Consider the following 72089-nt stretch of genomic DNA (forward strand, 5'->3'; position numbering starts at 1 on the left):
GGAGGTTATCTTCTGCGTGGGAATGTTAAACTTTGACATAAATTAATTGCAATTGCTTTTCCCTTGAGGACATTTTAGTTCAAAAATGTTAGGTAGTGGAGGGAACTGTGGTCTGCTGAAGCTGCTTCAAAAAATCTAGAACTGATGTCAGTATGCAGTTATAAGCAGAGCTGAGAAATCTGTGAAGGGCTCGGAATGCAACTCTGCGTAAGAAACAGCATCTGCTCTAGACTGTGGCTAAGGGGCAATGGCTGTGGAGGGAAGGAGGGGCGAGGGTTGTGGGAGATCACCACACTCAGGAATCTAATAATTCGGAGTTTGGGTTCCACATAATTTGTTTTCTTACCAACTCTGACCTCCTCTATAACTCATACTGATTTCCCAATTATTCCTCCCAATCCCTTCCTTGGTCAAAAATATCAGGCCACATTGGACATGTCTTAGTCTTAGGTTGGGGTGGGAGGAATAAATAATAAAATATCATGAAGGCAGAGTGAAGCAGAAAGTTTTACTCTTCAAGGGAGAAGAAGTGAGGTATTAGAGAACATCTCAGCCTCCATTAAAGGGTGTAAATGTTTATATTTTTAAAACTATGAAAGTGGGCAAACAACACAAATAGATCATTATAGAATGTAATGGTCCATGACAAAGTGTTTCCTCCAAGGAACTAGATGCCGATATCCACTGGGAAAGATACTTTAGTGTAAGCAGATGTTTCAGTTCTTTGTCACTTGGGGGATTTGGGCAGTGTTAAGGGTCACTGCGCTCATTTCACTTGAGAAAATATCTGTTCTTGAAAGAGATTTCCTATACTAATAGTGGAATTTAACTCACAAGACTCCATCTTGGATTATCTGTTCTCATCCAGTGCCTTCACTCCACAGATACCCAAGATAGAAGGAAACAGAAAAGCTCCCTGCAAGTGATTTCAGAAAGTGTGATTGGGCGGTGGTGAGGAAAGGGTACTGACAAAATTGCCATAGAGACTGACTAAAGATTAGGTGTCGTCTAAAACACTTGTATGGCATGCAACAGAAGCTATTCCCGATGAGGGAGATCCAAAAAACAAAGAGCCAGGACTATCCCCACATAACAACTTTCCCAGACCCAATAATTAGATTTTGGCCATCATGTGTTTTTCTAAATCCCTATGGCCTGGCTTAGTTTCTCTAGTTAATCATTTGTTTAATTCTTTTGTTTGGAGTTTCTTCTCTTTCCATAATACTTTCTTTTTTTTTCAATTTATTTTTTTTATTAATGAAATCACTGTGCAGGTACAGATACAGGTTTACATATTCTCGTGCTTGTGTTTCAGTCATATACAGCTTGAGTATCTAGCCCTCCACCAGTGCCCGTCCTCCGCTGATGACCCCATCATCCCTCCTACTTTCTAAGAGCTCTCAGATTTATATTTTATTACAATAAAATTTAATTCCTTTGTTTCAATTTTATACCTCATGGACTTATGCAGAGACCACCATTCTTTTGATTAATGATATAGAAAAGTATTTTACTAAGAAAACAAACCAAAAAAAGTATTTTACTAAGAAAAAATTATACCTGATCTAAAAATAATGGTGCTTCCCCTCTTTATAGAGAGATGACTTAACATGCTTATTAATAAATTTTTTCTTATTCCTTCACATAGTATTATTATATCTTTATAAATATATGTGTACATATACATATACACATACATGAATATATTATAAATATGTACAGAGAGTCTCTTGCCCGCACACCTGGCTGTCTTCCCTGGGGCCCCTCGGAGGAGATGGGCTCCAGCTTCCCTCCCCACCCTGAGCAGAGCTCCCGGTGGCCAAAGACCACCAGAACCTAGCTACAGCCATTCTGGAGGCTCCTCTCTACACGTTCAGACAGGCCTCATGCATGAAGGTACCAAGAGAGGAACCCAGGTGTGTGTAATCCCATCAATGGTCAACATCCGGAGAGAGACTTAAGAGCAAGCTCCCAGAAGCAATATCTTGTAGCCTACTTCTCCTTCTGGGAGAAACTGGCAAGCTTCTGAGTTTCTTGCCCACATGGGACAGCCTTGCAAGCTTCCCATGGTGTATTCATATGCAAAATCCAGTAACAAGCTGGATCTCATTCCCCTGACCCTGGAGAGCCCCCAGTGCAACATCGTTAGGAGGGCCAAGTCGAGATAGACTTCTAAGATCCCAGGAAAAGGACAAAATGAGATGTTACTGAGCCCGCCCGAGAAATCGGTGATTAACGGGATTGATTGTGATGTACATAATTTATGTTATATAAATACACATATATGCACATATAGAGAGGGGAAGAGATCAGTAGAATGTAATTACCAAAACTCGACCTCATACCTCTTCATCCTCAGCAATGGAAAACAAATTATCTAATGCTTCCTTTTCAGCAGGTCTGACTTTAGGGGAGAGACTCTCCAAACAATAATAGTGAGTTTTGTTGAAATATTGTATGCAATCAAAGTGAAAGTAAAGTGTAATTTATTAGTTACACAGGCGGGGGGGGGCTATGGGTGGGGGGGCTAGGGGTGTGGGGGGGTTAGGGGTGTGAGGGGGCGGGGTGGAGCTATACTGGGATTCTTGGTGGTGGAATATGAGCACTGGTGAAGGGATGGGTATTCGAGCATTGTATAACTGAGATTTAAACCTGAAAACTTTGTAACTTTCCACATGGTGACTCAATAAAAAATTTTTAAAAAAAAGTCTAATAGTTCTTGTCTCTTAAAAGTACTATCAAAGTTAAACTTTGGTTTTATATCTTTAAAAATAAATTTATTTCTTAAACAATTAAAAAAAGAAGATCATCTTCAGATGAGATCGGGCGCGTTCAGGGTGGTATGGCCATAGACAAGATCATCTTCAGGTAAGAAGTAAATTGATTATGTGGCAGATAACTAATAAATATAAAAAGTCTAAATAGGACACAAAGAATTTTAAAGAAAAAATTCTAATAGAGGGGCTGGAGTGATAGCACAGCGGGTAGGGCGTTTGACTTGCATGCGGCCAACCTGGGTTCGATTCCCAGGGATCATATGGTCCCCTGAGCACCGCCAGGGAAAATTCCTGAGTACAGAGCCAGGAGTAACCCCTGTGCATCGCAGGGTGTGACCCAAAAAGCAAAAAAAAAAAAATTCTAATAGAGAATAAAGCTCTAAAAATACTCAGTAGCCAAGTATAACACTTCTTATATGACATTACTAAAATAAGAAAACAGAAGTCCTAGTTGTACTTCATAAGTATAAAAAAATAAAGATAAACATAATGAAAAATACAAATAATGAAAAACCGAGGTGAAACAAGTTACTTGCAATAATTCCATATTGCATACACCAGTACTAGAGTATGCAATGTGGAAAAGCATTCAGATTAAGAAAGAAGGTCATTCATATTTACCCTTCCAATGTGCCTTTTTATGGATCTATCTTGAGTTTTCCATAATATTAATCCAACTCAGATCACTCTTTTTCATATAAATACATTAAATAAATTAAGTTAGCAATTTGATCAATTTTATTTTTCAAAATGGAAGCTATGCATGGAATCTCACATTTAGTGCAGAAAAGAGAGAGTGAAGGCCCAAATTTAATGAGAAAACTTACCAATACTCAATTTCCTGATGCACTCTATAGTTAAGAATACTATTGAATATAATCACAAATGCCATAGCAAAATAAATCCAACAATACATTTAAAATATTATACAGTAAGATCAAGTGAGACTTATCCCAGAAAAACAAGGATGGTTTAATATATACAAATAAATGCCATATCAATACAGAAAATACTAAAGTTATATTATCATGCCAATAGATTAAGGAAAAGTATTCAAGAAGATCGAGCTCCAACTTATGAAAAACTCTGAACAGAATGGGGATAGAATTTTCCTCAATATAGTAAAAGCCATTTATCACAAACCTATAGTCAACATCCTCCTCAATAGTGAAGAGCTAAAAAGCCTTTCTTCTTAAGATGACAAAAGATGTCCACTCTCACCACTATTATTCAGTGACATACCTATTAGGCAATCAAAAGACATTTGACAGATTCAAATTGGAAAAGAATAAATTAAGTTGGGGCTGGAGCAATAGCACAGCGGGTATGGCATTTGCCTTGCATGCGGCCAACCTGGGTTCAATTCCCAGCATCCCATATGGTCCCCTGAGCACCGCCGGGGGTGATTCCTGAGTGCAGAGCCAGGAGTAATCCCTGTGCATTGCTGGGTGTGACCCAAAAAGCAAAAAAAAAAAAGAATAAATTAAGTTATCACTATTGAAATGACATGGTATTGTATATAGAAATCCCTAAAGACTCCACTAAAGATTTCCTAGAAACAATAAGCTTATAAAACAAGGTATTAGGGTATAAAATCAAAACGCAGGGCTCGGGGGTGAGGATTGGGGGATGGTGGTAAGGAAAGTGGGGACACTGGCGCTAGGTGGAGGGATGGGTGTTTTTGGAACACTGTATGACTAAAACCTAACCATCAACAGCTCTGTAAGTGTCTATCTCACAGTGGTTCAATAAAATAACTATTTTCTAAAAAATAAAATACTAAAAAAAATCAATACACAGAAATCTGTGGTGTGTCTCTGTACAAAAAATGGAGTAGAAGAGAGAAAAAAATATTTTTAATCCTGCTCATAATTGTGCTAAAAAAATGAGTACCAGGTTCAATTCCTCCATCCCTCTCAGATAGCCCAGCAAGCTACTGAGAGTATCCTGCCCCGCCCACACAACAGAGCCTGGCAAGCTACCCAGGGCATATTTAAAATGCCAAAAACAGCAATAGCCAGACTCACAATGGAGACGTTACTGGTGGCCACTTGAGCAAATCGATGAACTTCGTAAAGACAGTGCTACAGTGCTACCTGGAAATAATATGACAAAGGAAGAAATGTAAATAAACCATAAATCACTTAAAAGAAATGTAAGAAGAAACAAGGCGTGAATAAAGAAACTATGGTATAAATATACAAAAGAACACTACTCAGGGGCTGGAGCGATAGCACAGAGGGTAGGGTGTTTGCCTTGCACGCGGCCGACCCGGGTTCGATCCCCAGCATCCCATATCGTCCCCTGAACACTGCCAGGAGTAATTCCTGAGTGCAGAGCCAGGAGTAACCCCTGTGCATTGCCAGGTGTGACCCAAAAAGCAAAAAAAAAAAAAAAAGAAGAACACTACTCAGCTATAAGAAAAGATGAAGTGCTGAAGTTTTCTATTATGTGGATGAAACTAGAGGGTATCATGCTGAGAGAAGTGAGCCAGAGAGAGAGGACCAATACATAATGATTTCTCTCATGTGTGGAATATAAAGAAACATAGTATGAGGAAAGCAAAATAGCCAATGGGAACGGACTGAGAGTTTGTTGCACAGGACTTAGTTAGGTAAGGACTGGGAGGAGTGTGGAGGTTCTGTGAGAGGGGACCTGGAGAAAAAAAGTAGCAGAGGGATTCTGACAGTCAGGTGATGAGTCTGGTGTTGGAACAGTGCATTCTTGAAACACTGCTATTTAACAGTATTCTAAATCACAGTGTCTAAATAAAAAATACAGCAAGTTGTATCAGCAAACAGTACCACATGATCTCTCAATCATTAAAGGGTGTAGCTCTGGGGGCTCCAATTAACATCCAGGTGAGCAGAATTGTCCCGGGCACCACAGGACTCAAGCAGCCCCGCATTCTCAGGCCCTTGCACTGAATTGCCACTCAGTTGGCTAAGGAGCACCAGAATGGCCCCTAGGTCACTAGAAGTCAAACTATAAGAATTTGAAGGTGACATGACATACGAAAATAAAAACTCTAACAATGTCACATTATTTTCTTTGAAACAATAACACTAGGCTATAAAGTCAATACACAGATATTTATTTCATTTTATATGCAATCAACGATGAAAACGGTGAACAATAATGAATACTGGTTGAGTAATGGGTGGTGTAATACTGTATGACTGAAACTCAATCATGAACAAATTTGGAACTGTATTTCTCCTGGTGATTTAAAAAAATAATTAAATAAATAAACATAGAATACCACTTGTGATTATGCCAAAAATATCAATTTAGGAATCAACTTAGCAAAAGAAGTGAAAAACTCATTTAGTGAAAACTTCAAGTCAAACAAAAAATAGAAGGCACAGGAAATGCAAACTTATTCCTTGTACATGGGTTGGAAGAGTCAATATCATTAAAATACCCATCCTACCCCAAACAATTTACTGATTCAATACAATCTTCATCAAGATTCCCATGAAAATTTTCAAGCTAAAATTAAAAAGACATCACACTAAATGGAAGAAATATCTACACACGGTACAACTGACAAAAGGCTAATATCCTGGGTATATGCAATACTCAGAAATCTCAACAACAAAAATCCAAAAGTTCCATCAAAAATGGAGAAAATTGCTAAACAAATTTCCTCAAGGAATACATAAAACTGGCTAACAGGTGAGGTATCACTTCATACAGTGAAAACATCCTCCTTCAAATTATCAGGGCTGGGGAAGTAGCTTGGTATTTAAACACTTGTCTTGTAATATGAAGCCCTGCGTTTCACTTCCAGCAGCACATCCTTATGCACCTCCAGGAGTAATCCCAAACAGTAATCCCGAATTCCTGAGCATTGCCAAGAGTGACCCCAAAACAAAAAAATTTGTAGTACCTATACATAATGAAGTATCACCCAGCTACAAGAAAAGAAACCCCATTTTTCTACAACTTGGATGGGATTGGAGGATGTTGAAACAGATGACAACAAATCCTTAATATTGTCATTAGAATTGAGGCTTCCAAAGGTGGGAAGGGGGGGACAGGGTTGAGGATGGATGGGCAGGGACCTCTAGATGGGAAAGAGGGATGGGGGGGGGGGTTCTAGTATTGGTGTGATGCAGCAGTACAGTAAGCCAGAGCATTAATATAGACACTACTATAAATCAGGATACCTCATTAAGTACACTTTTAAAAACGTGGCACAATTCAAATAAAGGAAAGAAAAGTTCCAGAATTTCTTGCTTTTTAAAAATTCTGATTATAAAAGGAAGGACGCTATTAGAGTTTTTTAAAAAAACTGATGAGTGTCAAAGATAGACCAGTTTCTTTGGAATAGTTCTCCCATTAAAATTGCTGCCTTAAATGTGTTTTTTCCTTCCTAATAGCATCAAAGAGCTGGAAAAAATAGAAAGGAAATACCAAATAAGTACTACAATGAAAAAAGGTAAATAAAAACAGAGTTGACTAAACTCTATCTGCCAATATGAAAGAAATTAATTTGCATTTTTTTTGCTTTTTGGGTCACACCTGGCGATGCACAGGGGTTACTCCTGGCTCTGCATTCAGCAATTACCCCTGGCAGTGCTCAGGGGACCATATGGGATGCTGGGAATCGAACCAGGGTCGGCCGCATGCAAGGCAAATGCCCTACCGGCTGTGCTATTGCTCCAACCCCTTAATTTGCATTTTTGATGCCTTATCTGCCAATGTAAAATATATTAAGCTGTGTTTGTTATGTCTTTTGGAAATGGGTAAACAAAAATCAAAGTTTGGGGTGTAGTTAGTGTTGGTCTGAAAGAAAAACCACCTCCCAGAGGCATTATATTTAGATCCCAAGGTTCGAATCAAATATACCAAGCATAGAGCCAATGCTTCCCTCTCCCATTTCAGGAGCTTTTAGAAATAAGGTCATTGGCCCTGAGCAGATAAAGAGAAAAATTAAGGGGAAAGGAATGAGAAAATAAGGAAAATTGTCCCTTGGAGAATGCAAACCAGAGAGACGCTCTCTGAAATACTTATAATCCCAATTTTGTAGCATCGCAGGAGTCCACAATATAAACTATGGTCCGTTACTCCATGTACTCACCTCTTCATCTTTTCATCAGTTTGGTTTCATTATACTAATAATCTCAGCTGGCATGAGAGACGTTCAAGAAGCAAGGCAAAAACATATAGGCGGGGAAATTTGGGGATTCTTTTTCTAGAGATGTAATATCTACATGCAAATAAAATGCCTCAATGGGAAAAATATATATGTATGTATGTATACTATTATATTAAATTAAAATCATTTTTCAATAATCAGGAACACCTCCCAACACACACACACAGTTGTCTAAGGACAGTAAACTACATGAAGAAAGCAAGTAGATGAGAAAATAATATTATCTGAGTGAGAACCAACAGAATTAAAGATACCTAAATGTTTCAGATACTATGATTAACAAAGACACAGCATATTAAAAAAAAAAACCCTGTACTTCCTATATTTAAGAAAATTTAAAAAAAAATTTTTTAACTCCTAAACATGTATTTTAAGGACATAACCTAGATTTTTTGCAAATGTCCCACTAGAAGGATAGTCATAAGAGCTTTGTTTTTTTCAGTTCTATTTTTTAAATTTTTTTGCTTTTTGGGTCACACCTGGCGATGCACAGGGGTTACTCCTGGCTCTGCACTCAGGAATTACTCCTGGCAGTGCTCAGGGGACCATATGGGATGCTGGGGATCGAACCCGGGTCGGCCGCATGCAAGGCAAACGCCCTCCCCGTTGTGCTATCGCTCCAGCCCCAGAAAATTTAAAAAAAATTAAATGAAGGAACAGGAAATTATTCAAAGTGGCAGAGACAGACTGAGGATGTAACTCAGTCATAGGACACTTACTTTGCATATATGAAGCGCTGAGTTTGAATGCAGGCAACAACAAAAAATCAAATTGAGGCTGGAGCAATACGACTAACAGGTAGGGTGCTTGACTTGCACACAGCCAAATGAGGCTCAATCCCTGGCATTCCATATAATCCGCTGAGCCCTGCCAGGAAATATCCCTGAGCACAGAGCACGAGTAAACCCTAAGAACTGTAGCACTGTTGCACTGTTGTCCTGTTGTTCATGGATTTGCTTGAGTGGGCACCAGTAATGTCTCCATTGTGAGACTTGTTACTGTTTTTGGCATAGGGAATACACCATGGGTAGCTAGCCAGGCTCTGCCGTGCAGGCGGGATACTCTCGGTAGCTTGCCAGGCTCTCTGAGAGGGACAGAGGAATCAAACCCGGGTCGGCCACGTGCAAGGCAAATGCCATACCCGCTGTGCTATCACCCCAGCCCAAGCACAGCTGGATGTGGCCAAAAAATTAATGAGTGTGATAATAGATTTGAGAAAGAAACAAAATGAGTCCATACAAAATAGTCAAAATTAAGAACTTAAAGTTTACATTTACCAGCTGATCACAGAACAAGGAAAATAATGAGTGAATTGCAAGAGTAAGTAAAAGAATTTATTCAGAGTAAAGGGGCAGATAATGTGGCCCAACAACAAAATGGGTACCCCGCATGCATGCATGCATGAGACCTGGATTCAATCCCAACACCACCACCATAAGAACAAAGACTCAGGACTTAATACACAGAATACTGGAAAGTAAAAGAGAGAGGCTGGCGGATGGGAGAGAATGAGAAAATCTAATAAACATTTAACAAATTTCAAGGTGATAAATAGTGAGGAAAATTGGCTACTGTGGCTTGAAATGGTAACTGGCCCTTAAAGAACAGTTACGGTAAAAATCTTGGGAATAAATTGAGAAAATACTGCCAGCCCCTTTCCCAAGGAGTGCTTTCTAATTGCTCCCAGAGGAATTTTGAAATCTCTGGTGCTCAACCCAGAAAATGAGACACGAGCCACAGGCCACCCCATCGGCCCCAAGAGAGAACAGAGCCATGTATCTAATCAGCATTTAAAAAGCTTTTACGAAGTGAAATTCAACATTCTTTATTCTTTCCCTGATACTTTTTAGATTTTGTGTTTAATGAGCATGTAAAGCAAAAACTTATTTATATATATTTAAATGATTTCATGATCTCAAAGAAAAGGTCCTCATTTACATGTGACACTTGCTCAGTTATTCATCTATTTTTTGGGGATAAATTATTGAGTACATCACAAATGTCAGGTTCTGGGAACAGAAAGTAAGGGGCCTTGCAAAAGCTTAAGGTGCCAGTTCTATTTTTTTTTTTAAGTATTGATAATCTAATATTAACACTGGTATACCTGAACATCAGGGCCGGAGCGATAGCACAGCAGTTATGGAATTTGCCTTGCACGTGGCTGACCCGGGTTTGATTTTTTTGCCCCTCTTGGAGAGTCCGGCAAGCTACTGAGAGTATCTCACCCGCATGGCAGAGCCTGGCAAGCTACCCATGCCATATTCGGTATGCCAAAACCAGTAACAAGTCTCACAATGGAGACGTTACTGGTGCCCACTCGAGCAAATTGATGAACAATGGGACTACAGTGCTACAGTGACACCTGAGCATCCTCATGACACACACACACACACACAAATGATAAATCTAGGACATTTTTGGACAGTGAATTATTGATGTCATGGAAAAATTAGCTTAGAATTGAAATTAATGTTTGAAAATGAGAGTAATTAGAAATGTGATGAAATGTGCTTCTGTGTCAGCTTCCATTCCTTCCAGCTGAGCCACATTGGGCAACTTTTAAAGCCTCTGTGAGCTTTGTTCTAGTGAGGAAAAGAAACACAATGTGTAACACTTCAGACTGTTAGATGATTAAATAGCAGCTTACAAAACAGCACAGTGCCTCACACAGAGTAATGGAAAACACTATTAATAGCTGCTCCTGTAATTATGACAACACCTTGAACAACATTAATCTCACCCAAAAAGTGTGTGCCTACTACATGTTTGCATGTCGCAGGCTTACCCCTTTTCTGCCAAAGACCCATATCTCTAAAATGTTCCTCATAACCCAGCCCCATCACTGCAAAATGCTTTATTTAGGCAAATAGTAGGGGTGTCCAAAATATAGCGAGAGAGAAAATAAAGCGAACCTTTAAATGTTTATGCCATGATTGGAATTAGTTATGATTCTCATGTGCTATCAACTTTTCTTCTAAAACCTCTCAGTCTCCTCACGTTTTGTTTTTGTTTTGCGTTTGAGCAACACTGGGTGGTACTCAGAGCCTACTCCCAGATCAGTGCTTGGAATTGCACCCCACTGGGTGGTGCTCAGGGGACCATAGAGTGCCAGGGATGGAATCCAGGCCTCTTCATGCAAGTATGCAGTGTGGTCAGCTAAGATGCCCTGGCTCATCTTCACTTTCTTTTTAAAATTAGCAATTCTATTGCCAAATAATATTATTATTATTTTAGATTTTTTCAAATAAGGCACTCGTATTGCTTTTAAACACCACCCTACCATTATGCATTTGCTCGCTCATTCGTTAAAAATGTTTTGAAGGGTCAGGGATGGGGTTCCCTGGAAAAGTCTATGCCATAGCTTGGATTTCTGGTACCTTAGGCACCACCCCCTCCACTTTCCTGTGCCACCCACAAGTGTGGTTCTCAGAACTATAGCAACAGAATAAGCACACTTTGAGAGAAAGCACAGAACAATATGCCATAGATCTGCTGCCAGATCCTGCGCCAGGCTGTTTCATTCAGGGCAAACCAGAGAGGGACAGGTGAGACCCTTCCCTGCCCCAACAGAGCCAGCCCTGGCAGCCAAAAACCTCCAGAACTCAACTGCCGCCATGCTCACAGCCACTTCCACACACCCCAATGAGCCTCACCCATGAGGAAATCTATTCCCGAACTTTGTGGCCGCATTTGCAACCGTGTGACATCTCATGCTTTACACCACCAATACACCAAGAGTAGCAAACCACATTTGATGGGGTTTAAAGTAGAAGGCAACCAATCTTAGGGGAAATATATTTTGATAGATAGATAGATAGATAGATAGATAGATAGATAGATAGATAGATAGATAGATAGATAGATAGGCAGACAGACAGATAGATAAGCACACAGGCTCAACCTTTAACAGCATGCTACTAATCTCTTATAAAAGGGCTTAATGGCTCCTGGGTGAAATACAACAATCTTCACACACTTTCCTCTAAGAAACCTTTTTTGGATTATTTTTTGAAGATTGTTCATAACAAGCAATACAAAATAAATTATTTCAGTTCTGCTTTCGGGGCAGAGTTTGGGGTTTGGGACAGAAATATGGTGGCGGGAAGGTATAATGGTGATGGGATTGGTGTTAAATGTAATATTAAATGCAATCAAATATTGTGAATTACTATAAAAATAAAATAAAATAAATTTTAAAAATAAAAATAAATAAAATAAAAAATAAACTTAAATAAACAAATGCATTTTGAATACTTCCTAAGAGCAGGCACTGTTCTGAATTTTACATCTTCAATATCACTAAGATAGATGCAGTTCTTTAAATGGGTGACTTAGTCAAAAGACTTCCTGGTTCTCTTCTAGAATGCACTTCATGGACCAACCATTGTGAAACTTCATTCCTTAAATATGGTCTATAGCAGAAGTATATCCTTAGTGTTTCCCAATTTTTTTCTAACCTGGGCCCTACTGACCTTGTTTCCTTCCTGTGACTGTTCTGACATATTGTCTCATCTGCTAGTCTCATGCTGTAGCATGATTTTTTCCTGTTGCCCACCTGTAAAATCCTGTGGGCTCTACATGGGGGCCATATTTGCTCAAATTTTTATTTATATTTTTATTTATGGATTCTAATTCACCAAGATTATTTTGAGTTCTGTTTCAATTCTCACAGTCACAATTTCTCAAATTAGAAAGTTCTCTGATGGGCCAAAGAACTGAAGCTTAATTCTGATGGCTAGAAAACTGTTCCTGTCAAGATATGATTGAACTACATGTCATCTCTCTGACACAAATGAGACCCGAATGCAACATGATGATGATGCAAGAAAAGAACGCTTTCTGGCAAAATTTAGAGTTTTTATCAACTCAGCAGGTAGGAGAGACTGGATATCTGCTCAATACATATGTTTATGAGGCACATATACACTAACACATGAACTATCATTTTTTTCAAGCAAGATTTTTATAAATTTGAAGTACTTTCATATTACAAGAAAATGATATTAAAGTCATTAAACAGCCACTGCATGAATTATATCAGTTTACTGTGAAAGGTACCAGTGGATGATGGTTTTTTTTTAATTAATTAATTAATTAATTAATTTTTTTGAGGGTACACCACAAATAAACCCAGCATCCCTCCCACCCTCCCCAATCCCATCTCCCCCCACCCCACCCTGCCACTGTGGCAGGTATTTCCTTTTGTTCTCTCTCTCTAATTAGGTGTTGTGGTTTGCAATAAAGGTGTTGAGTGGCCATTGTGTTCAGTCTCTAGTCTACATTCAGCATGCATCACCCTTCCCCCGCATGGCCTCCAACCACATTTTACTTAGTCTTCCCTTCTCTATCTGAGTTGCCCTCTCCCCAGAGTGTGAGGTCAGCTTCCAAACCATGGAGTCAACCTCCTGGCACTCATTTCTACTATTCTTCTATTCTTGGGTGTTAGTCTCCTACTCTGTTATTCTACATTCCAAAGATGATTGCAATCTTTCTATGTCTGTTTCTCTCTTTCTGACTCATTTCACTCAATATGATACTTTCCATGCTGATCGACTTATATGCAAAATTCATGATCTCCTTTTTTCTAACAGCTGCATAGTATTCCATTGTATAGATGTACCAAAGTTTCTTCAACCAGTCATCTGTTCTAGGGCACTCAGGTTTTTTCCAGATTCTGGCTATTGTAAACAGTGCTGCAATGAACATATAAGTGCAGATGTCATTTCGACTATACTTTTTTGCTTCTCTGGGATATATTCCCAGCAGTGGTATTGCTGGGTCAAATGGGAGCTCAATATCTAATTTTTTTAGAATCGTCCATATTGTTTTCCAAAAGGGCTGAACCAATCGGCATTCCCACCAGCAGTGTAGAAGGGTCCCTTTCTCCCCACATCCTCTTCAACAGCGGTTGCTTTTGTTCTTTTGGATGTGTGCTAGTCTCTGTGGTGTGAGGTGGTATCTCATGGTTGTTTTGATCTGCATTTCCCTGATGATTAGTGATGTAGAGCACTTTTTCATGTGCCTTTTGGCCATTTGTATCTCTTCCTTGGAAAAGTTTCTGTTCATTTCCTCGCCCCATTTTCTATGGGGTTGGATGTTTTCTTCTTGTAGAGTGTATAACTGAGACTTAAACCTGAAAACTTTGTAACTTTCCACATGGTGACTCAATAAAATTTTTTAGTAAATAAAAAAATAAAAAATAAATAATTTTATTCTCAAAAAATAAATAAATAAATAAATAATAACAGCGGCCACCGCTGCTCCAGCAGGAGGCTACGCCCCCTTTGCGGCAACGCCCCCTGAATTGCAGGCCACGCCCCAGTGTCACTCAGGGAGGTGTGGCCGGGGAGTGGCCTGATTACCTGGAGAGAGGGCCAATATTAGGGAGCCCGCCAGGAAGGCGGGTGTCGCGGGCCATGGGGCAGGGTGGCTGCTGCAAGTCCAAAGCCCGGCGGCCACGTGGGAGCCGGGGGGACCCGGGGAGGCGTGGCCGGGGAGTCGGCGGATGATGTTTTTGTACCCAGAAATTTGCTGCCAATAGATAAGAAGAACACAAGAACTGGTCTTCAGTAGAAAGTTTGCACCAGGTCTGGGTGGATAAAGATAGGTCAGGAACTGGACCAATACAATGGCAGAAAGAAGTGGACACTGATGAAGGGACTGACGTTGGAGCATCATATACCCGAAACTCAATCATGAAAAAATTTGTAAGTCTGTAATTCATGGTGGTTCAATAAAAAATAAATAAGTTTTTAAAACCACAAACATTAACCTTATTGTAACCATGTTATTAAAATACAATATTTTAAAACTGCTTAAAAATGATGTTGCCACCAAATTCATTATCACTTCCTTTTTCATATTAACGCCAGCCCTAGATGATTGATCATAAGAGATTAGTATAATGTCTTTTTAAATGAACTCTTTCGCCTAATGTAGCACTTATAGAGCAGGTATGCAGCTAAGACCTTGGTAATTTCTGGGAAGAGTTGAAAGTATTCTTTGTTTTAGACATTCCACCCCTCCTTCATAGAGATGAGATAAATAGATTTCCACAAGTTCAGCAAAACTTTTTCCGAAGTCCAACACAGATTCCTGGAAAGCTGAGAGATATTGATTCCTTGCAGTCCAGCAGCCGTGTCCCAGACAACTGTTTGACAAATGGTGGCACGGGGTCTATATTGATGTCCTTTCCAAATTGCCTAATTTATACCCACCCAGTAACTCACCCAGCAGGCCCTTGTCTCTTTGTTTAATCACCCACCAGCTCCTTCACAAACCAATCGCGCATTCTAAGTACATCCCTGGCACCTGGATTCAGGTCCTCGGGTAGGATCGCCCCTGATGCACATGGACAAAGATTGTGCTTGTCTTTCACTTTCCACAATCTGACTGGCTGCCTCTCTGTCTCTGTGTCTGTCTCTATCTCTGATTCCTCCTTCCAAACTCTTTCTCTCTCACTCAGTCCTTCTCTGCCTTTTTAGATGATGCTCTCTCTCTCTCCCCCTCCACCCTCTCTCCCTCCTTTTCTCTCTTCCTCTCTCTCCCCTTCCTCCCCCACACTCCCCTGATTCCTTTTCTCTCTGTACTCTTATTGTCTCTGTCTCTCCTCGTAGATCTTTTACTGTTTCTCCATCTTGCTGTATTTGTGCTATTCTCTGCCTTACTCTTTCCACGTCTCTCTGTATCTCACTCTCTCTCTCACCTCTTCTCTCCCAAACTTGGGCCTTGAAGCAACAACAACTAAGGGTAGTTTTTTCCCCTTTATCATTAACCATAATACATGGTTACATGTCTCCTAAACTATTACAGTAAAAAACAAGTTTCCATACAGGGACATTTCAGGCATTATTAGAAAAATACTTCCAATAAAAGCACAACATAGTTCTTTAGTATCCTTTATCTCCATGATTTGACATGAGGACCTAAATATTCAAGGAAGTCTCCTTCTTGTCTCTTAGATCCAAAATATCCCTAGAGAGATGCTTAAATTCCTAGATATACCAGTTATGGGGTAGAGAATGAATAATTTAAATCTTTTACATTTCCCTTTAATATTTTTCAAATATCTATAAAACAAGGTTTGTTAATGTATATTTTAGAGATGTCTGCTATGGATGTTTATGAATCTCCTAATACCATATGCAATATGGCCGTATTTCCAGCTATAGCATTTTCCAGTAGAAAAGTCCATAGCTTGCAGACAGGTTGGGGACTTTCCTCAATAGATACCACATGCCTCACAAATGTGAGTCCCTTGAATTGTTACCAGCATACACACACACACACACACACACACACACACACACATCCCTCTCTATAGCTTTCAACAAGAATTGCAAGTTCTCACTATTTAAAAAACGTTTAGTTGCCAACATGGTCATCATTTTCAAAAACTTAGTAAAGTTGTGAAGATTTGAATTTCAGCCAATATACACTTTACAAAGCAGTGGATATATTAATAGCACTCACCCAGTAATAGCACGCACTTATGCAGAAGTTCACAAACCGTGTTTGCAATTAAGACATTAAAAATCCATCTTTTAGAGACTCAGAAATTCTGCCTATAGAGAACTTTTTCATTTGGCACTGCTATTATTTTTCATTATTTTCTATAATATCTAAAAACTGCTTATGACATAGTCCAAATGAATCCCTTCTCCATAAACATTTGCTTTCTTGAATGTTTCCACAAGAATGTTTTCTTTTCTAACATAGCTCCTTAAACAGTCATAGGAGAGGACTAAGACATTATGCATTTAGCAAGCAGTATGTTCTATTTTTTACAATAAGTCCCACAGAGGAGTTGTGCTAGAAAAAAGGTTGAAAAGGTTACCTATTGTCTTGCTTCTAAATGCAGCATGAGTTTGTGTGCTTGGCTTCAGCAACTCCCCAAATAACAAAACTGTAGAAAATCGCCAAGGTTAATTCAATGTAGATACTTCTTTTTAAATGCAATTGTCATTTCATTTATAAAAAGAAATGATTGCTTAGGAAATGAGTTGAGAATTGAAAACAAAAAATGAGTTTCTTAGCAAGGACACTCACTTCAGGAAGCAACATGAGGCCAAGGGTGAAAATATTCTTTGCCAAGTTCCACAGTGTCAAAAGGGCAATACATTCCAACTTGCCTTTAAGTCCCCTAAGATGTAGAACTTCACATACACAGGACCTCTGGGCCCATACTGGATGAGGAAATGTACTGCAGTAAAGGCAATGCCTAGATCACCCTTGACCCCAGTGCTCAGGAAGAAGGACAGAGAAGGAAATAAATTAAGGAGGGAACAGGAAGTATGAATGAACAGGCATCATGGCTTCAGTTCTACTGGTGCTACGAGTGAGTGGTACAGCCAGATATCCAAAACATAGACTCAACAAAACTGAAAACATGAGACCTAAGCTGCAACCACTGAAACTTTAGAATGTGCCTGTCAGATTGACAGGCAGGGATGGGTAAAAGGTTGAGGTGGGGAGGGAATACAGGAACACTAGTGTAGGGAAGATGACTCTGGTGGGAGGTCAGTGGTGGGATTGGTGCTGAAATATTATAAGCCTGAAGTGTAACTATCAATAACTTTGTAAATCACAGTTCTTTAATTAAAAAAATTAAAATTAGTCATCCCAAGGGGTGTGAGGTGAAATCTCATTGTGATTTTGGTCTGCATTTCTCTAATGACCAGCAATGATGAACATATTTCTTTGGTGAACCCACTTAAATCTATTCATTTTTCATTTATTTTTGTTGATGCACTGCATGATTTCAATATAGTATATAATTTAATGTTAACATATTTTGAGCTATAAATGTATTTGTATCATAGCAGCTTGTCTAATTTAAGAGTTACATGCCAGACCAGAAAGACCATACAAAGATTAAGGCGCATGCCTTGCATATAGCCAGTATCAGCTCAATTTCTGGCATCATATATGGTCTCCTGAATACCACCAGGAGTGGCCTCTGAGCAAAGAGCCAGGAGTAAGCTATGAACAACTCAGAGCATGTTCCAGACCCTCCAAATAGGTATAGATATAAATATAGGTATAAATATAAATATAGGTAATACCATTCACTAGGCTTTCTTTTTTTTTAATTAAATCACCATGAGATGTTACATAGCTGTTCATGATCAGGTTTCAGCCCTACAATGTTTCATCATCCATTCCTCCACCAGTATATATTTCCCTTCACCAATGTCCCCAGTATCTCTCCGCCACCACCCCCACCCCAGCCTACTACAAAAAGTGCCTACAGACACTTTTCCTTCCTCTCTTCCTCCCTCCCTCTCTCCCCTTTCTCCCTTCCTTTCTTTTTCTTTTTCTTCCTGTCCCTCCCTCCCTCTCTGCCTCCCCCTCCCTCTCCCTCTTCTCCTCCTTTTGAGCATTACAGTTTGCAATACATGTACTGAAAACTTACCATGTTTGGTCCTTTACCTACTTTTAGCTTGCAGTTCTTATCCAGAGTGATCATTTCCAACCTCTTTATAAAAATTATACACTTTGCTGTGGGGAAGGTTTTATTTTGCTGTAATCCCATGTGTTTATTTTGTTAATTTCATCCTTAGAAATTTAAAAAAAATCACTAAGATAGGATGTCCAAGAATTTACATCTAAGTTTTCTTTATGTATTTTATGATTTAAACCAAATATCTAACTAACCCTTCATGTGTTTGCTTTTTACACATGAAAACAGGTTATATGGTAGCTCAGTGCACCTGGCGTTTAAATCTTTGCTTTTCTGACCCATTGTATCTATGATTCTAACCAATGGGACTAAGTTAGAACTTCATCTAAGTTATAACTAAGTTCTAAGTTCTAACTAAGTTCTAAGTCGATGGAGATAAAGGGGATTAAGTTTTATTCTATGCTTGGGGGGATAGAGATATAATACAGGGGTTAAGACATTTGCCTTGGGTCCTGTGAAGCCTGATTTAGTACCAGGTACTGCATAAGGTTTCCAAGCACTAGCAAAGATCACTCATGACCATGTAGCCGGAAGTCTCTAAAATGAGAAAAAAAATGTATGACTGAAAACCAGTCATGAACAACTCTGTAACTATATTTCATCGTGATTCAATTAAAAATAAAAGAGAAAAAGAATTGTAAAAAGAAAAAAAGACTATTGCTAACAAATGCATTCTGAAATTTCTTTTCAAAGAAGCAAGCTAGCATAATTCCTACTGTCCCAAGGAAATGAATCCTGTAATAACATGACAAAATGTAAAAGTGACTGGAGAATCCTTCTTCAGTCAGGTCTCTGACCGAACCCAGTCCTGGTTAATGACTTGATTGCAGTTTGAGAGCCTGAGTAGACGATACAATAAAAACTACACTGTGGGGCTGGAGAGATAACACAGCGGGTAGGGCGTTTGCCTTGCACGCGGCCGACCCGGGTTCAAATCCCAGCATCCCATATGGTCCCCTGAGAACAGCCAGGGGTAATTCCTGAGTGCAGAGCCAGGAGTAACCCCTGTGCATCGCCAGGTGTGACCCAAAAAGCAAAAAAAAAAAAAAAAAAAAAAAAAAAAAAAAAAAAAAACTACACTGAAATTTCTGGCAAAGTATAATAAGGAGATAATAAATGTGTGAGCTTTTAAATTGCTCTGTTTGTTGCAAAGCAAAGGAAAGTAATAGTATTGTGTTGACTTTCTAGATTTCTTTCTCATTCTTTGAGGCCTGTCCCTTTATGAAGAAGCAGATTCAGTGGGGTGAGAGAGCTAGTGCAGCTAATAGGCTGCTTTCCTTGCATGCTGTCAATCCTGGGTTTGGTTTTCAGCAGTATTATATAATAGACTATATATAATATTATAAAATAGACTTCTCTCTACATATGCAATATAAACACACATATTTATTTAAAGTCTAAATTTTTTAGTTATAAAATTTCTGTATATGAATGATAAAAAGAAAGTAAGGGGCTAAAATGAGCACAAAAGTAATCACTATCACTGTCATCCCATTGTTCATCGATTTGCTCATGCAGGCACCAGTAACATCTCCATTATAAGACTTCTTGTGTTATGCATATACATATATATTTATAAAACACTGCTGAAAATATACATGTGTGTGTGTTTACACACACATATGGTCCCCTAAACCCTGGCAAGAAGGAGGAGGAGGAGAAGGAGGAAGAGGAGGAGGAGGAGAATGAAAGAACTAGAGAAAAAAAAGAAAAGAAGGAGGAGAAAGAAGAGGAGGAGGAGGAGGAGGAAGAAGAAGAGGAGGAGGAGGAGAGGGAGGGAGGAGGAGGAAGAAGGAGGGGATGTTTGAGGCCCTGAGATGGATCCATAGCACTGAAAACAATCCCAATTTTCTCTTGATTTTTTTCTGTTTTTGTTTTGTTTGTTTATTTGTTTGCTTTTTGGGTCACATCCGGTGATGCACAGGGGTTACTCCTGGCTCATGCACTCAGGAATTACCCTGGTGGTGCTTGGGAAACAATATGGGATTGCTGGGAATTGAACTTCTTTGGCCCAAGAACTTCCTCATGGACTTCGTGGTGTTGCTTCCTTGGGCACATCCCTTCTCCTCATGTACAACTGACGAACACTTCCTTTTTTTTTAATTTTTTAAATTTTACTGAATCACCGTGAGATAGTTACAAGCTTTCATGCTTGGGTTACAATCACACAATGATCAAACACCCATCTCTCCACCAGTGCACATTCCCCACCACCAATATTCCGGGTATACCCCCTCTTTCCCACCCTCCCTCTATGGCAGACAATATTCCCCATACTCTCTCTTTACTTTTGGGCATTATAGCTTGCAACACAGACACTGAGAGGTCACCATGTTTGGTCCATTACCTACTTTCAGCATGCATCTCCCATCCCAACTGGTTCCTCCAGCCGTCATTTTCTTAGTGATCCCTTTTCTATTCCATCTGCCTTCTCCCCTTTGCTCATGAAGCAGTCTTCCAGCTATGGGGCAATCCCACTGGCCTTTTTATCTACTATCCTTGGTGTCAACCTCATATGATGTTATTTTATACTCCACAAATGAGTTCAGTCCCTCTATGTCTGCCCCTCTCTTTCTGGCTCATTTCACTTAGCATGATACTCTCCATGTTTATCCATTTATAAGCAAATTTCATGACTTCATCTCTCCTAACAGCTGCATAGCATTTCATTGTGTAGATGTACCAAAGTTTCTTTAACCAGTCATCTGTTTTAGGGTACTCGGGTTGTTTCCAGATTTGGGCTATCGTGAACAGTGAATATATAGGTACAGATGTCATTTCTACTGTGCTTTTTAGGATCCTCAGGACATATTCCCAGAAGTGGTATTGCGAGGTTATATGGAAGCTCAATTTCTAGTTTTTGAAAGACTGTTCATATTGTTTTCCAGAAAGGCTGGACCAGTCGGCATTCCCACCAACAGTGAAGGAGTGTCCCTTTTCCCCCACATCCATGCCGGCACTGGTTGCTTTTGCACTTTTGAATGTGCCCCTCTCTGTGGTGTGAGCTGATATGTCATTGTTGTTTTGATTTGCATCTCTCTGGTGACTAGCGATGTGGAGCATTTTTTCATGTGCCTTTGGGCCATTTGTATTTCTTTTTTGAAGAAACTTCTGTTCATTTCTTCTCCCCACTTTTTGATGGGGTTGGAGTTTTTTTTTTTTATACAATTCTACTAGTGTCTTGTATATCCTGGATATTAACCCCTTATCAAATGGGTAAATATTATTTCCCATTATGTGCTCTCTTTCTGTATTTTAGTCACTGTTTCTTTTGAAGTGCAGAAGATTCTTAGTTTGATGTAATCCCATTTGTTTATGTTTGCTTCCACTTGCATGGTCAGTGCTGTTTCATCCTTAAAGATGCTTTTAGCTTCAATGTCATGGAGAATTCTGCCTACATTTTCTTCTATGAACCTTATAGTTTCATGTCTGATATTGAGGTCTTTAATTCACTTTGATCTGACTTTAGACAGAGGTCAGAGTTCATTTTTTTGCAGGTAGCTATCCAATTTTCCCAGCACCACTCCGTTGAAGAGGCTTTCCTTGTTCCACTTTGCATTTCTTGCTCCTTTGTCAAAGATTAAGTGGCCATATATTTGGGGGTCTATGACAGGATATTCAACTCTGTTCCATTGGTCTGCAGATCTGTTTTTATCCCAATATCATGCTGTTTTGATTACTACTGCTTTGTAGTAGAGTTTGAAGTTGGGGAAGGTGACGCCACCCATCTTCTTTTTTTCAAGGATTGCTTTAGCTATTCTTGGGGTTTATTGTTCCATATAAATTTAAGAAGTGTTTTGTCTATTTCTTTGAAAAACGTCATGGGTATCCTGATAGGGATTGCATTAAATTTGTATAGTGCTTTGGGCAGTATTGCCATTTTGATAATGTTAATTCTCCCTATCTATGAGCAGGGGATGTGTCTCCATTTCCTAGTGTCCTCCTTTATTTCTTGAAGTAGTGTTTTGTAGTTTTCCTTGTACAGGAATTAAACAGATCACTATTGGACATTGAGTGGCTTAGAAAGGAAATCAAAGAGAAAATCAAAAGATTCCTGAAAACGAACGACAATAAGGACACGAGTTACCAAAACCTATGGGACACACCAAAAGCTGTGTTAAGAGGAAAGTTCATAGCTCTACAAGCATTCCTCAGGAAGGAGGAGCGAGCCCACATAAGTAACCTAACCTCACAGCTTAAGAGCTTGGAGAATGACCAACAAAAAGAGCCCAATCTGAACAGGAGAAAGGAAAAAATAAAACTCATAGCAGAAATTAATGAGATGGAAACCAAAAAAGCAATCTGAAAGAGCAATGAAACCGAGAGCTGGTTCTTTGAGAAAATAAATAAGATTTATAAACCTTTAGCAAGACTCACAAAAAAAAGTGAGAGAGAAAACCCTAATAAACTGAATTAGAAATGAAAAGGGGACATTACAACAGAAATTACAGGAATCCAAAGGATCCTCAGAGATTACTCTGAGAATCTTTATGCCACGAAACATGAAAACCTCGAGGAAATGGATAAATTCCTAGACTCCTATAGCCTCCCAAGGCTGAACCAAGAAGACCCGAAATACCTTGAACAGACCTATCACCATCAGGGAAATTGAAACGGTAATAAAAGTCTCTCCAGGCACAAAAGTCCTGGTCCAGATGGATTTACTAGTGAATTCTTCCAAACCTTTAAAGAGGACTTACTCCTTTTTCTATAATAAAGGAAATCACTAGACTCTCTCTGAACTTTAGTAAGATCAGTTATACTTGTGATCTAGATTCTTCTTGGCTCTGAACTCCAGCTGATTTTTCCAGACCAAACCCTATCTCATAAGTAGGGGATGAGGAGATGGTTTTAATCTTGCCACCAGTGGGCACAGATCTTTAATGAACTCAAGGAGGCCCTCATCGAGTGTATGCTGGAGCAAAGAGCTGTGAGATCACCTTCTCATAAGATACACAGCCACCTTCTTAAACACAACACTGAAGTCAGGAAAATATGAACCCATGTCAGAGTGGAGATCCAGACACAACAGCTCAACCTCATTTTATTTCACCTGCACCTATTTCTCAGGTGATGGAAGAACTGGTCCTCAATCACCACAATAACTATTCTAGCATATATGAAGGTGAGTAGGAGTTTTATTGGGAGCATTTTTACACAAATTTGGGGAATCTATCAAAAGGTAAGTAACCCCCTTTCCATTTTTGCAGTTTCAAGAGTCAAAGCCAGCAACCCAAAGCTTCATACATACAAGCAAGTTCTTTACCACTGAACTGCATCTCTAGGATAAGTTTGTGTCTCTTAATCAAGCAATTCCACTCTAATTAATATCATAGAAAAACATTCTCACAGACACAAAAATACATACAGAAGGCTACTGAGCAGGACCTAGTATTCTAGAGATAGAATCTGCTCAATAACCTTGTGTGTGTGTGTATGTGTGTGTGTGTGTGTGTGTGTGTGTGTGTATGTTTGTGAAACTAGCACAGCGGGTAGGGCATTTGCCTTACATGCGGCCGACCGGGGTTTGATTCCTTTGTCACTCTCGGAGAGCCTGGAAAGCTACCACATGGCAGAGCCTGGAAAGGTACCTGTGGCGGATTCGATATACCAAAAACAGTAGCAACAAGTCTCACGATGGAGACATTACTGGTGCCCACTCAAGCAAATCGATGAACAATGGGACAACAGTGCTACAATGCATGATATTCTTCATACTCTGGGGAAGAAAAATATGGGGTGGGAGGAAGATGGCAATATTTTGCGTTTTGTATTAAATTTCCGTTTTGTATTAATTGTTTTCAATGGAAATATATGCATTATGCCCTTTAAAAATACAAAATTGGGACCAAATGGATAATGCAGCACATGCCTTGTATGTGGCCAACCCAGTTTTGATCCCCGGCACCACATCCGTTCCCTGAACCTGACAAGGAGTCACCCCTGAGTGCAGAGGCAGGAGGAAGCCCTGAGCACAGCCAGATGTGAGTCCCCCACCAAAAATAATAATGAAAATACAAAATTAAGTTAAGAGCATATATCATTGGCTTAGAAAGTTAAATCCTTTATACAATAGCCCTTTCCAACATATTCCAGCATTCAAAAGACTTCAGTGCAGCCATTCCCATAAGAAAACTCCCAGTCCTCTTCTCAGGATAAGTCCTCTCATGGGTTGGTCTGTGATTTGATCCCAGCCACAACTCCCACCTCTCCACCTGCACATTCCCATGCCTCTGTCTACTTAGCTTGTGGTGTACTTGTATGAACCTCTGTCATGGCACTTTCTATTCTTTGAATGCCTTTTCCACTCCACTCTACAATCTGGCTCCACAACTGGCATAACACCATGATACTGATCCTTGATGAAGAGGATCATTTCTTACTCATCTTTCTCTCCCTTAATCATCACAGCAACACCCCCATGAGAGAGTCCTTTATATTTCACAAGTAAGAAGCTCTGATTGAAGAGCCAGAAAGATAGCTCAACAGGTTGGAGCACTTGACTTTTTCTTCTGGAGGAGGGAGGAAATGGGTCACCATGAATATTGTTCATGGCTTACTCCTGAATTTGTGCTCAGGGATCACTTTCAGAAGTGTCTGGGGGACTGTGGATTGAAGCCAGTTCAGCTGTGTGCAAGGCAAGTGCTCTACCTGATGTAATATCATTCCAGGCCTGGAGCATATCCATTGTCTGCAAGGGGTCCAGCTCCAACCTCTGGCACTGCATGGGTCCCTGAATCCTGAACTGGGGTGACCTATGAGCACCATCAAGTGTGGCCCCAAAGCAACAGCAAAAGTGTAATAATGGAATTCAAATTATACTACTGCATAACCAATTGCCTTGAATGTTAGCAACTTAAAATAATATTTATTCCTTACAGTTTCTGTGGGTCTGAAACTCAAACACCAATGAATCTTTGGCCTACAGTCTGCAACAAGTCCACAACAGGGTTGGAAGGGCTGCTGTCTCATCTCAAAGTTTGATTGGGAGGCTGAGAAACTGCTTTCAAATTCACTCATGATTGTTGTTAGGCTGAAGTTCCTATTGGGTGACTGAATGGAGGGTTGCAATTTTCCCTCGCTGGTAGCTGTAAGCCATACTTCGCCCATTGCCTCATGGTCCTCTCCATAAGGCCGCTCTCAGCATGGAAGCTGGCTTCATGAGACTAAACAAGCATTAAGAGATAAAAATAAAATAATAATTATAAAAAAGAGTTAGAGAAAGCAAGCACAAGCAAGGAAGAAGCCACAGTATTAAAAGATCGTTCTGGAATTGCTCTCCCATCACTTTTATACGTTTGGTTTGTGAAAGTGTGTCACTAGGTCCAACCCAATAATCATGGGAACCCCTCTAGAAGACTCCTTTCTGTTACATTATTACAAAATGATCCAAAGATATGTGGCTATATCCAAAGTTATGTTGTTGCCAAGAAGCAGAGCATAGATATGCAAAACAACATTTCCGATATTTCTACACTGATAGTCTCCTCCATCTGCCTGTGTATGTGGTTAATGTTCTTTCTCTTGCCATAAGCATCCTTTTAGTAAATATGTTTGAACATCCTCCATGTGCCAGGCATAGTCCTAAACACCGAGAGGCAGCAGCGAATAAACTAATTAACAACTGTCACTGTCTTCCAATTGCTCATCGATTTGCTCAAGCGGGCACCAATAAGGTCCCTATTGTGAGACTTATTGCTACTGTTTTGGGCACATTGAATATACCACAGGTAGTTTGTCAGGCTCTGCCATGCGGGCACGATACTCTCGGTAACTTGCCGGACTCTCCGAGAGGGACGGAGGAATCGAACTGGGGTTGGCTGTGTGCAAGGTAAACACCCTACCTGCTCTGCTATTGCTCCAGTCCTGATTAACAACATAGGAGAATAAAGAAAAATGTTGAGGGAAGTAATGACAGAAGAATGAATGCCTCTTTGAATAGAGCCATAAAGGATTTGAGGGAATAAGGGATGTGGAGATGTCTGAGAAAGAGAACTCTCGGCAAACCAAATAGCAAAGGCAAGAGCCCTGAAGCTGGAGTATGCTTCACATGCTGAAGGAACAGAAAGGAGTCTAGTCACTTGCCAGGGAAGTACAGAGGAGAAAAGCAATTCAGACAGGTTGATAAGGCCTTTGATATTTTACTTGTCATGTGTCCAAAAGCAATTGGAGAGTTGAAAGAATTCCTTTCAAAGGTCCAATCATGTAGGGAGAAACCAAAGTATTTTTGATCCTCCTGACCCTTCCTATTGCCCTGACTTGAGCAGTATTTCTTTTATCTGTTTCAAAGAAAGAAGAATTTACAAACCATGACCACATGCAATGTACACAGCAGGACTCTAACCACGGTGAACTTTGTTTCTCTGCACCAAAATCTCGACCCCCTTTTCTCTTCTTGGCTTCATTTGCAAAGTTAACAGCAAGTTGTCAACAGAACAGCACAGTAACACTTTTTCCTTTCTTATTCTAAGAAGTCTTCTGATTTTTCTATAAACAAACCTCATACAGTTTGACTGAGAACACACAGACCCTAGCCAAAATGAAGTCTAAAGCCCTTTAAGATTCAAACAAAGCTGAGCCATCCACAACACTCCTACAAGTAAACAATCCCATGCTGTCCAGTACATGCACCGGGAGTCCACAGTTAAAAAGGGCACTGTGGGGGCACAGGGAGGCTAAGTGGTAAAACACCTGCCTCACTGTTGTGAGGCTTTGAGTTCAATCTCCAGCACAGACCCACATGTTGACTGGAATCCCACCAGCAAGATTGTTTATGATCCCTGGCCTCACAACAGAGTAGACAGTCTCTGGTACACCACAACTAAGAATATGCACATACGACAACAGAAGTGTACAAACAGTGGCAAATAACACAACCAAGAATGTGCATGCAGGGCTGGAGTGACAGCACAATGAGTACCTTGCACAAGGTTTACCTTGCACAAGGTCAACCTGGGTTCGATTCCCAGCATCCCATATGGTCCTCTGAGCACCGCCAGGGGTAATTCCTGAGTACAGAGCCAGGAGTAAGCCCTGTGCATTGCCTGTGACCTCCACCCCCCCAAAAAAAAGAATGTGCATGCATCCTAACCAAACTGTGTGAGGACAAAAATAAAGGATCTGACTTTACCCCACCAATCCTGGCAACAACTACAAAGGAAATGTGAAGGGGGAAAGAAATAAAGAGGCATGTGGCATAAACGTGTTTCTATAAGTATACTCCTTGCTCATGCACTTCTTTAGATTTGGAGTTAGTAGATACAATAATCCGATATACAGATGGAAAGCTGGGTTTACCAGCCTCAGCAGCGGAGACAATTTGATGCAATGATTTGCCATGCAAACTATACTTTCGATGCTTGAGAGTTTCCTAGACTGCTGAATACTGCATACCAGTAGCACTGTTCCAGTGTAACAGTCAAAAAATGTTTTCAGCATTTAAAAATGTCCTGTAGAACACAAAATTTCCCCATCTGAGAGAAGTTTCCATGAAGTCTCAGGCATAAGCCTTTGAAGTGCCAACTCTCACAGCTTCTCTTCCACCCCTTCCATCTGACTGGTACATGTCACTCGTTTCAGTTGATATATGATACGATTACATGACATTTTTTTAGGGAAATCATCCCTCCACTAAAATAGAATCCCCTTTATCCCTTAATTTATCAAGATAGTAGAGATAATGTCCTGATGCTTATTGGCAGGAGGTTGGATGATATGATCTCTGTCCACAATCCACACTGTAAATCAATGATACTCAATGATGACTGGCCCACATCCCAAAAACAAAAGCAACCGGTGTTGGAGTGGATGTGGGGAGAAAGGGACTCTCCTTCACTGCTGGTGGGAATGCCAACTGGTTCAGCCCTTTTGGAAAACAATATGGACGATTCTCAAAAAGTTAGAAATTGAGCTCCCATTTGACCCAGCAATACCACTCCTGGGAATATATCCCGGAGAGGCAAAAAGGTATAGTAGAGATGACATCTGCATTTCCATGTTCATTGCCGCTCTGTTCACAATAGCCACAATATGGAAAAAACCAGAGTGCCCGAAAACAGATGATTGGCTAAAGAAACTCTGGTATATTTACACAATGGAATACTATGTAGCTGTCAGGAAACATGAAGTCATGAAATTTGCATACAAGTGGATCAACATGGAAAGTATCATGTTGAGTGAAATGAGTCAGAAAGAAAGAGACAGACATAGAAAGATTGCACTCATATGTGGAATATAATGTAACTGAGCAGTACAAGTTGGCAACGATGCAACTTCTGGCAGATATCTCTCTGGACTTAGTTACTAAAATACTAAATTACAGAAACCCAAAACTGAGAGGCCTCTAAGTGTGGTCACTCGACCTCATACCTCTTCATCCTCAGCAATGGAAAACAAATTATCTAATGCTTCCTTTTCAGCAGGTCTGACTTTAGGGGAGAGACTCTCCAAACAATAATAGTGAGTTTTGTTGAAATATTGTATGCAATCAAAGTGAAAGTAAAGTGAAATTTATTAGTTACACAGGCGGGGGGGGGCTTAGGGTGGGGGGGCTAGGGGTGTGGGGGGGTTTGGGGTGTGAGGGGGCGGGGTGGAGCTATACTGGGATTCTTGGTGGTGGAATATGAGCACTGGTGAAGGGATGGGTATTCGAGCATTGTATAACTGAGATTTAAACCTGAAAACTTTGTAACTTTCCACATGGTGACTCAATAAAAAATTTAAAAAATAAATAAATAAATAAATAAATAAATAAATAAATAAATGATACTCAATGAAATGTTTACAATAGATTGAGAGTATCTCTATGAAATGTTAACAGTCAGAATAGAATCATGCAGGTCTGTGTACCAGTGTCTATCCATTAAGGGATAAGCAATGTTTCAATAAATATTGGCTTGATCATGATCACATGTCACCAATTATATGATCTTATAAAATATTACAATACTATAAAATTACAATATTATAATAAACATAAGTGATTATAGAATATTATAGGAATTATATTCTTCTCATGATTCACACTTCTAAATCTCTTGGTTTTTTGGTTGTTATTTTGAGGCCACATCCAGTGATGCTCAGGGGTTACTCCTGGCTCTGCACTCAGAAATCCTGGAAGTGCTCAGGGACCAGATGGGGTAACGGGAATTGAAGCTAGGTCAGTCTCGTGCAAGGAAAGCATCTACCCATTGTACCATCACTCCAGCCCCTTGATCTGTTATAATATATACTCAGTAGAAACTTAATAAATGCTTAATATTTTTATATAATATGCTGAAATCACTTTAAAATTAAATTCGTTGTTAGTGCTGGAGTGACAGCTCCAGACAGCTCTTGCAATGCATGTGCTAGGACTAAGGTACCATATGGTCCCCCTGTAGTCCCTGGAGTGACTCTGGTGATCCCCAACACCACAGGCTGTGAGCAGTTCCACATCCTTAGGTCCTAGAACTGAACCACCCAGCCTGGTTTGTATGTATCCAAGGGTGACTCTAGGGCCAATTAGCATCGCTTAGGAGGTCTCCCCACCAAAAAATAAAACAATCCCACTGTTAATTTAAAAGTATTCAAATTAAAACAAATTCATTGATAATTTGTAATGATCCAAGTAATTGACAGATTTACAAATAAAACAAAAAATCACTATGGTGGTTTGACATTCATGGGATTCCACTCTACAATGAAATATGTTCCAGTCCAAATAAATAGATATATATATATTTATTTCATGGGAAAAAAGCTCCTTACTAAAATATATTCTCCATGAAGACCAAGATTTGTTTTTACTCTGTTGGTTAAGATATCTCTGAAACTAGAACAAAATGAGCACAGAGTAACAAGTTAATAAATATAAATTAAAATTAAAAGAAGAGCAAATAAGCAAATTAACAGGGCTATAATGATCAGGATTGTTAGTACTTTATTTTGGCTTTGGGGTACACCTAGCAATGCTGAGGGGTTACTCCTGGCTCTGCACTCAGAAATTATTCCTGACAGTGCTCAGGAGACCATATAGAATGCTCCCATATGGGATGCCACGGATTGAACCCAAATTGGCCATGTGCAAGACAAGGGCTTTGCCCACTGTACTATCTCTTGGACCCCAGGTTCTTGGTACATCAGAAGTCTAGTTTTCCCTATACTAAGTGACTCCTGTAATGTAATGCCTTGGTCAATGTAATATAAATAATGGGACTATTTAGATCTAATAGAACACTAAACACTAATATTAGATAATTCTAATATACTAGCTACTAGCTATTTGTGGCTATTTGCATTCAAATTTATACTGATGAAAGTTTTATTTCCTCGACCATTAGTGTTCAACTTCCACTTATGTCTGTCTGCTAACCTATTGGACAGATAGCAAACTTCTCCTAATTGCAGAAAATTCTATTGCTCAGTCTGGAACATCCATTACTACAACCTAAAATAATTACTACAATCTGACAGACTAACAAAAACAAGGTTGTTGAAACGATGAACAAAACTAAGCTGAGTATCAATCAAAGTCTGAAGAATTCCCCCAGACTTCGTGTCTGAGATTTTTGAGCTATCCCTGTTTGGGGAGGTTTCTTTTTTTTTTCCCAGTCTGCTCTGGGAGTGCTCAGGGGTTATGGATTACTCCTAGCTCTGCCCTCAGGGATCACTCTTGGTGGTGCTAGAAAAGGAGTAAGAGGGTAGGAAAGAAGCAATTTGATTTTGAATATGGTGAATTGAATGTGGCTGGTAATCATGTGGCATAATCAAGTAAGAGGACCGTGGTACATACTTAGTATACTTAGAGATTCTTGGTAGCCCAAGAATAAAGGGCACATGAATTTTTAAGATATTTTTTAGCTGTACTGATTAAAGTACTATATTTACAATGTTAGTGTTATTTTTGTTTGTTTGGGGGCCACACCCAGTGATGTTTAGGGGTTATTCCCGGATCTGCACTCAGGAACAGGAATTACTCTCAGCGGTACTCAGGGGGATCACATGTGGTGCCAGGGATCAAACCCAGGTAGGCCACATGCAAGGCCAACACCCTTCCTGCTGTACTGTCTCTCAGGCCCCAGTTCTGGTTTCATGTGTGTATAATTCCAACAGTATACCCACCTCTCTTCCAATCCCTAACGCCCTTTCCTTTCAACTACCCTGCAACTCCATCCATACACACACACACACACACACACACACACACACACACACACACATACACACACACTCATTTCCATGGATCAATTCTCTCGTTTTGTTGCCTTTGACCCTGAGTTGCTGCTTTGCTGGTATCTTTAAGTCTCACATATGGGAGAGATCATTCTATATCTATCCCCCTCCTTCTGACTTAACTCAGCATGCTATCCTTTAGTCCCATCCATGTTGTGACAAATTACATGATTTTGTCCTTTCTTAGAGGCTGCATAGTATTCCATTATGTATATATACCACAGACTGGAGCAATAGCACAGTGGGTAGGGTGCTTGCCTTGCACGTGGCCGATCCAGGTTTGATTCCGCCATCCCTCTCGAAGATCCCAGCAAGTTACCAAGAGTATCCTGCCTGCACGGCAGAGCCTGGCAAACTACCTGTGGCATATCTGATATGCAAAAAAACAGTAACAAGTCTCACAATGAGTACGTTACTAGTGCCCACTCAAGCAAATCAATGAAGAACAGGACGACAGTGCTATATATACAACAACTTCTTGATCCATTCATCCATAGTTTGGCATTTGGGATATTTCCTTATCTTGGCTACTTCATTAAGCACTGAGAAGAACATAGATGTACATAAAGCCTTTCAAATGAATGTTTCTGTGTTTTAAGGGTAGGTGCCAAGAAGTGATATTACTCAGTCATGTGGGCATTCTATTCCTATTTTTTACTAGATGTCCATATTGCTTTATAGACATTGAACCACGGAACATTTCCACCAGCAATGAACGAGGTATTTTTCTCACCACAACCCCACTAACACTGTCTGTTTCCAGACTTCTTAATATATAGTGCACATGATTTTGAATGTTTGTCATTGGCATTTATTTCAGGTCATTAAATCCACATACTCCTTCATTATTTGACATCTTCCATATATTACATCTAATGCTCTTTAATCCAGCTGAATCACCTGTAGAGGTCAGAATATACAAACCTTCCTGGAAAGAAAATATCTTCCCTTCCTGCTATCTCCTGTCCAGAGGACAAATGAATCTGTTGCTGATGATTTCTGATTACGGAAATCTATCTACACTTCCACATTTGTAACTGTGACCTTCAGGGACCATCTCAGTCTCTCCTCTTGCTTAATTACAATTTGCTTTCAGACCCATCTAAGGAACTGTATTATTTCTGATTGACAACAAGCCTCGAGAACCTTTAAGGCTAAAATCAGTCAGTTCAAGTGAACCACCAGTATAATCTGAACTAATTTTAACTCTGCTAAATAATTCAATAAAAAATGTGCAAACTTATAAAAAAAAGTACTCAAAATTGTCTTCATATGTTCACTTATTTGTCTTTAAAGTGTGTTATGTTAACAGCACTTCAGTATCTGTATTGTAAATGATAATGCCCAAAATTAAAGGATGTGAGAGAGAGAGAGAAAAAAAAAAGAGGGAAATAGAGGGAGGAAAATTGTCTGCCATAGAGTCAAACTGAGGGGTAGGGACTATTGGAAGGGAAGCTGGGGACATTGGTAGTGGAAAAGGTACTCTGGTGAAGGTATGGGTGTTGGAATGTTGTATAAATGAAACCTAATCATTAGCAACTTTGTAACTGTGTCTCATGGTGGTTCAAAAGAAAAAATATTTTAAAAATTAAAAATATATATATAACAGGTTCAAGGGTGATTCCTGAGCTAACTCCTAAAAGAAAATATGTGCATTATGTTTTTTCCCCTTTTTCTAGTCCCCCCTTTTAAAGACTCTGTTATTCCTCCTAATTGTTTGGCACAATGAGCTTTTGGTCATCCATGTAAATGTAGATGCCAAAATGGTTAAATATTGGAGACTCTGGAAAAGGCAAACTAGGAAGAGAGAAATGAGTTTGGTCTCTGAAGTCGGACTCTGCTCTGCCTCTGTGTAGGTCAGACAAGGTATTCAGCCAAGGTATTCAACATCTCTGTTCTTCAGTTTATTCACTGAAAATGGGAGTAGTAATGTCCTTACATTTGTGATTGATTGTTCATATGGAATAAGTTGACAAAGTACCTGAAATAGTATCAAGAATATAGTAAGTTATCAAGTAATTGGTGCTATGATGATAATGGCAATGATGATGATGTTGGTGAAATCATACTTTAATTATATTCTTATTTTAGAACAGCTTATCATACAGAGAGATCTGGGTTGTGTTCATAATCCACATATTCTATCACAGACAATGGGTTCATCACAAATCAAGAAATTCCATTGTACTTCCACATATACACCCACATGTGAGATGATTCTATAGCACAGATGTTCTGGGCCACCACCACAACAGTGGGAGGCAGTAGAATATAGAGCTTGTGAGTCAGAATGGCATGAGCTCAAACCTCAGCTATATCACTTGTTATCTATGCAGCATGGACAAATTAGTCAACCTCACTCTGTTTCTTCTACAAAAGAAAGATAAAAGCAGTACTTGTTTATAAAATGCTATGTGTAATGTTTACTGCAGAGGAAATGTCCAAAAGAAGGTAACTCTCATAAATTATCCTATTGGTTAAAATGTCAATGGGAAACATCAATCTTGTTCTTTGACTCTATCACAAGACTTTCAATCAAGGAACCACAGATTCTCTGAGTTGGAAGGGGACTCCAGGATCAGTCACCCCATGATCTTTTCTTTACAGAGAAGAGAATCTGAGTCCCAAAGAAGATAAACTTTTCTAAGTAGATAGAAGCAAAACTGTCATTAAAAGATTGTACAGTGGGTAAGGAACTTGCCTTACATATGTCCAACCTGGGTACTATCTATCCCCACACCCCACCACCTCCCACCTCTCACATTGCATATTGTTCCCAGAGTACCACCAGGGGTTATCCTGACCACAGTGCTAGAAATAGCCCTTGAACAGTACTGGGTATAACCAAACCCTTTCCCCATCCCCCATTAAAATTAAACATATAAATATCTCTTCCTGATTATGCTCTGAGCACCCTTTAGCAACTATGACCAAATCCTTTGTGCAAACACTGTCCTCTTCATTTTCAAATTTTTCTTCTGTTTACCCCATTGTAGCAAGTACCACTAATGCTTTACTATTGCCCCTCAGCACTTGTTTCTCGGAGTATGAGTTCCACATCTTGAAAAGCCTACCTGATTTTCAGGAATTCCCCATGAAACTTATCCCCTACTTGCTATCCACAGAGCAAGGTAGCCTGCCCACTGATAAGTCTTACTGGGCTTCCTTTTCATCCTTGTCTCACTTCCTAGTCACTTTCTCATCACTTCCTGGGCTTACCTTCCCAATAAACTATTTACACTCAATGGTTTGTTTCATTATCATTTTGTGGAGGAACACAACCCAAATACTAACAAACAGAATGATTGTTTTGAAGAGATGAAAGTAGAGGAACAAAATATCAGGAAAAAACAGTGCAGAATTGAACTCTTTTGCTTGAAGAGTATAAATATAATTTGGGCATGACAAAGAATTTAATCAGAAATTGCCATGATCATTGGGAACTACACAAACAAAATAAACTTAAAACTCAGGGACCCTCATTTGTATCCAGATTAGACTTTAAGTCAATGGCGATTGCTAGACTCCTTCTATGTACAATTCCACTACAAAACATAGCGCCTTTCCCAATCAATAATATTCTACCTGTTTTAACTCTCTCCTAAAAGTTCCCTCCATTTGTGTATTCTTCAAATGTAAATTCCTAACCGTGGGGAAACTCACTTCTCTATTTTCTATTCCCAACACACGAGTGGGGAGGGAAATCCTGAAAGCTTATTCAGAATTTAAGCTTCATAAGCAAGAAAACTAGTTCAATTCCAGTCCCTTGTGTCGCAACTAATGAAGATAAACAATTTCACCTTTATGGGCTTCTGTATTTTTTTAACCTGAAAAAAATGGAATAATAATAATGACTTCAAATAATGTAATGATTAAACAGTACAATGTCTGTAACTCATACTGGCAAATAGAGAATGTTTCAGAAGCAGATGCGGCAATGAAGCTGACTGTTCTTGTTATTGTGTAATGGCCTTGTGTATTCCCACTAGACTGGCCTCTAGCTAGTATTGTCTGGGTGGCAGGTGCTCTTCAGAGAATGATTGAAGAGCATGACTTCCTCCCCTTTCATCATGAAAGACTCATTTGGAGTCTTTCTTTGAGGCACTGAGGGAAAAGGAAATTAGAGAATCCTCTGAAAATAGAGAGAGCACACTAGCACACCTTGAGGTAAGGGCTGTCAGCACAAAACCAAGTGCTAAAGAAAGCCGAAGAAAAAAGCTCAATGATAAAGTCTAAAGCTCCTTCCTGATTGATGTATGAGCCTCTGCTTCTAATTGGAGTCTCACCACAGTATCTTGGAAGCATTCAAGAAATGATACAATTTCCCTTTTATTGATTTTTAAAAAATTCATTATCACAAGTCAAACCCGCACAAGAAATTTAATACAGAGATGAACTGCATCATGTCTACATCAGAAAATGACAATTACAGAGTGAGAAGTCCTGTTTATATCACAGAGAGAATTAATATTTCTAATCATACAGAAGTCCTTCTACTAGAACAAGCATGCTATATCAAACTAACAACCCTTGTCTGAGGGTAGACCAACTGCTGTAAAAAGCTGACTCGAAACATCCACACAGCAGCTCACACCAACTAACAGAACTCTTTCCCATGCAGTCTTTTGGGGACTTGAACTGGTGGAAGCTCTGCCATTACTGACAACCTCCAGGAGCACCTGGGAGTTGCTTCCTATTGACCTGGCTGGCAGGAAAATTTGGAACCAAGAGGAACATGTGTGGGAGGCTTATGAGCTATTTCCAGAGTGGTGCTACTGACTTTTTCACACAGTCCGTTAGCAAGAACTTGATCTTCTGGTGTCAGTTATTAACAAAGAAAATGTGAGTGGTGATGTGCAGTTAACAGTTTCTTCCACAGAGTCCCAGATTTTGATTAAGAGCCAAGAGAAATCTCAAAGAACTTTCATGGCTAGAAGTAAATTGCTTTGAAAAGGAATAATAGAAAAGTGTAAAATTTATGAGATCTGAGGAGAAATTAACCACCCCATCCAAAAATGGGGAAAGAGGTGAACAGACACGTCCTCAAAAATGGCAAAGAAAATGGCAAACAGGCAAATGTAAAAAAATTATCACCACCAATTATCAGGAAAATGAAAACTAAAATGACAATGAGGTATCACCTCACACCAGCAAGAATGGTCCATATTCAAAAGTCTTGAAACAACCCAGTTTCTGGAGCAGTTGCAGTGATGGCAAAGTTACTTCCAAACATCCTGTTCACTTACATAAAAGGGCAAAGTCATGCTGAGCAAAGAACTTGTAGCAAGATGACTGAGATACTTTACTGTGGGTGATTTGGTCTGATCACCAGATAACAAGGAGTCTGGGAAATTGGCTTCTGCCAAGAACATACTGAAAAGACTCACAGATTTGTCACAAATACTGAAGGATCTGGGGATTATAGAATATGAACCAAAAGTTATAAATTAGATATTGGAATTTGCCTTTCCATTTGTGACTACAATTTCAGATGATGCAAAAGTGTATTCAAGTCATTCTAAGAAAGCTACTGTTGATGGTACGCAACTGGCAAACCAGTGTTAGGCTAACAGGTTATTGGCTTATCCTAACCCAAAAGATTTTGTTTATTGGGTATTTCCAGACAAAGAAATTAAATGTCTTTGCCATTGATTAAGCCATGTTCTGGCTCTAGATTATGATCTGATAGAAACTGCTTGGCTGCTTCAAATGCTAGATTTAAGTCTTTAGCAAAGTTATATACTTCTGCAGAAAGAACAGCAGTTCCACAGTTAAATGCTAGTTACTAGCAGACCAAGTGCTCTTACTACTGGTATTCCAACCCTCTAAACAATGTCTCTTTCCACTAATGTTGGGACTTCTGTTTCATTTTTTCAGGCAAAGGTGTAGGTTCCCATCACAGGTACCTGCTATACAACTACCAACTCCCATACAATCAGTAGTTCAAAATGTTCTTACTAATCCATCACTAACTGGATCCAAAACATTTTTATTACTACAAACATTGTGTTATCAAAAAAATTACTTGCCAATGAATCATCAAATGCATTAGAAAGAAAATGTGAAGATGATAGTGACTACGATAATTTGTAATCTAGCCTCGATGCTTATAATGTGTATACCTGAGTTCATTACATGGAGATTAAAAATGCATGCTGGATATTTTTGAGTTCTGCATAGAGTTAGCATATTTTCTATTTGCATACTGGATTTTCATTAATAAGTTTTTAACGCTTTTTTCATTAACCTTTAAAAAATAAAGTTTTGGGGACCAGAGTACAGTGAGTAAAGGAACTTGCCTTGCACATGGCCAACCCAGGTTTTATCCCTGGCACCACATATGTTCCCTGAGGCTGCCAGGAGTAAATCTTGAGCACAGCTGGGTGTGACCCCCAAAAATAAATTTTTAATTTATGAATTTGAAAAAAAATTGGAAACAAAAAGTGTCAGTGAGGATGTGTCTAAAAGGGAGCTGCCATTCACTGCAGCTGGGCCTTGAGACTTGGGACTGCATCCTCTTTGAAACTGGTTTGGAAATTCCTCAAAAAATTAAGAATAGACATTCCATTTGATCCTATATTCCTCAACTTGGTCTCTACACAAGAATGCAAAATATTTATCCAAAATAACATATACATTCCTATGTTCATCAAAGCAATATTTACAATAGTCAAGGCCTAGAAATAACCAAGTGCCAACAACAGATGCCTAGACAAAGAAATTGTGTGTATGCGCTCACTTGCATTACACACACACACTGCATTGCTACGCAGCTATGAGAAAAGATGAAATCTTATAATTTGCTGAAACTTAGATAGAACAGGAAGAATGTGAATCAGAAAGTAAAAGGCAAACCCAGATAATCTTATTCACAGAGCATAAAGAAACAAAGCAAGTGGTTAATAATGCCTAGAAGAAGAGAGAGAAAGAGAGAGAGAGGAAGAGAGAGAGAGAAGTGCAGCAGGCTGTGGGAGGTGTGGGAGGGAGGAGTTGTTGGGAGGGAAACAGGGGACATTGGTGGTGGAAAATGTACACTGGTGAAGGGATGGGTGTCGGAACATTGTATGATTGAAACCCAATCATAAACAACTTTGCAATTGTATCTCACGATGATTCAATAAAAAATTAATTTTAAAAAAAGGTAAGTGTTAGAAAATCTGCAATAGGAACAACCCTGAGGTATGGTCTGAAGATTCCAAGGAGGAGCAGAGGAATAATAATGTAGGTATCCTGGCACTCTGCTGGTGGGCATATGGGGACGCATTACAAGTACAAAGCAATAATATTGTATGATTGTAAAAAGTTAAATATGACTATTTTTTAAAATGTTTTAAAAATAAATCAACACGTGTGATTCTAAATGAGAGGTTTTAACTATTTTTACGAATGAAAGGGAAGTTGGTGTAAGTTTCCTAGGTAAATTTCTGAAGATACATGACAAAATTCCAGAATGGCGTCTCTAGATCCATCCAACCAATATGACTCCACAGGAATATGTCACTGGCTGAGAATTACTGGATTTGGGTTCCTGGTACTTGTGGAAATGTGAGGTTTTATAGGTCGTTAAGGTGGAAATAATCTGATAAGGTCGATCCCTGAGGCTGTGTCAAACTCTAGTGTTCAAGAGTTCACATTCCTACATAGAAAAAGAATGCCACAGTTTTTGTTTATAAGGTTTCTCTTTCTGATTTTCCATGGAAAGTTCACCTTGTAGTCAGAATTTATCCAGCATGTTCTCTCCTTATCTTCTGGCCCAAGAATACGGATATCTACAGTTGGAACTGAATGCAAGCAGAATCTAGATAAGGAGGAGAGCAATAGAGCCCTGGTGAAAATTTTGAGATGCTAGATTAGGATGTGCCTAAAGGCATCAAATGTCTAGGTTTCTCAGAATCACGAACCAACCCTGCTTTTCTCCTTTAACTTGTACCATGTGGAATTCAATTTCTGTCATTAACACTAACAGTACTAATACATTTTTACTTATTATAAGTAAACAAGAACTAGGAAAAAACCTAACTTGAATATACACTCAGTGGAAGGGCCTTAGAATAATACTTAGGTATAAAGGAAAAACAAAACAACTGGAGAAACTTGGGGGGCCCACACATATAATACTCCCTCATCATTTATCTTGCATAGTGCCAAAATATAATATGGTTTCAGCTTCCTTACATTTAACTTTTCAAATACTGCAGAAGAAAATTTGTGGTTGGCCCTGCTTGGGATATGAGTGTCTACTCTGAAACAATCATTGTCCAACCATGGCATCACTAACATTTTGGTCATGATCATGATCACAATCACGATCACGAAATCCCGTTGATCGTCGAGTTGCTCGAGTGATCTCAATAACCTCTACATTCGTTCTATGCCTGAGATCCCTGGGATTTTAGAAGCCTCTCTCTTCTCGGCCTTCTCAACAGTGCCGCATTGGAGGCTCTTTCAGGGTCAGGGGAATGAGATTCACCTGGTTACTGGCTTTGGCATATGGATATACCATGGGAAGCTTGCAAGGCTGTCCCATGTGGGCAGGAAGCTCTCAGTAGCTTGCTAGTTTCTCCCAGAGGGAAAAGTAGGTTATAAGCTATGGTGCGGCCGCTTTGAGACCGCGTGCTTCTGGGAGCTTGCTTTTAAGTCTCTGGATGTTGACTGTTGATGGGATTACACACATCTGGGTTCCTCTGCCTGTACCTTCATGGGTGACGCTTGTCGGAACATGTGGAGAGTGGCCTTGAGTATGGCTGTGGCTAGGTTCCGGTGGTCTTTGGCTCTGCTTGGGGAGGGGAGGGAAGCTGGAGCCCATCCCCTCTGAGGGGCCCCAGGGGAGACAGCCAGACATGCAGGCAAGAGACTCTTGATCAGGGCATTTTGGTCAAGGCAATAATTTGCTGAAAACTGAGGGGAACACTGTCCTATGCATTAGAGAGTATTACATCCCAGGCTCGACACATTATATGTCAGTCACCATGCTTCACACATTGTTTTACACATTGCTCAAGGATCCCTTGTAAGGCATCTCATCCCTGGCTAAGGATCATTGTCTTAGACATATTAGCTTTGACTGGGGGCAGGTAATATCAACAAAGCCACTGTTATACTTGAGATGAATTGGGTAGCCTTCTAGGTTGTGCCTCTAATGACCTTTCCTGTGAATTTCAAATTCTTACTCCCAAGATACCTTTTGAGTATGCTTATTTACATATCTTAAAACTAAAAAATAAGCATACTTATTTCTTCTTGAACTTACTCCTCCTGTTTCTATTATCTTGACAAACAGGGAAAAAATACCATTTTCCCCAAGTTAGCATATGAACATCATTCCTGCTTTTTCCTGCTTTTTCCAAATACTATTTCTGGCTTCCATGGAAACACATTCTTCCAGCTTAGTTTATAATCCCCTTTTCTTTGCATCTTAATACCCAAGGCCTCAGATATGGCCTACATCATATTTTACTAGACTTTTTACAATAGCCAGCAGCCTAGGATCTCTGCCACCACACTCCTCCCTTATCTGCCTATTTTTCACTCAGTGAAATGATCTCTCCGAAACTGGATCTAGCCCTAGAATAGCCTTGCTTTAATATAATAGTCTTTTGATACTTTAAGCCACCAATCCAACTTGCTAAATAGGTACATAATGTCATCCCCTGCTTTGTCTCAAATTATTTTCTCTATTTTCTTTTCTTTTCTTTTCCTTTCCTATTCCCTATGTTTTAGCCACACATGGCTCAAAAATTTTTTATTTCAAAGAATATTTCATGCTTTTGTCATGCCTCTATACCTACTATTATTCTTTCTTGGAACACACTTTGATACTTCTTCATACGTCCCTGGACACTATTCTCAACACCCTCAAAAAGTGTCACTTGTTTCTGCATCTGTTCTCAAAACGTTTTATGCTTCACCTACTACAATATTCCTAGTAGAGTTACACCAACCTGCTTACCTCTCTGTCCTCTCAGTTTTCCTAGTCAGTGGTAACATCTGCCCAATGGAGTGAAGGGCCCCTGAAGACAGAAAGTTGTGTTAAATGACTTTGTCCATTGAAAGTCTAGGCTGATATTTTAAGGTCAACGTAAGACTTAGTATACCTGTTCTGGAATCAAAGAGCTCAGTTCCAGTCTTGACTTTTCCATGCTTCTTGACTCTCACATGAGACTAGAAGAGTCTGCCCTCCTATGCCAGTCTCCTCACTAGCATCACACTCTCCTCCACAGGATGGTTACCAAGCTCAGGTGAGGGTAGAATTTCTTCTATTAAGCACTTACTCCAGTGCCTTTGTAAGACCTAAATAAAAGTATTAGCTGCTATTATTTATTATTCATCACATTAGTGATTCATACTCTGTCAAAAATAAAGCATTGAGATCCTCTGATGGCAAACCATTACTGATTATAAGTTGGAAGAGAGCCATAGAAATGACCGAAATTTGAAGGGATGTGGCCCGATGACATTATCCAGCAAAGCTATGCAAGTCATGCTTGAGTGAAGACTGAAACTGTCAGCACAATGATAGATTCTTTGGAGGCTCTGAACAACTGAGCATCCTTCCAATTCCCACTAAGGGAGGACTGTGAGGGTGAGAAATCTGGCTTTCATCTACTATCCAGCTGACCTTGGGCAAGTATCCCCAAGGGTTCTGTCTTCACATCTACAAAGTGGGCACAAGATTATTAAATACAGATCTCAGGGGCACGGGAGTCATAAATGGACTGTTTTCCTGTCACATCTCTTTGTTATGTTTTGAAACTCAATACCAATGTGAAGGTAGCTGTTTTCCAGTTACTCATATTTGCACATCACCAGTTATCTAGCAGAAGAGATTGAGCTGAGGCAACACAACCAGACACATGCATGGTGCGCTCATGAAGCACAGAAACTTGACCTCTCACTCAAATGATTCACCACACTCTAGTGTTAAGAATCTAGACCGGAAAGGCTTACAGAATCCATGTTAGTATACACCCGCTAAAAAGACACCTGAGATTCCTTTAAAAGTGCTATTTGTGGGCTCAGGAGTGGATCCTGTAGTCACAAGGACGTAGTAGAAGAAACTAACAGAACCAAGCTATGGGCTGTTTCTGTATGAAAACACAAGCTTGTGAATTTTCACAGAATACAATTATTTCATGATTCATATTTTTATTACAAATACAACTAGCCCTTACTATAAGTCATTTTATCAAGCACTATACACACTCATTCTTGACCATTCTCCCAACTCCAAAGTGATACGCAATCATTTATATTTATAATTTACAATTCATTTAGTGAGTGAAATGATAGTTCAGAGAAGAGTAGTGATTTCACTGGGTCACACAGCATGTACACTACAGGATTACATTGGAACCAATGCATTACTCCAAAGCCTACATTCTTTTGGGTCTGTGACAATCTGCCTCATGTTCAATGCATACCACTTCCTTCAAACATTAATTGCCTTAGTCACTTTTTCTTGGGCTTGGTTAATTTAAATTTTGCAGCCAACACAACAGCTGCTCTCAACGTGATCAAAAGAGCTTTAGGGCGTCTCTCAAGTTGAAGGTTTCAGAAAGATGATGGTGGGGGAGCCAGTGCAGCTTGCTTCTTAACGAAGAGGTAATTCAGACTAAGCAGAGCAGGAATCATGCTCATCTGCAGGCTACTTTTCCTGTCAGAGCTATGGAAGATGAAGGTTGACAGGAAATCCCAACTGAAGTGCTCAGCTGCCCACCAAGAATGTTGCCAAGAAATTAATTCATTTAGGAATAGGTTTTACTGGCATAAAAGCACATCGTTTTTGATGAGAGCAGGAAGGCTAGCCCAAGACTAGAAAATGGGCATCTTTTATTTTGCACATTTTGCAACCTTGGTGGTGTCCAGCTGGGGGCGACCTTTGACAACCAGCTAACCTGGTCAAGATCATTTTCATAGTTAACAATGATTATTAGCACCAGAAAAGAGTAGTCAGTTTGAGTATGAGTATGTATGTGAGTGTGCATTGACTACATGCGCGCGTACATGCGTACGTGTGTGTACTGGAGAAGCATAGGAACATAAGAAGACTTGAGAAAAATATAAAGTAATAAACAAAACCCAATGAAATATCCAAAATTTAAAAATAAATACCAAGTCTTTGAGAAATATTATTTTACGGAATTTTAAGGTACAGAAAAGTCAAGAAGCAAAAATAAATGGCTTTTAAAAAAACATCACTACTTCTTCAATATCAAAAGGCATTCCCTATCTAATTTTTATGACAATGTGTCAGGAATTCATGGTATCCTTAAGTTGGGAAAAGTATTTCTTACTCTATTATTGCCAAGTTGGTGCCAAAGAATAATGGCAATTCTTTTTTTTTTAGGGGGGGTCACACCGGCTATGCACAGGGGTTACTCCTGGCTTTGCACTCAGGAATTACTCCTGGCGGTGCTCAGGGGACCACATGGGATGCTGGGAATCAAACCCGGGTTGGCCTCGTGCAAAGCAAACGCCCTACCTGCTGTGCTATTGCTCCAGTCCTGAATAATGGCAATTCTTGTATGGGAAGGAAAAGCTACAAAGAGAACTTGAGATTAAGCAAGCAACGAATCCAAACCTTCTGATTCCACACTCTACTCCACAGGATTGGAGTATCCAATATTGATAGCAGGGTATAATGATGGACCAACAGCACTTACGTGATCTGACTCTTGGTTGGCTAGCATTTCTGCTTCACTTGTATTAACCATTTGCGGATTCGGAAGTCAAGTCAAACAAGTATCAAAGTGTCAAGAGATCAGAAGGTTTGGATTTAGAATTTCCTCATAGACTGGACTTGCATTAGGAAATGGAAGAGTGGAACATTAGTTTGGAGAAAGCTGGAAAAAGTGTTTTACCACTACATTTGTGTTTGCACAACCAACATGATGTTTTGTTGGGTTGTATGCACATGCTCAATGGCTCCAAGGGCTGATAGACCTGGAGGACTTTGCTTCTGTGACATGTGGACAATGTCAAGTCTCGGCCATCTATCAACATGTACTGCAGGCCTATTGCATGCCAGGCACTGCCAAAAGTAATGGTTTTCAACCACTAGTCCATGGCTCCGCTGGTCTGTAGTTGTAGAAAAGCTGAAGGACTAGTAGTAAATCTGACAGGGCTTGTGCCCTCAGAACTCCATTCTAGTGGGAAGAGAGGAAAAAACTGAGTACAGACTCTAATTCCAGATAACATTAAAATGGACAAGAAAATAAGTAGTGGGGGATGAAGATAGACTAAAGCTGTTTAAGAGTGTGTCAAAGAAGTTTTTTTTCTCTGGGAAAAAACAACTGAGAAGAAAGAAGTAGGACAGGATTTCTCATCCTCAGCATAAACAAAAATTTGGGGCCAGATAATTCTTTGTCCTGTTTTATTTAGGTTGTTTACCAGCATCCCTGCATTCTACTACCTAGAGACTACTTATGACAATCACATATTTCCAGACAATTGCCATGTCTTTTTGTGGAGAAAGATTGCCCTCAGCTGAGACCTCCTGGAGAAGGGGAAGGGAGAAAGCAATGTGACCCATCCAAGATGGAGTTTTGCCAGCAGAAGGAAAGAAAGGACAAAGAAAGCAGTAGGACTAGTTCTGGAAGCTTGCTGAGGGACCTGAGGAGAAATGCTGGTGCCAGACATGGTAGGGATGCAACAGGGATATGGAGAAGTCAGAACTCAGATATGTTTTCATGGAAGAACTGACATAATCTGATGCCACTGTGGATAGAAGAGAAAAGAACTAAAGCCAAAAACATCTCAAGGTTGACACTTCATAAACTAGATGAGGTTTCTGTCACTAAATGGGACTGGGACGAGTGCAAAGATACAGGTTTGAGTGGAGGAGCCAACACACCAATGTGTCTATGTCAGCTTTGACAGGTTTCCCCGCATTCAGGTTTGCACAGTGCTTGCCCCTGGCAATGGTTCAATCATCGAGGCAAGAAAAGGGAATGGGGAAGCAGACTCAACTGGATAACCACAGCAAATAATGATTTACTTTACAAAGATTTATGGGTCTGTTGATTTAAACTCTATACTTCCTTCATACAACAAAAACAGATGTGGGAAGAAAATTTCACACATCATTTTTTTAAATTGAAGGTTGGACAAAACCCAGTGGTTTTCAGGGCTGACCCCTGGCTCTATAATGTGCTCAGGAAACACTCCTAGCAGTGCTCAGGAGACTAGATGCAGTGCCAGGCACTGATCCAGGGATAGCTGTATGCAAGGCAAGCACCTTACTCCACGTCATTTCTATATCACGCTGTTACCAATATTTCAGTGCTAAAATATTCTTTTTTTAATTATTTTATTTTTTTATTTTATTGAATCACCATGTGGAAAATTACAATGCTTTCAGGCTTAAGTATTAGTCATACAATGCTGAAACAACCATCCCTTCACCAGTGCCCATATCCCACCACCGAAAAAAAAAAAAACACAGCACGCCTCCCATCCCGCCCACCCCCGCACCTCCCCCTTGTAACTGATAAATTTCACTTTACTTTCTATTTACTTTGGTTACATTCAATATTTCAACACAATCCTCACCATTATTGTTTGGAGCACCCCACTAGAGTCAGACCTGTTGTGAAGGGAAATGAGGTCGCGCAGCCGCAGTAGCGGCCGCGCGGTTTTGGATTTCTGTACTTTAACAACTAAGTCCAGGGAGATTTCTTCCGGATATTGGATCATTGCAAGTTTGTAAACCCCATCTGTGGTCGTCATAATATGGCGGTCCCCACGCCCTTCATCCCCGGGAAGGGACAGGCAAGAGAGAGAAATACCTTTCCCCTCCTGGGCGGGCATGGGGCCGTGGCTTGGTTCTCAGGCTGGAGACATTCTGCAAGTAGCAGAAAATGTTGAATTTGGTTCAGCTGGGTCTGGATTCACACTCGTGCAGCTTCGGAGGGGCCGCACGTGTGTGCGGCCCCCGGGGTCACATCTCAGCAGCATCAGTGCTAAAATATTCTAATACACTATCCATTTGACTGTCATGTCTCTTCCCCTATTTATCAGAAAGTAATTGGTGGTAGAATAGTAGAACCAATCTCTAAATATTTTTCTCTATTATTTCTTATATTTTAAAAGGAAGTTGCACTATAAAGTGCATTAAAATTTCTGAGATGTTAACTATAGAAAAAAAGTAATTTTCATGGAGTTTAAGTGTAGTATTTATATTTAGAACAAGGCTCCCTGTGGTAGAACAGTGAAATCTCTATTGGCCATTAATTAGACAACCCCCTGCTGTTTCTCTCCGTGGAACATGCTGCATGCATGTATCCTTGTGAGAAATACCTACGTTCCAAGTGGGTGGCTGCCATCTGAAGCATCTACCTCTGCAGCTTTCATTTTTTGATTCTTATTTGAGATGCTTTCTCTGCTCTTTCAGTCTTGATCCATATGTTACATCTTTCCCAATTATTAACATGTAGAATCTTAGTTTTAGATTCTCTGGAGTAGGGCTAGCAAAACTTTTTTTTTAATAGAAAGCCAGACAGGACATATTTTAAACTTTGTAGACTCTACAGTCTCTGTCTAAATGAAACAATTCAAGGGTTCAGAGAGTTAATACAGGAGGTAAATCACTTCCCTTGCATGCATTTCGGTGGTTGTGACCCTATAGTTCAGTGCCAGCTCCACAGAGAGTACTGTCAAGGGTCACTCCTTAGCAAAGAACAAGGAACAGCCATAAACATCATCATATGTGGCTTTAAAAATATCAAATTAATAAAATTACATAGTTCTGTAACTCTGACACAAAAGCAACCCTAGACAATATGTGTGTTCCAATAATGTACAATAGGGGGAACTTAGATCATTGGCTACAACTTGCCAGCCTGTGCTTTCTAAATTAATCTCTTTCAGATGGCACTCAAATCCTCAGTATATGACTGTCATGATATTAATAGTTTATATTAGGACATCTGTCTATAAGATAGTCTCTTGAAAATCTGTAGTATATAGTTAGAACTATGATTTTTTTCCTTTCAATTGTTATGTTAGGAACATACGTATTTGTAATTCCAACAGAACAAAATATTTGGAAACATAACAGATATATTTATGACAACAAGTCTACATAATAAATCAGTCCAAAACTCAGTAGGTTAAAACAACTATCATATCTCCAAAATCTATGGATCTGTTGGATGGTTCTGCTAATAGGACATGATTTACTGATCTTTTCTATACTTGCTCATGTGTCTATAAACTGCTGATGCGTTGGCTGGGCACAGATGACTGAATAGAATGATTTGCTTCTACAGACCTGATTTCAATGGACTGATTCTCATGGTAAGGTGGGAGTCCCAGTATGAGCAAGACCAACTATACCAGAGAAGTCCAGGAGACTTCTTGAGACTAGGTTCTAAACTGTCAATTATTATTTCCACTAGATTCTTTTGTCTAATGCAGTCCTAAATCCCATCCAGATTCACATTATATGGAACTCTAAAGTTCAGGGCAAAAGTGTAATACAAAAAGACCGTGAACTGACATCATCAACACCACTGGTCTATCATGGTGGCCACTCCATTATGAGCTCATTACTGAAATACTTTCTCACAATAAATAAAACATTGCAAGAGAGGATAAAATAAATCAGTTGATTTAGATTCTTTTGGAAAATGACTGTTTCAGTATACCAAAATTTTAGAAGGGATAAAGAATGGCACTTTTAATTTCCAGTATTTAACCTTAATGCCTAAGAGATGAGCTTTATAAATGAGTGTGGTGCTTTAGGATATACTTTCCCCTAAAATTTAGTATAACAGAAACAAGAAGTCTCAAATCAAAATAGCACTAAAATACTCCAATTGGATGGGCAAACTAAAAAGGGAGAGGAAATGAAATTTTCCCCTTTGCCTGTCAGGAAAGAGAAACAAAGCCCTGTGCCTCCTCCCCTCCTCACACCCACCCTGACAGTCCTCCTGCGGCCCAAGATGCCTTTTGTTTGGCCACCACAGTAGTCTGGACAAAAACTTACACCAGGAAAGCACATCAAAGAAGTCTCACCTCTTTTGTAGCAAGTTCCACAGAAACTATTCATTCAACCCCTTTGGTAGCAAGTAACAAACTGACTTGAGCTAGCTAAGGCTTTTTAAAAAGAAAAATAAGATAGTCTTATAAACTTCTGTCTCTTAGAACCCATGGACAGAGACACAGCGGCATTTCAGGAAGAATCTGGAAAGTATCAGTAAATACAAAGTCCTTTTTCCCCTCTCATCTCTGCCTCCTTGATTTGTCCTCTGTAGGCAAGCTTTGTCAGTTATGAAGTTGTCCATTAGGTGGGAAATATGGGTGGAAAATGGCTCTCTCATTATTCCATGTTTTCTTTTTTCAGTTCAGATACAACTAGAACATCTGTCTTCATTACAAATTCCTAAAAGAGTTGATCTTGTATGTCCAGCTTGGATCAGAGGCTGTACTAATACCAGTTATCTATGACCAGGGTTAGAATATGAAAACATAGGTCCCAGGGTCTCTTGATTTATGGATCAAGAAAACACAGAAAGGGCTGCCAAAATTTTTATAGGCATAGTTCCAAGGAACTTATAATAGCTATTCTCACCCTAGCTTTAGGAATATTTCAATAAGAGAGAGGGAAAGCAGAGAGCTAAAAAGATAGTACTCTTGCTTTGCATAAGACCAACTCCAGTTCAGTCCCTGGCAACGCATGTGGTTGCATCTAGAGTGATCTCTGAGCATAGAGTCAGGAAGAAAGCCCTAAAAGCCACTGGGTTTGGTCCAAAAAGTATAGGAACAAGGAGGAGTGAAAACAGTCAATTGTATGGCAACATATAAATACCTTTATTGGAACACACACTCTCTCTCTCAGTATGTGTTTGTGTGTGTGTGAAACAAGGTTGGATTGAATAAAACCTGTTGAGAAAGATTTGAGAGGAGAGAAAGAGAAAATGTGTCCAAGAGAGAATACAGGCTTCTACAGAGTGTAAATAAGCAAGCAAAGAAACACAACCAAGTGAGATACATGTTGAAGAGAGAACATGGGTTGAAGAGCAAGCCTATTGCAATGTTCTTGATTTGCTGCGATTCTTAAATTTGCTATCTCTCTTACCCACTAACACAAATGACTTTTAAGGATCTCATACACCGAAAATACTGCTAACCATTTACCAGATCTCGGTTTGGGGACCCTCCTTCAGATGAGTCAAAGATTTGAGGGCAAGTAGTTTATTTGGGAGGTGATCCTATAAAATGCTATTACAATACTGAGAATACCAGAAGAACAGAAGGAACCATTAAACAAGCAAATTAGCACTATGGATAACTGATGCTTAATCCCGTTGGGCAACACTGAGAAAGATGTAGGTCATACACCCAAGACTTGTCAAGCACTGGTTGAGGGCTACTGAGGTTAAAATGCTTAATCCCTTGGCATTGCCAATCTGCTGCTTACACAGTAAAAGCCCATTCCACTGATCAGAGAAAGTCCAGAGGCATCAAATTCAATTCTAGCCTTGGGAAGTATAACTGGTGTGCACTGAAAATGTTGCTTCAAGGGAGGTGCAAGCTCTGACCTACTTCTACGAGGCCCAGATTTGAAAGAAGACACACGTGGGAGCGATGAGACCAGTCAAAAAGTATTAGATTAGTTAGGCACCGGTGTTGGCGCGGATGTAGGGAGAAAGGGACTCTCCTTCACTGCTGGTGGGAATGCTAACTGGTTTAGCCCTTTTGGAAAACAATATGGATGAATCTCGGGGGCTGGAGAGATAGCACATCGGGTAGGGAGTTTGCCTTGCACGCGGCCGACCCGGGTTCTAATCCCAGCATCCCATATGGTCCCCTGAGCACGGCCAGAGGTAATTCCTGAGTGCAGAGCCAGGAGTAACCCCTGTGCATCGCCAGGTGTGACCCAAAAAGGAAAAAAAAAAACAATATGGACGAATCTCAAAAAATTAGAAATTGAGGGGCTGGAGAGATAGCACAGCGGGTAGGGCGTTTGCCTTGCACGCGGCCGACCCGGGTTCAAATCCCAGCATCCCATATGGTCCCCTGAGCACGGCCAGGGGTAATTCCTGAGTGCAGAGCCAGGAGTAACCCCTGTGCATCGCCAGGTGTGACCCAAAAAAGCCAAAAAAAAAAAAAAAAAAAAAAAAAAAAAAAAAAAAATTAGAAATTGAGCTCCCATTTGACCCAGCAATACCACTCCTGGGAATATATCCCGAAGAGGCAAAAAGGTATACCTGTAGAAATGATATCTACTGTATGTTCATTGCAGCACTGTTTACAATAGCGACAATCTGGAAAAAACCGGAGTGCCCAAAAACAGATGACGGGTTAAAGAAACTTTGGTACATCTACACAATGGAATGCTATGCAGCTGTTAGAAAAGATGAAGTCATGAAATTTGCATATAAGTGGATCAACATGGAAAGTATCATGTTGAGTGAAATGAGTCAGAAAGAAAGAGAGAAACATAGAAATATCGCACTTATATGTGGAATATGAAGTAGCAGAATGGGAGACTAACACTCAAGAGTAGTAGAAATAAGAACCAGAAGGTCTGCCCCACAGCTTGGAAACTGGCCTTACATGCTGGGGGAAAAGGCAGCTGAGATAGAGAAGGGAACACCTAGTAGAGAATGTCAGGAGGACTCACTTGGGTTGAAAGCTGCGTGCCAAAAGTAGACTATAGACCGAACATGATGGCCATTCAATACCTCTATTGCAAACTACAACATCCAACAGGAGAGAGAAAAAAAGGGAATGCCCTGCTGCAGAGTTGGGTGAGGGTGGTGGGAGGGACACTGGGATCATTGGTGGAGGAGAATGGGCACTGGTGGAGGGATGTAAACGAAAGGAAAACATGAAAGTTCATAAGTTTGTAACTGTACCTCACAGTGATTCACTAATAAATTTTTATTTTAATTTTAAAAAAGATACTGGTTTCCTGAAGGAGCTTTAGGGTGAGGCTGAGAAGAAGGAGCTGATTCTTATAAAGTGTTAAGAGAATGAGGCTACCGGAACTATGAAAAGCAACTCCAAGGTGGGCTTGTTTTGCTTGGCTTTTGTTGGTTTTGGACTTGAATGGGAGGGAGTTTTAAGTTAGGGAAGCACTTCAGGATGAGCTGCAGCCAAGGTGCACGGGTGAGCACCAGGACATGATGCCTGGTGGTCGGGGTCTGATTCAGAGGCACAACTGCCTTGACTTAGCAGTAAGTGACCATTGAAAACTTCCATGGGGAGGAGTAAGTAATACAAACAGACTCAGAGTTAACATCCTCATGCTGAAAGTAGACTAAAAACCAAATATGATGGCCTCTCAGTATCTGTATTTCAAAGTAAGAAGGAAGAGTAAGAAGGAAGAGTAAGAAGGAAGGTGCCTGCCACAGAGGTGGGGTGGGGGGAGTATGGAGGGTGGCAGGAGGGATCCTGGGGACACTGGTGGTGGAAAATGCGAACTGGTGGCGGGATGAGTGTTTGATAATTGTGTGACTGAAACTCAATCATAAAAGCTCTGTAACTATCACACAGTGATTCAATACAAAATAAAGGTTAGCATCGTCAATAAAAAGAAAGAGAGAGAGAGATGTAGGGCAGAAGCACTGGAAAGACATGAGAAGGGATGCTTTGAGAAGCATTTCAGGATTTCAGAGGAAATATCATAACAGCCAACAATTGGATGTGGGGTAAGAGAGAGGAAAAAATGGCTCCAGAAAGGCTTAAGATTTACCCCTAGGTTGATGGGGTGGGGGGAAGGGTTGATGGGAATAATTGATGGAAGGATGGTGAATCTCTCTTCACTGATCTAAGGGACAAAGGCTTATTTTCTGTGGAACAGTCAGATCAAGTACAGGTCTAGTTGCATTAAATTTCAGATAACAGCAGCTCTTTTTAGGGTAACTATGTACCATGCAATGCTTCCAAGTATACTTATGTTATTCATTGTTTATCTGAAAGACACATGCAACTGAATCTTATATATTTTGACTTGCTAAATCTGGCAACCCTACTCTGGATGTACTGAGCTCATGGTGTCTGATACACGAGGAACAAGTGGAAACTTAGGTCACAGCTAGAGGTGCACATCTGAGCATTATATATAGAAGATGGTTCCCACCTTGAGTTCCCACAATTTGCTGCATTTGGGAACCATATAGAAAGCTTTAAAAACAAAATAAAAACTCACTGATGATCAGATATTCCAATGCAATTAGTCTATGGTGCAATCTGGGCGTTTGGGGTGTTTAAAAACTCTCCCAGGTGATTCTAATAAGCATCAAAGTTTAGGAACCACTAATCTAAGCCATGGACATAGATGAAATCACTAAAGTAGAACCGAATGCTCTGGATGGGGCCCTGGGGAGGTGAGGAAGAACACCAAACTGGAGGGGGCATAGAGAGTTCAGGTCAGGAAGGCAGGAAGGAAATGCAAAAAGCAAGGATCAAGAATCAAGGAGAGAGAAATCAGAAGCGTTCAGTGCTGCACAGAGAGACAGGAGACAGGAAGGTGGCCTCTAACTTGTCTAGGAGGACAGTGGCTTTTGTGGGCTCAGGGTCCAAGGTGTTGGGGTGGAGGCCAGCTTGCAGGGGCAAAGGATGGTAGGTGAGTCACCCAAGTGAACTCGCCAACAAACCAAGGTTATCTGGTGCTAAATCTCCTCTTTGTTGGACAAACAGAAGCTCTATCTGCTTCCCTATTAGACTCACAGGGGAAGGAGACCAGATAAGACAGGAAAGCACAGTGACAGTCTTTGAAAAGAACACATTGACTTTGATGCAACCAATACTGGCAACTTTGCTACCTGCGCCATGGCCAGGTCCAAACAGCAGCTTCTAGTGCCCATATACAGTAGAGAGAAAGAGGGAAATTATCTGCATAGAGGCAGGAAGAGGGGTGGGATTGGTGGTTGGAAGCATGCATTGGTGGAAGGATGGGTGTTCAATCATTGTAACTAGCTCACAGTGACTCAATAAAAAAATTTTTTTTAAAAAATTTTAATTTTAAAAAAATTAAAAAAAAACAAACAGCAGCTTCTACGGGGCTCAGCCACCATGCCAAAGTGCATGTTGGGGAACATCAGACATATCTCAGAAAGTCTATGCCTGTAAGATGATGGCAATGGGGGCTGGAGCGATAGCACAGCGGGTAGGGTGTTTGCCTTGCACGCGGCCGACCCGGGTTCTAATCCCAGCATCCCATATGGTCCCCTGAGCACCGCCAGGGGTAATTCCTGAGTGAAGAGCCAGGAGTAACCCCTGTGCATCGCCGGGTGTGACCAAAAAACCAAAAAAAAAAAAAAAGATGATGGCAATGAAAAGAACAATGGTGATGGTTAAAGGGAAGAGGGGGAGGGATGGGCGGAAGGACATGGGAGGGATACTGGGAACACTGTTGGTGGAAAATGTGCACTGGTGAAGGGATAGATGTTTGGGCATTGTATGATTGAAACTCAAACATGAAAGCTTTGTAACTGCATTTCATGGTGATTCAATTTTTAAAAAAGAAGCAAGTGGAGTTCAAAATGATTAGAAGAAAGTTTTTTGGAGACAAGAGATAGTTTAGGGATCAAGGGGATTACATTGCATGTGATCAATCCCAGTTTGATCACTGACACCTCATTTAGTCCCCTGAGCACAGAGTCAGGAGCAACTCCTGAGCATCATTGGATATGAGCACCAAACCAAACAAACTAAAAAGTAGAAAAGATTTCCCTGATAGAGGGTGAGGTTTTCTGGGCAACTCTGATCAAGTCTCTTAACAATGCTTCTCTTTGTGGGGCAGGGTGGTCTAGTGAGGAGTGGAGAGCGAATGAAGGAATTCATAGAAAAGAAAGAACACGCCATTTCTCTAATTTACTCATTGGTGTTTCCAGGGTATTACCTTAAAATCATCCATCACTACTGGAGGCACTTTAATTTCCCTTGGGCATGTTTCTTCTCATCTGACTGCTAAAAGAGAATCTGAAAATAGCGTTGGAGAAGGAGGGCTGCATTTTCCCACTGCAGGCCACGACCGCTGATCCCTACATCCTTCCTTCCAGCCAACTTCTACCCTGCAGAGTGAGAAGACAGGAGGATCAAAGCCACTCATAAAGCCCAAAAAGTGCCTAATTTGCCTAATTATATTACTTAGAACTTAAAGTGGATTTTTTTTTATCTTTAAAGCACCTTACAAAAGTTAACTCCTTTGGTCCCATCACCCCTTCTGAAGCATATATGAGTTTTTCTCTCCTAGTGAAAAGTAACTGAAAACGAGGAAAGCTATGGAAGTAAAAAACTAAGAATCTGGTGTGTTCCAAGTAAGAAACAAAAAACGTTGAATGCACTATTCCCCATTTCAAGGAAACATTCAAATTTGTAATTGGGGGAGGGGGAGGATAAGACACAGGTTTATCCAAAAACTGCATCTTTAAAATTATAATGCCAATATTCTTTGAAGGCTGGAGAAGTAGTCCAGGGATAAGGTGCTTCCCTGGCATGCTGCCAACCCCAGATCAATCCCCCTATGACACATATGAGGTCACTGAGCCAGAAGCAACCCCTGAGAACAACCAGGTATGACACCAAAACATACACACACATACATACACACACAATGTCAATATTCTTTAAAATTTTTCCAATTATAAGACTCCAGCAGATTTTTATCATTTGGTTTAGGGAAGTGTTTTTCAACCTCTGCACTTGTGCATTTTTTGCAAGATAATTCTATGCAATCCTACAAGAATAGAACAATAATATCTCTAATCTCTCCCTTCTAGAAGCTTCACTAGGTGCTCCCCTTCCATGCCTCCAGTTGTGATAATCAAAATATCCCCAGATATTACTGACTTTTGTAGGGCAAAAGTGCCCTTGGAGTATCACAGAGATCAATGAGAGATCAAAGTACTTCTCTCCAGTATAAAACAAGCATAGAATCCTTGCAGATTTACCAGCCCCTCCCTGCACCCCGCCGCCCCCAAATACCCAAAGGTTTCTTGGGTCATGATTCTGATGTAAATTAGCAAAGCATTCCAAACTCTTCCATGGGTGCAGTAAGGGGCCGGATGTGCCTGCACACACAGTTCCTGAGAGATGCGCGGTCAGTGCTGCGTTTGTGTAGCTGGCTGCAAGCCCCCTGGCCTGATCTGTTTGGGTGGTGGCTGGAAACTGAGCTGGGGGCGTCTGGTTTTTCAGCCTTCCCAGGTTTCCCACTGACAATGCTCGTCTCTGAAGGAGGCTTGCAGCCCACACAGCACATTTCTGGCCTTGCTTGCCTCCTCCAACTTTGCATCCTCAAATGCCAGATTCTCCTACTTTCTCGCTTAGCAGGGAGAAACTGAAAACCCCATGGGCTCGAGGGAATGAGTAATCAGTTATCGGCTTTTTCAAATCCCTCTTCCCTAGCCTTCTCCAACTTTGTTTCTTCTTCTGCGCCTTCCCACGCTCCCCAGAGGAGAAGGAAATCTTGGTCTCTTTTCATCTGAGAGAATAAAGTTGTCCTGTAAAGATTTTTTGAAAAACAGCGGGCTGCTGAGCATTAGACGCTTGCTTGCATGCAGCTGACCCAGGTTTGATCCCCAGCACCACGTGATCTCCCGAGCATTACTGGGAATAACCAAGCCAGGAACCCTGTTTCTCACACCAACTGTCCCTGCACCCCCCAAAAAAAATCAGGTAGAGGCTAGAGAGATAGTAAAGTTTTCCAGTAGCTTGGTAGTCACACCCACAAACTACCCCTGGTGCCATGTGATCTCATCAACAGCCAAGATCCAGAGACTATAAAATAAAAACTTCTAGAAAAAGAATGATGCAGTATTTCCTGGAGCCTTTGACCCGATTTCCATCCCCAGCAACCCGTATGGTTCCCCCAGCCCCACCAGGAATGATCTATGAGCACAGAGCCAGGAGTAATCCATGAGCACCACTGGGTGTGCCCCCCTCAATAAACATGTAAAGAAAGTGGTCCAAGAGATAGCCCCAAAAGGCTGTAGCATATGTTCTGCATGCAGGAGCCCAGGGTTTGATCCCCTGCACTGCACAGTCCCCCAACAACTGTGCTGGGAGTAACCCCTGAGCTCTGCTAGGTATGCCCCCCTCATTTCCAAATAATGTAAAGGAATATACCCTCTGGCTGACAAAAATTAAATATAATACATTCTCACTATATGCTTAATTGTGACCCCTCCCATATTATCTCTGTTGAAGCCCCATTCTCACTGTCTATAGTGAAAGGACCTTCAGGGAAGTGATGCTAGTTAAACGTGTAGTGAAACTAGTTAAGTAAGGAATCCTAATCAAAATAGATCATTGTCTTTATTAGAAAAGGCAAACACATTGGGAGTGCTCAGTCCCAAGCCAGGAACAGAGTTCTCACCAAAGAACCAACCCTGGTACCTGACCTCTACCCCCCACAATCATGAGGAAATAAATTGCTCTGGTTTAAACTCCAAGCCTCTGCTCTTCTTTTGTGTCAGCAAATGGATATTCAGATACTATATAACAGGGACAATAGGACAGTGGGCAGGGGTGCATCTGTCTTGCAGACAGAGGACCTGGCTCAATCCTTGGCATCCCATATGGTCCCCTGAGCATTATTAGGAGTGATCCCTGAGCACAGAGCTAGGAGTAACCCCTAAGCACTGCCAGGTTTGGCCCCAAAAGCAAATATATAAACAGTATAGGCTAGTGAAAAGGTTGATAAAGAACAACAAAACAAAAGAGAATGTCCAGAAGCAACATATAATCAAGTAAATTATTTTTATTAATTTTTTTAAAGATACTATGTAAGGGCTAGAAAGATAGTACAGGGGTTAGGGCACTTTCCTTGCATGTGACTGACTTGGGTTCCATCTCTCGTCCTCCACGCACCTCCAGGAGTGACCCCTCACCACAGAGCCAGAAATGGCCCCTAAGCTGCATTGGGTGAGGGTTGCCCTCATCTCACAAATAAAGAGACAATACATGATGTAAGGCTACCCACTCACTAGGCATGAGAAGATGCAGTTATCTGGTATCACTGTATTACTGCCATCCTGTTGCTTCAGTAATGTCTCCATTGTGAGACTTGTTAATGTTTTTGGCATATTGAATCCGCCACAGGTAGCTTGCCAGGTGGGATACTCTCAGTAGCTTGCCGGGCTCTCCGAGAGGGATGGACGAATCAAACCCGGGTCGGCTGTGTGCAAGGCAAACGCCCTACCCGCTGAGCTACCGCTCTAGCCCAAAGTCTATAAAATATATTAATGTTAAAGAAATGACATCCATTATCACGCAGCTGCTCTTGAGGAGCACCACCACACAGACCAGCACCATCTCCGTCCACCTGTACATCGGTACTTGCAGGGGTAGTGATGTGGCGGCAGAAAAGCCCTGTGTGCATGATACCCACTCAGTAACAGTATTGGAAACCACAGGACATGAAAGAAAAAAGAAAATGGGAAAGTGTCTGCCATAGGCACAGGCTGGGGGATGGGAGGGACACTGGGCACACTGGTGAAGGGAAGTGGACACTGGTGAAGGGACTGGTACTCCAACATTGTATGACTGAAACTCCATCATGAAAACTTTGTATTTCACAGAAACTCAATTACTAAAAACTAAGTAAATAAAGAAATTCAAAGCCCTGATTTGACCACAGAAGCCAGTGCTTTGCATGCAGAAGGCCTGGGTTCCACTGCAGCACTGCCTGGTCCCCCAGCACTACTAGGAGTGACTCACTAATTTCACCCATCCCACTACAGAGAAATGTTTCCCTGTGTTCTACATTTCCAATAAGACCTGCTAGTGAAAAGTGACCGGCAGCAGAAGTACTTTTAGCCAAAGCTGCTTCCCAGAAACCAAATAGTGACTCTAGCGTGAAGGATAAAAATCTGATCTCCTGTAAAAAGAAACCCCACAAGTGATTTTGCTGTTCCATCTCTGTGATTATTCTAGTGGGTTTCAGGAGTCTAGAGCTCCTGAATATAGGACACTCACTGCTTTTTGCTGAAGTTGACAGGGATGGAAGAGGGCCGGAGGAAATTCCCTTAGCTTCTGGAAATCATTTCTTTGTTCTCCATACCTACAGATATCTTTCCCCAAAGCTTCTGTAGCTTCCTTAGCTCCTTACTCCCAGGCCTCTGGAATAATCCACTCTAAGTGTGAAGCCTTGGCTCTGTTGCTCCTCCTCCTTGGAAATTCCTCTTCCTCCTCACTTCCAGAGTCTCGTTTTAGTAAGACTCATGACCTCATGTTAACCAACCAAACTCTTAGCACAATTAAACTCAGTTATTTACAGTGTCTATTTGCCCTTCTAGACTGGAAATTTTCAGGAAGGGGTTTTTGTTTTTGCCTTTGTTTAATACTGAGAGGTGCTTATTACCATGCTGGAAAAGATTTTAGTTCTATATTGGCTACGTTTCATTCATATAGAATGCTATGTATTTGGAGGCGATAGAAAGAATCATACTTTAACAATAAGAAGCATAAGTTCAGGGGCTAGAGAGATAGTAGAGTGGGTAGGGCACTTGCCTTATGCTTGGTCAACGTGGGTTCAATCTCCAGCTTCCCAAGCATGGCCAAGAGTGATTTCTGAGCTCAGAGCCAGGAGTAAGCCCTGAGCACTGCTAGGTGTGGCCCCAAAACAAAAGAGCGAAAAAAAAAGGAGCAGCATAAGTGGAGTGAGAATCTGACTCAAAAAATTCCTTCTAGTAATAAAGGTTGTCAAATTGATGGGCTGGAGAAACAAATGAAATTTTCATTGGATTTGCTATAATCAGTAACCAATGAAAGAATGAGAGGAACAGATACTACCTCAATCTAGATTTCATGATTATTTCAAACATACTGAGTTCATCATTGGAACTCATATTGGGGTCAAGGATGAGGCCCAAGTGGTAGTGTACCTTAGCACGTGCAGAGCCCTAAGTTAGATCTGTAGTTCCATATATCCTCTACCCCTGGCATCACTGGGTGTGGCCCTTACTACAGAACAACAACCAGGGCCACAGCTATAGTACAGGGGGTAGGATGCTTGTCTTGCATGTGGTTCACCCGAATTTGATCCCTAGCATCACATATGGTCCCCCAAGACTTGCCAGAAGTGGACTTTGATCACAGAGCCAGGAGTAATCTCTGAGCGCTGCTGGGTGTGACCCAAAAACCAAAAAAGAAAAAAGAATAAACCAACCAACAAACTCCACATTTATCACTGGTCTTGATCAACACTAATAATTCTTACATCAATACCAGGTGAGTTGCATCTATTCCCAGCTTGTTTTTCCAAGAACTTTGCTCTTTTCAAATTTTAACACGTATTTTGTTCATAGTAATGCCAGGTCTTAAGCTATAACACATTTATAGTGGTGGGGGAGTTTCATAATATTCAGGGGGCTCAGGGACCACCCCTAGCAGTATATGGTTTGGTTGTGTAGTTCTGAAGGCTCCAGGTCTGACCTGGTGTATGGTGCTACTCAGACTTGGCTGGGATACCCTTGGGCCACATCAGGTGCTGCTTCAGATGCCCTGTGCTCCTGGGGGTCAAATGTAGAGCGTTGGCATGAAGGCATACCTCCAGTCTTTTGAGTTACCTTCCAGACCCAATACACTGACTTTTCAGTCTCAAACCTGAAGGCTAAAAGTAGATGGTTGTGTGTGTGTTGTAAAGACACATTATAAATCCTCTGGTAGAACTTGTTAGAGAATAAAAGTTTCATCCTCATGACGGCTAAGTGCTAATTATTCAATATTCTCTCTCATTAGGCTCTAATATACCACACGTCCCATTTAATAAAAGCATTTAAGATAGCTCCCAAATGAATTTAAGTGCAAGTACTTAGGCTAGAAATTGGTAACACTGACGTTCTAGTCTTTTCTCATTGAGAGATGGAAGTCGCTCAATTATCCTTATTAATGAACACATTTAATGTGACAGGACTATAAAACAGAGCCCACAACTGACACATAGATGCCCATTATGTTTACATTTGGGCAATAGCTTCTTGGAGTGGAAATACTGTTTATTTTACTTTGGGAAAATAACCTCTTATCCTAGTTTTGTTTCCCTTGCAAATGTAAACAGAACAAGTTAACAGGAGATATTTTGAAGCAAGAAAGTCAGCATAATTTCCAATCCGTTTCAATCCCATGCCCCCTGAGGTCACAGAAGATGAAGACATTAAGGACTGTCTTAGAATCACCTGGGGCCTTTTAAAAAACCCGGGGCACTTCCCCAACTAATTTCATCAGCGTCTCTGGGGACAGCATCAGCATCGTTTAAGCTCCCACGAAATCCCAAAATGCAGCAGCACCAGGAGCATCTAGTTCAGAGGCTACGTGGGTCTGGGGAACTGGTATCTGAAGAGGTACAGGGCTGTGGTCTACAAGCACTTTTGCTCACAACAGCTGTCCCCAGTGAAACCAGGCGAAGTCTCTACAGTATCAGTGTTGCCAGACAAACGCAAACAAAAAACAAAAAACAAAAACTAGGAGGCATAAAGTCATTCTGCCCTTCAGAAGTATTTAAGCCAACTATGCAAGAGGACCAAGTTTTATGCATAAGGCTATTCATTGCATTATATTATATTATATTTATTATATTATACTATATTACATTACATTATATTATATTCCATTTAAACATATGGTGGTAAACTTCAGAATAAGAAACTGAAAACAAAGTACTTCTATCCATTGGGCATCTACTGCATGCACCCTGCTATAACTTCTTGTTGCAAGAACATGGGATTTATCAGAATTCAGAAGAAAGCTCCCTGCCCTTGTTGCATTAAACATTTTAGGTAAAATCAGCCACATGATTTGGAGGACCAGAACAAAGGTAAACGCGGTTCTCTTTATCCCAAAATGACTAACCTATCAATATGGTGATGGCAGAGAAGCAAGCCTGCCACAGGTGCCTTCAACATGCAGGGCTGGTGGCCTTCACTCTCCCAGCACATGGGGGCTGAGTTGTGGGATTGTGGGTTCTTCACTCTCTTTATAGCTGGTGGAGCAGCCGATCTTCCTGGGGAGTTCCTGGGTTCCACAATGGACGCTGGTAAAGAGTAGGCCTGCTGTAGGAAGGAATCGAACCTTCCCTGGAGCCACACAGATGCTCTCAGTCGGCTTGTGCTCTCAGGATCTCCTCACAGCTGCTTCTCTCTAGCGGTAACCTCTCTAGTTCTCAGTAGCAGCTCTACTCCTCTGCGCTCAGGGGTGGAGGGTGGGGGGCATGGCAACCTGTGGCTTTCAGGTCACCCCACAGCTCCATGTTTAGGGGCAGTGACCAGGGGCAGTCTTAACCTCCTCCTGCCCCACTCTCTAGACTTGTCTATGTGGCCAGAGGCAGCTCCTAACACCTCCACAATGCCTGTTCTCTCACGCTCTCCCTTATAGGGAAACAGGACAAAGCCAGCTCTGTGTCAAGGCCTAGGCACGGACCCAAGTATTCAAGGCCTAGTTATTTTTCCTGGGTCCCACTCCCAACATCCCACTGTTTTGCCTAAACCAAGGACTCACCCCATTCCCAACACATGCTGCCTGGCAGAGACCCTTCAGGAGCGTTAGAGGTTGGCCCAATTACCAATAATTTATACAGATAGATTTGAGAATGCCCAGACCCCACAGTAACATACCAAACCATACCAAGTAAATTTAAAGTAACACTTAAATTTAAAATCAGAAATGCAGGTATTATATGATGCATGATGTGTATGAAGTGATTCTCTGGTGAAGGAGTCCGTGGGCTCACTCCAGTAGCTCGGGGGCACTGCCAAAACCATGCTTACTTTTTCACTTCAGTTGTAAAAGTAGAAATCCTCTTGCAATGTCGCATTTGTGGAAAAGATACTTTTGTAATTTTCAAGTAAAAATGAAGGGCTATAATTCAAACTTTTGAAAGCAGGAGATCCTGCATTCACCATCCCCGCTAGCGTTAGACTAGGAAGCACGTGCTTCTAGTGCCACCAAATAGGGCTCAATATGTGGTGAAAAATGACAACGCGTCATAAGCTTTGCCATATTACCATGGAGAGACTAGCAGCCATTCTGGGCTATTTCCTTCCAACCCTGTGATCTTTGAGACTGGGGACTCGACTCCTTGACATATAAATAAACTTAGAAGGACATGTTTATAGTGTGGTGTGCAAAGTGCCAGGCTGTGCAAACTAGTCATTACTTTCTCAAGGACCATGACACAGAAGTTTTCAGTTAAGCAGGAAAGAGGTGTATTTAAAAAGTAGTAATCACATTAAATATTTGAATGTTGTATTGAATTCACCTTGCTTAACTTACTTCCCCAAAGATCTTGTGTTTACAGCTTCATTACTGAGCGCTTGCTCTTGAGAAGTAATGTGCTTCTCTGGCTCCTTATGGTGAGCACCATGCAATAAGACATAAAGGGAAGAGCCAGTGAAATATTTTTACTAACAACCCTCTCCTGCAAAAACCATCCCAAATAATTGTGCTGCAAAACATCCACCTTGGCTATTTTCCTTCTTAGAAACTTGTAATGATGTGCATTTCAAAAGCACTTCGATCTTATTGTGCTGAGACACCCTCAATGCTGATGGTGTTGCCTGATTATAAGATAAATCACCTGGAGGAACTTGAAAGGGCTCTTCCTTTTGCAAAGAATACAGACCATCAAAGGTGGTCTCAGACTGCCCACCAGCATGAACAATCCCCACAGTTATAATTGAGTCTCAGCGCATTCTTTTTAGTGCGTCTATTTATGGCAGGCAAAGAATTTGTGCGACATAAGGGCTTTACAAATAGCTTCAATTGTCAGTTAAGCCAGACACCATTTCTAGATGCCTTCTTTAACAAAAGAGATACTAGAGATGTGAACAGGATCCACACTTACCATGTGGTGACAAAATAAAGAAAAAGACAAAAAAAAGAGATGGATTGTTGCAAAGCCAACTATTAAACACAGTGTCCTTTTGAAAGCCCAGGAGTTTAAACCCTTTAGGAAAACCCTACCTACTAAATCATTTTAAAGAAACTGCTTGAAGGAAACTGGAAAGTCACTAGAAGCTACAAGAGCAATGAGGACACACATTAAATCTTGGTTAATCTTCTCATCCACTGTGATTGATGATGTCTAGTTCCACACACCTCTTTCTCCAGAAGTTAGGCTTTGAAATTATTTTTGCCTTAACTCTCATAGCACTGCATTTTGATTTCACGTTTCAAAACACTAGTTAAGTGTAATAATATTTGTGGAATAGCCTGAGCCACACTGTTCATTTATTTCATAATTAAAACAGATGGCCTTTTCCATTTGGGGTGAGAGAATAGTTCCTTCATTTTTATTGGAAAATAAAGAACTGCTGTGCAGAAAAGCTTTGTGTGTGTGTGTTTGTGTGTGTGTGTAAAATTTGTTTTGGGGCCACACTGGTGATGCTCAGGGCTTACTTCTGTCTCTTCGCTCAGAGATCACTCTTGGAGGGCTAAGGGACCATATGGAATGTCAATGATCCAACCTGGGTTGGCCACATGTAAGGCAAATTCCCTAACTACCGTACTATCGTTTCTAAAAAAAATTATGTCTTAACTTGGGAGATTTCTTCATGATTGCTGGAGGCTGCAAAAAATTATTTATTCTTTTTTTTTCTTTTTTTGCTTTTTGGGTCACACCTGGCGATGCACAGGGGTTACTCCTGGCTCTGCACTCAGGAATCACTCCTGGCGGTGCTCAGGGGACCATATGGGATGCTGGGAATCGAACCCAGGTCGACCGCGTGCAAGGCAAACGCCCTACCCGCTGTGCTATCGCTCCAGCCCCCCCAAAATTATTTATTCTTAATAATTCTATGGGATACATACCTTTGGGTTGGAGCGATAGCACAGCGGATGGGCGTTTGCCTTGCACTTGGCAGACCTGTTTTCGATTCCTTGGTCCCTCTCGTAGAGCCGAGCAAGCTACTGAGAGTGTCCCACCCACACAGCAGAGCCTGGCAAGCTACCAGTGGTGTATTCAATATGCCAAAAACAGTAACAAGTCTCACAATGGAGACGTTACTGGTGCCTGCTTGAGCAAATTGATGAACAAGGGGACTGGACGACAGTGCTACAGTGGAATACAATAAGCCGTTACAATGAGGAAAGTGAGGCTTACGAGATCAAAAAACATGCTCAAGATCACAGTAAGTGATGAAGCTCTTGACTTGGAAGACTCAATTATCAGGGTTCCATGCAATGCCACCCTGTTCAAACATTTATGCACATATGAATTAGATGATGACCTTTTAAGATGTACAGTTTGAGTGAGTAGGTCTAGAGTGTGCCTGATATTTTGCAATGCATCTCTTAGAGATGATGAGGCAGCCGGCTCATAAACAGCACTTTTGAGTAGCATGGCACGCTACAGCTGCAAAGCCAGAATTCCTGTGTTTCAAAAGAATTTTGATAGTTCATAGAAAAGAATATTTGGTAGTTTATTGATAGCTCATAGACAAGAACATACTATGATCTATCAAACACTAGAAACCAGACTCTCTCACTTGATTTCTTGACCTTGATACATTTGAGACAACACTGAGAAAAAAAAAATCCAGAAGCAATGGTGGATAAGGAATGCATACAGTTCCATGTAATTTTACAGTAAAAGATGCATTAAAAAATCTCTCATAAAAGAAGTCAAAAATACAAGTAGAGAATGGAGTTCTCCCATCAATATTCTTTCAGTCGTCAATTGTGTATTAGGTAGGAAAGGAATTCCTAAATGGTTTGAGTTGATCATATAAAATACTTCTTTATCATCTCTTGTCCAGACATTTACCAGAAGTGAGATATCAGGGACAGTAGGCTCACAAAGATCAGTCTCTAACTTAATGTTACAGTAGTTTAGAGATTATCTTTCTACCTAATGCATACATATTTCCTGTACAAAGCAAATCAGATGTGTGGAACTCAGATGAAACTACTACCCCAAGTCTTCATAAACTGAGGCGAGTCCAGGATATTAGCACATAGATCAAGCTCAGGTGAGTAGCACAAGTGTCAAATATCATCTCTGAAAGCAAGAAAGACGTCAAGATGTAGACCTCAGGATATAGTCCAAAATCCACCTTGATTTCATTTATTTAACTCTCTACACCATAACTGAACACATTGATCATTTAACACTACAGATTTATTTTTTAAGTGAGAAAATTCCTAGCAGTGAAGTCTTAGGAATAAATCTTCCAAACTAGCTCTTAGGAAATTGATGAAAAATGATATTATTCAGGTGTATTCTCCCTCAGTGTGTTCTGTGCGTGGAAAATTTTGATAAAAAATAGCAGTCACAGACCTTCTCCTTCTTTTTAGTTCTAGAGTGTATATTGTGTCTGTTCAGGTAAGGAGCTTGTTTTGTGAATGTTCACACAACTACAGCTATTTATTCTAACACTACATATAAATCCACAAATCAAATAAAGCTATAAACAATGTAATATTTATATATGCATAGTGTTTTATAAAAAGATTGGCCCACATACTGCTTCTCATCAATACAGAAAGAGCATTATGTCCATAGCACACAGCAAGAAATGAGTGAAGAACAGAGAATGCAAACAAGTGCTTAATAATTCACAAGCAGTCTCACCATGGTGGAAATGATGATACTCAACTCAACTAAAGCTTAGAGAATTACTTATAAGTCTCCCATTTTAAAACAGATTTACATACCTGATTTAGTTTACATTAAAATATATCCCAATGAATCAATTTGTTCCATATTCAGAAATATAAACACATATCACATTCCTCACAGCTAAATTTTTTGTCATAAATTCTCTTTTATACAAGAAAAAAGGCAACAGTTATTTTTTTTTTAAACAGGCTCTATTAATTACAGTTTTAAACTCTGTACACACAATAATCGGCTGGTTTTCTCCATTTTTTGTTTTGTTTTTAAAATTTTTTTTTAAAACAGTACCGTAGAACAACAGTGATTGACTTGCAAAGTTTTGTGTTTGTATGGAAAATGCAAAACAGTACTACAGAAATACACAATGCATTGTAAGCAGCAGTTTGCTGTAGTGATCCAACAGGTACAAGCAAACATTTTGGCTCAGCTAGGCAGTAATCTATTTCAACCATCCTGGGGCTACAGCTGACCCAACCAGACCTGTGGGACTGCAAGTGGGTCTTTTAAAGAAAACAACAATAAAAAACTCCACATTTTTTGTTTTGCATCCAAAGACTCAAAGGACAGTGTCATGAGGGTAGAGCCTCTAGATCTAGCCAACTAGATCTAGAATGTCTGAGAGCTCAGCCTCGTTCCCGCTTCGTCATCCTGGAGACATTTCGGATGGTTTCAAAGAGGAAAGGGCATTTCTAAAGAACGGCATCCAAATGATGCTCACTTTTGAAAACGGAGAGGTTCCTTCCACCAACATTTATCCCCTCCTCCCCAGCGTGGCAAGAGCAACTATGGGCTTATGCTGAAAGCGGGAAACATATTTTATGTCTGGGGAATTTTATGGCTCTCATACAGTGGGCATATTGTCCCCACTCTATCTCTTCAGCCTCAACTCAGACAAGACAGCACAGCAAGTGTCTTTTGTCCGGTCCTTCTACTGGTTGAGCTAAGTGGTGAAGGTACTGCCTTAATGAGATCTTACTAGATCTTGGTGATGCTAATGAACCTACCCATTTTCCTGCTGGTGCTGCTCTGGTAAAGGCAGGGCAGCGAACCTTCTCCTCTCTGTTCCTTTCTCTGACCAAGGAGAGTACAGATTGTTTTCTGAATCAACTCTAACACAAACACATACCATTTCGTTGTGCTATGTAATTTAGCTATAAATATCCTTCATTCCCAATAGTAGTCTCTTTATACAGTCTGCATAATTTTAGGATTATGGGCAATCCTAATCCACCCCGAGTCCTCAGCTTTTACAAATATAACTTTTGCCTTTTGCTCTTTTTTTTTTTCAATAAGAAAAATGCCTAACTATAGGATAGCGCTACATCACTACATAAAGTCTATATCAAATTAATTCAACTGAATCAATAATTTTTCTTACTTAGAGAAAATGATCAACAGCCCCATTTAACCAGGAGAAAAAGATGGCCCCCCGAAAGGGAACGATTCTTGCCAGTTCTACAGCTTATGTAGAAATGAAACTGATATCCCTTGGGGGCAACATTTGGCAAATAATTTCCCCCCCCAAAAAAAGTATGCATTTAAAAATACTTTCTTTACTATTATACATCAGGCACAATACTTTTCAGATATATCTTTTTCTTAGAAGATCGCAAACGCCTAAGTGTCTGTTGCTAATTCCCAGGACCGCCAGACGCTTCGAGAAAGTCAGGAGTGAGATTCTTGGCGGGCCCGTCCGCTGCCCCCACCCCCCGCCGCCGGGAACCTTCGACACGGAAAAGGCCGGCGGGGGCGTCTCAGATGCTGAGGTCGGTGCTACACTCCTTGTAGGGGCGCCGCCTCTGCTCCGGGGGGTGCCTGGAACTCCGGCCGCCCTCGGGCTTCGGGCCCGGCTCCTCCCGGGCCCGCTGGCCGCCCCGCTCCTCCCGGGTCCTCTTCTCCAGGGAGCGCTCCCGCCTCCGCTCGGGGGAGCGCACCCGCCTGCGGTCGGTGGACTTGGCGCGCCGCTCCGGCGAGCGCCGGGGCTCCAGGAGCCTCTCGAGGGAGCGGCGCCGCCGGCTGGGCGAGCTGTCCCGCCGTCGGGTGGGCGAGCGCTCGCGCCTCCTCTCGGGGGACGCGGCGTCCCTGCGCCGCTCGTGCTTCTCCCTCCTCTCCAGGGTGTTGTCGGCGCTGCGGGTGCCCTCCCGCCGCTTCTCCGGGGACCGCCTGCGGGGCCCGTTGGGCGCCGCCGTCCTCTCGGCCGCGCCGTCCCGGCGCCCCTCCGGCGCCCGCTCCTTGGGTCTGCACGCCCCGCTCTCGGGCTTCCTGGAAGTCCCGTTCCACGTGTGGTGCTCGCTGGGTGGCCTGCTGTACTCCCTGCTGCCCTTGGCATCTCTCCCGGGCGCCCGCTTCTCCCCCGGGGGTGAGGATGGGTGAAGGTCGGGTGGGTAGCTGGGCTCCGCGGGCGGATGCTGGCGGCGCTCGGGCGGCCCCGCCCTCATTTCCGGAACACCTTGTGCCCCGGCGGGGCCGTGCCGGTCGCTGCTGGGGTCTGCGGGGGCGAGAAACGAGAGAGAGCGAGTTTGGTAGGGTGTCCTTCGGCTCCGGCCCCCTCCCCGTGCCCACATGTGAGACCTCATTAGTCACGACAAACAGACAACTGTTAAAGCGGTCAGAATCGAAGCCAACTGAACCTGAGCTAATTAACAGCAGCTACTTGGGGGCTAGAAGCTAGAATTGGGGGTTTTGGGCAACTAGCCTACTGTCCCGTCCTGACTCAGGCCAGAGGACATTTCGAAAGCTATGGAATCTTACCCATGGAACTGGCCTCTTAAAGGTAGAGCCCAAAGAATCGGTCTAGAAGCATCAAAACGTCCCCCACTTTATCCCTGGTTCGGCACCTCCCCCCCCCCCACACACCCCACAATCAACCCTTCTCCTCTTTCTACCACTCCTCCACCCAATTCGTTTTGATTTATTCAAATAATGATACTCTGGGCTATTGACTTAGATTGGAGGGAACTTTGGGGGAAGGGGAGGGAGGGGCATTGTAAAGAATCTGGTTTGATTTGAGCGGATTAGGTGAAAACTTAAAAAAAATCACTGCACTGAGTACTGAGAGTTGAGATATGTGAGCATAGTCTACTTCTACTAAGAAAAAAAAAATTAAGCCACGGTGGAGTTCAGAGGCAATTACCGAGGCCACACACTGCCATGCTGTCAACTATTGGCAAATGTGACATATGTGAGGACCCGTTAAACATTTGCTCTTCCTTGGTGAATATTATTCAACTATTTTTCTCTACTTTTTAATGTGTCATTTTCAACTTTCAAAATATGGAGGCTCCTGAGAGAAAAGGGCATGGAAAAGAGATTGATACTAGGTGGGCCTAAGGTAGTCTTTATATTTAACAGGCACTTTCCTTACACTAATGAGTGCAGCCATGACTATATCTATGTACTGTGGAGTCACTGGTTTGTTTCTTACTACATCAAAATGTTTGCAAATTTATATGCAGGCAGCTTAGGAAGGTTCCTATTTATTATTCAACAATTTGAAATGATACTACAGATGTTCTAGGTAGTATCAGAATTTATGAGAGTTTGTGCAAAATGGGGAGAGCTCATGCACACTGGACCCAAGTTGTACACATTAGGCCGTTCTAGACAAGGGGCTGGAAATAGTGAAACAGGCCTGGGTGACACAGACAAGGGGCTCCTGGGTCCCCTCTCAAGAGGCAATGAAGTCAGTATTAATGAATTAATACATTTCATGAATAATATCCCCTGAAAATAATCTAAGGTGAGTTTTAATACATGCAGGACGAAAGCTTTAGGGGGGTTGTCAAGCATTTTTGGAAGTGTCCTAGGAGAAAGTATTTTGGGCTTTGGGGGTGTCAGATAGCTACTCTAGTTCGCTATCACAATGTCGAAAGAGAGAATGCATAAAAGGGCATGAAGTAAAACTTCACTTACAACAACCATTGTGAATATAGAGATAAATGAGTGAACAGGGGATTTCATATTCCTATCTACCTATCTACCTATGTGAGGTGTGTTGAGGGGTGTGGGTTTGTTCTTTCCCAATGCTCGGTACCTTCTTGAATGAACATTCATGTGTTTACATGTGCTTACAAAGTCACTTTAAGATGTGGGTGTGGGAAGGTACTTACTTGCATTACTCTCCTATACCTAACCTTAGGGTTTCTCACACCTACTTCAAGGTAAGGGGAGCGGAGCAAGACTTTAACAAGGTCAGTGGTGTACTTACAATTCAAGGAACGTAGGGTGCTCAGAATGAATTGCCAAACATATCAAAATAGAGCTAAGCGGAAGCAATGAGGAAATTAGGCCACAGCACAGAAACACCTAGTATTGATTGAGCTACAAACCGTAGTTTGATTATGGCCCATAAGGTAGAAGCAAGCCTCCCCGAGCTTTTCATTTCTCATACATGCAGCGATATTGGGAGGTATCATCGCTGTAGAAGGGAGGGCCCAGCACCAAGAACAGTCAGAAAGAGAAAGAGAGAAAGAGAAAAAAGTTGAACATTTAGATTCCCTATAACAAAGAGTAAAGAAAAAAAAATCATCTGCATTTGTTAACATAGGGTAAAGAGAGTTTATTTGTCCAGTCAGACAGTCTAAGGCAACACTCAGTAAGGCTGCAGAGACCGCAATCAGAACAGTGACGTTTTAGACAGCCATGTAAGGTGACTCAAGAAGCCAGACAATGGATGCATCCTGTTTTCTTTTCTTTTCTTTCTTTCTTTTTTTTTTTTCAAACAACTGGAACAATGACAGGCTGGCATAGGAGAGCATTAACAATAAACAACAAAAGAACAAAGTTCCCCCCTCCCCACCAAGACCGCGGCAGTTAAATTAAGTACAAAAAACTTATTACAAAAATAGCCTCACAGAGAAGCAGGTTCCAATCAAGTCAGAAAAATATTGGAACTTAACATATTAGAACCCATTTGTGACTCTAATCAACAGAATTAGAGAGATTTAGTCCAAATGACATATGGAGACATTACAGCAGCACAACCCTGGCATGTTCAACCCTTTTTTGGAAAACCGAGTAATTATATGATCTTTATTTTTAGCCCAAAGAACATTTGTTAGTGTTGGATTTTCATCCTCAGTGCAACAGACATAGGTTTTGAGAAGGTACACAGGTTACTGATGATGACTCTCAAATGAAATATCACATCCAACAGAAGCATAGGGAGACAGAAAAGGGAGACAGTGTTACACAGTTTCAGTGGCATCAATATACCTAGGGGTCAGAGATCTATTACAGTGCACAGTTCTGGCATCTTCAAGTTGTCGAAACACCTCCCTGGGGCATGGCCGTATCTAAAGGGGCCTCCTCTCCACCCCCCACCCCCTCCTGACTTTGCACCTCGTATTTTGCACCTGTATGAATGTCCAACACCTGGGAAAGCTGACCTTCAACAGAGTTAGGTTGCTCCTTGCGCTGTGTCAGCATTAAGTATCTCAGCAAGTCCAAAATGCAAGTGGGAATTGTGCAGGATGACTTTTTTTGTTCCAGAAAATTACAGATAAATCCCTAATAAAGGGGACCAACGTATGTGGGGATCATTCAATCACAGTTTCTATAGAAACTTTCTGTAGACCTTTGGTTGGGAAAAAAAGCCCTACATCTAGGGCATAACTTTTACTTTATTTTAAACAGGAATCTCAAATAAATAGGACATAATTATTATAATATACAGTATTTTTCCATTAGCATTCTAAGCTATGTAGAGATCGTTGCTGTGTACTCAAATCATGTCTATAGATATGACAAAGGAACTCTTATGTATAACCTGGCTTTCCCCATAGGAAAGGTATAGTAACATGTTTCCCCTCATGAGGAGCACTGGGAATCAATTTCATCCTTTATCATCGAAAAACATATGGCTAATATTACAACAGCTTTGTTTGTTTTGTAGTAGTGGGCTCAGGTGTT

The 72089-nt window shown here is 40.9% G+C and overlaps 1 protein-coding gene and 1 pseudogene across 14 annotated transcripts in view; one reads left to right on the forward strand and one right to left on the reverse strand.

The window, feature by feature from the left end:
- The first annotated feature begins 23398 nt into the window (after window positions 1–23398).
- On the forward strand, window positions 23399–37708 carry LOC101542857 (transcription initiation factor TFIID subunit 9-like; annotated as a pseudogene).
- Window positions 37709–64981: 27273 nt separating this feature from the next.
- The window catches only part of MAGI1 (membrane associated guanylate kinase, WW and PDZ domain containing 1), a 754097-nt gene continuing 746989 nt past the window's right edge, over window positions 64982–72089 (reverse strand). For 8 of the 14 annotated variants that reach the window (XM_055137091.1, XM_055137098.1, XM_055137099.1 and 5 more), the window contains one exon: window positions 64982–68667. In XM_055137091.1, coding sequence (XP_054993066.1) covers window positions 67934–68667 — 734 coding nt within the window. In that variant the 3' untranslated portion in view covers window positions 64982–67933. Of the gene's footprint in view, window positions 68668–70507; window positions 70597–70856 lie in introns of those variants that run through there. The other 6 variants (XM_055137100.1, XM_055137101.1, XM_055137096.1 and 3 more) reach the window with 2 other exon arrangements.

The sequence above is a fragment of the Sorex araneus genome, chromosome 4 (assembly GCF_027595985.1).
Source record: "Sorex araneus isolate mSorAra2 chromosome 4, mSorAra2.pri, whole genome shotgun sequence".
Classification (NCBI taxonomy): Eukaryota; Metazoa; Chordata; class Mammalia; order Eulipotyphla; family Soricidae; genus Sorex; species Sorex araneus.